The following is a 68,042-nucleotide window of genomic DNA, read 5'->3' as shown; positions in this document are numbered from 1 at the left end:
ACTAAAAGGACAAAACTTGGGTAAATCGACTGACTAACCCATCTAGCCGTTCGACTAGTCCCAGTCTCTTCCCAATATGAGGGTTCAGTAGGTTTATCAAGCATTGAACAGCTTTCCCAGTGTAAGGCAAAACACAGTTCTCTGCACATCGCTTTTGTCTGTTGGGAATTCCCGCTGGTTGCCATGATTGCCATCGGAAAAGACGAATTTGTAACGTCTAGTATCAGCTGTAACAATAGTCTACTACACCTTAAATGATTCAAAAGAGGACTGTCCATTTCCATAAAACTAGCCTGGCATAACAAATGTATTCCACAATTTGACGACAATCTGGGGATTTGCACTATTTTAACCACGTCCCCATTAACGCATAGGAAGTTCTTGCCATTTTTACCGTTTTTCAACTATAAGATTTGACTTGTCACAATTTCTCTGTAAAAATACTAGTACCAAATTGGATGTGTGCCTTGAAGTTCTACCTCTTCGAGGTGAATGTAATGCAGGTTTTAGTTTATCCATCGACCATTGCTTTGAACATACCATCCGCACAGTTTGGTCCTCCTACGTGAACTTGACCAAAGTTTGCATCAATAGGTATGTCTTCAAATTTGCGAAAAACTAAGGATTTTCTTATCCCAGGTATGGATTACCTTAGCCGTATTTGGCACAACGTTTCGGAATTTTGGATCATCAATGCTCTTCAACTTTGTACTTGTTTGGCTTTATAAATATTTTGATTTGATCGTCACTGGTGAGTCTTATGAAGACGAAACGCGCGTTTGGCGTACAAAATTATAATCCTGGTACCTTTGATAACTATTCAATTGATTTTAATAATAGCTTTATAAGTGACAAAATATTCTCTTGTCGAGCACCTTGTACTTCATTAAAAAGCCTTGAAAATTTTTTTTCAGTCTTTTTATAACCATTGAAGTTAGTTCTTTTTGCTGACCATCAAGTATTTTCCAATCTTTTCTTATATTTCAGAAACGTCTTAATTTTCGTCATAGAGAGGCTAAGTATAGAATGTTATGATCAATGCACTATATTTTATGAATCGAAAAAGGAAGTGATAAGAATTGGAACATTTAGATATCAAGTCAGTCCCATAAGGTTTTGATTGCATTTCATGCAATCTTGACCTAAAAACCAACAAAAAACTGCCAGTAGTCTCCGAACTTGACATAATTGGTGTATGGTGTATACATGCCATGAGCGATTTCGAAGGTGTCTAAAGTTGCTTCCTTATTGGAATTACTAGTAACTCCATACCTGGCATCGTTAACAAACCGGTATGTTTGATGATTGCTTAAATTGCCATTTCCAATATTCTTTCGATTATGAATCAAATAGTTCTATAGTCCATTATCCTCTGACTATTTACTGGACCTTGTTTGTACATGCAAAGGCAAACAGTGTATGCAGACAATGTTATTTTCTTGACAAGTGTAACATCATTTTGTGCCTTGAATATCTGTGCATATATATAGTTATCAAAGGTACCAGGATAGTAATTTAGTACGCCAGACGCGCGTTTCGTCTACATAAGACTCATTAGTGATGCTCATATATAAATATTTATAAAACCAAACAAGTACAAAGTTGAAGAGCATTGAGGATCTAAAGTTTGGTAAACAGGAAATTTATAAAAATGACCACATTAATGATATTCATTTCAACACCGAAGCGTTAACTACTGAACTGGTGATACCATCGGGTACGAAACGTCCACCAGCAGTGGTATCGACCAAGTGGTGTAAATATTATCAAAGGTACCAGGATTATAATTTAGTTCGCCAGACGCGCGTTTCGTCTACATAAGACGCATCAGTGACGCTCATATATAAATATTTATAAAGCCAAACAAGTACAAAGTTGAAGAGCATTGAGGATCTAAAATTCCCAAAAGTTGTGCCAAATACGGCTAAGGTAATCTATGCCTGGGATACAAAGATCCTTAGTAAACAGGAAATTTATAAAAATGACCACATTAATGATATTCATGTCAACACCGAAGTGTTAACTACTGGGCTGGTGATAACCTCGGGGACGAAACGTCCACCAGCAGTGGCATCAACCCAGTGGTGTAAATAGTAATATAACATTAATAAATTTCTGGAAATTTTCATGGATAGGATGTATAGAATGTTATGATAAATGCACTATATTTGGTGTATCAAAAAAGGTAGTCATAAGCCTTGAAACATTTAGATATCAAGTCGCTCCCATAAGTTTTTGATTGCATGAAACCTGAAAACTTAAAAACTAATAAACAACTGCCAGTCGTCTCCGAACTTGACATGGTTGGTGTATTTTCAAACCAACTCTAGCTTTTATGAAGAATATTGTCACGTATTTCATACCATTGTATTACGCCATAGTTTCATCTCAGCTTCGTTTTCATTTGAAATGGACGTGCACATTGATGGTCAAGTAACTCATAAGATACCAGATGTTACAGAAATGTAAACATATTCGATATTTTATCGATTTTTCGTGTGAAATATTTATTGCCAGCTCTGTGAATGATCTTATACTGTATATGTTAATACATCATTATCGATCTTTACAATCGGTCCAAGTCTCGTGGCGTTTTAAAAACTGGGGTTACAATTTTCGAAATTCAATTTCTCTTGATTTACACAGTGTTACATTAAATCTGCATACATAGTTTTGTATAGGATGAAACTAGGATGTTCAGTTTACTCATCAAGTTTTGTTTAAATAACCACTAATGAGCTTCGTCATTTTCAAACATTTTTTTTCTTAGGTGCTACTATTTCTGTTGTTACTATGCCCCTTTCTCTTTATTAATGTTAACCAAAACTGTTCTGAAAATGGCTTTATATGTTGAATGGCCAAGTATTTTTGCATATAATTATCTACGATTTGAATAATTACCGTGAATGAACAGACTTTAATTCAAAGGAAGTATATCTAATTTCAAAATCAGTCATTTGGAATGTCGGTCCATTCTATTTCAATTTGGTTTACGCTATTTGTCACCATGCACTAGCTTCTATCTGTGATTTATATGCTGCCGTATATCTGTATTGCTGACAAAACATCTTATGCCAGTTGACCTTCAACTTACTAGTATTTAACTGACATGCTGAATCTCACAAGGGCACGTATTCAGCTTATAAATCGGGAAAGTTTGCAGGCAAACGAAAGCCTGGTATATTCAATGACATATGGAGTAATATGGCATCAGCGAAGACTAACTGTATATAAACATGGATTCGAAGAGAAGCTGGGGTGTAGTCGGGTTGACTATGCTATACTCTCATCTTCTTCGATGGACATTTACTAGGCACATTGAAGCTTGAAAGGTACGCTTATGAGATAAAGAAAATGTCTAGAATTACTTTAATGATGTGAATCACGCAGAAGATATACCAAACAGCGATGAAAAGCGATAAGCAGAAAGTGACTGATGCAAAATGATACAATTTATCGATTCTACATTGAAGCATGCACCAAATCACTTATAAATGGGAACAAACTGTGCCCCTCTACTTGCTGACTTGTTTCTTTATTATTATGAGGCTGACTTCATGCAGGAACTTCTTAGGAAGAAAGATAAGAAGTTAGCAATAACCTTTAACTCTACTTTCCGCTATATAGATGACGTTCTTTCACTAAACAATTCAAAATTTGGTGACTATGTGGATCGCATCTATCCCATCGAATTGGAGATAAAGGATACTACAGATACAGTTAAGTCGGCTTCATATCTTGACTTACATCTAGAAATTGACAATGAGGGTCGGTTGAAGACAAAACTTTACGACAAAAGAGATGATTTCAGCTTTCCAATTGTGAACTTTCCATTTCTAAGTAGCAACATTCCAGCAGCACCTGCATACGGGGTATATATCTCCCAATTGATACGATATTCCCGTGCTTGCATTTCCTATCATGATTTTCTTGATAGAGGGTTACTGCTCACAAGGAAGCTATTAAACCAAGAGTTCCAAATGGTGAAGTTGAAATCATCCCTTCGTAAATTTTACGGACGCCATCACGAGTTGGTTGACCGTTATGGAATAACCGTTTCACAAATGATATCGGATATGTTCCTTACGTCGTAACTACAATCCCTTTCCCTTTCATGAATTTGACCTACCGAATTAGACTATTTACCGGATTTGTAATCACATAAGCAACACGACGGGTGCCGCATGTGGAGCAGGATCTGCTTACCCTTCCGGAGCACCTGAGATCACCCCCTAGTTTTTGGTGGGGTTCGTGTTGTTTATTCTTTAGTTTTCTATGTTGTGTCATGTGTACTATTGTTTTTCTGTTTGTCTTTTTCATTTTTAGCCATGGCGTTGTCAGTTTGTTTTAGATTTACGAGTTTGACTGTCCCTTTGGTGTCTTTCGTCCCTCTTTTATAAACATTGCCACTGGTTTCCTGCCAGAATATTCCCCGCTCTATACGGAACGAGGACAATAAATCGTTCAAATCCTTGTGAATAGTTGTTTCAAAGAGAATTTAAATCTCCACTGAAAACATTGACGATAGGGAAAAAATTTCGATCTCGTTGTATTGTAACACCCATATACATTCTGAGTTTGTCTTTCGCAGGAATTTAACCCTTGCAAATATACGAGTTGTGTAACCTTTGGGGTAGGGTTTGGCGTACCCTTTGGTCGAATAAAAAATCCATTTACCATGACGATGGGTCAACGAGGATCAGATTTAATTCAGTTATTGAACAAAAGTCGTCTATACCTCTTTCACTCTTCCTCCATATGAAAAGAATCGGGATTGATCAAAAAGCTCTCTGTATTGTATGAATCCTTCATGTAAAAAGGTACAATGGTTTTGGAGATTTGAACTAATCTATATAACCATAAATCTTGTTTTGAACATTTCTGTTGTGTCTTGGACGTGTTTCATCAATATGATATGGGACAGTCTTGTTATTAATCAACAGATAGAATTAGGGTTATTCCAATGGTTGTAAGATTTGTTTGTATGATTGAATGTGGATGATCAATTACAGATTGGGGGAAAATTTATATGTGCACCCGAAAACAAATGAGCTATGTCAGAGTTTTAGGGGACTATGCACTCACACACTTTAACGAACCTAATTTGCAAGACCATGAACAAAAATTCATAGCTTGATTTATTCAAAATCCAATTTTGTGCCGTAACTGTAAATGACTGTTATCGGATTTTCAGTACACATAAACTGTAAGTGTTCTGCAGTCCCTGATAATGAAGTGAACAGACTAAAAAAGTCATTCCAGTAGTTGTAATGTAATAAAATCATCAGACACTGCTACAAACATTGGTGAACTGTTAGTGTAGTTACAGACTGAATTGATTTTCTCAACAGACGTAAGACAGTTTAGACCTGTTCACGACACATGATGTGTTAGTGGATCCGCGGTGATGTCTGAAACACTACCAGCTGATCATACTCTTCAAGGAGTCGACACGACGTCCTCTTTCGTCGGAATTGACAAACAAAAACAGTTTATATAACGTTGAAACCAAACTCGTACCAAAATTATTCAAACCTAGCTGGTTCTGATAATGACATATCTGTGTGTTGCAGTTGGAAGACATTTCGTCGCTAATCGGTATGACACCAGAAGCAATGCTCAATCGGCACATGTTGTCCGATTTCAATAAATTCAGAGTTAAGTAAGTGATATCTATGTAGCTCAAGATACTTCCTCAGTAAGGCTACCTACCACCTTCAGAGGCATTAGACAATACATTCTTCCAGTTTTGCTGCATGTGTACGTCTGTATGATTTCTCATATATCACCAAACCACCGCCCAGATCACTTATGGAATATAGATGGAAAAAGGGGAATAACTCCATTGTTCCAGTATACTTTGAAACTCTAATGTCGTCCGACTTTTTACAAGTCCTAATTTGCACATCCAAAAGCAACTACTTTTGTAGTAAATCCTACGTATGCAACGAATCTAATATGTCATGTTTAAGCATGTAATTGTTATTTTCAGCTGGGCAGTGATGATTGTAGAAACTATGTTACTCATCGGATTGTTTTAGAACATTGTTAAGATGAGGATGATGATTGAACTAATAATCTCAATGCCCAAATTTGATATTTTTTTTCTAATACTGCATGGCCTTTGACTGGACGTAGCTATCTCTCTCTCTTTCTCTAACTCTCTCTAAATAAAAAAAACTAGAGGCTATAAAGAGCCTGTGTCGCTCGCCTTGGTCTATGTGAATATTAAACAAAGGAAGCAGATGGATTCATGACAACATTGTGTTTTGGTGATGGTGATGTGTTTGTACATCTTACTTTACTAAACAGTCTTGCTGCTTACAATTATCTCTATCTATAATGAACTTGGCCCAGTAGTTTCAGTGGAAAATGTTAATGAAAATTTACAAATTTTATGAAAATTGTTAAAAAATGACTATAAAGGACAATAACTCCTTAGGGGGTCAATTGACCATTTCGGACATGTTAATTAATTATTAAATCTTACTTTGCTGAACATTATTGCTGTTTACAGTTTATCTTTATCTATAATAATATTCAAGATAATAACCAAAAACAGCAAAATTTCCTTAGATTACTGATTCAGGGGCAGCAACCCAACAACGGGTTGTCAGATTCATCGAAAAATTGTACAGCAGAAAGTTATTGATCAGATAAACAATATAACCCCATGTCAGATTTGCTCTAAATGAATTGGTTTTTGAGTTATAAGCCAAAAACTGCATTTTACCTCTATATGTTCTATTTTTTGCTGTGGCGGCCATTTTGATTTGATGGCCGGGTCACCTGACACATTTTAAACTAAATACCCCAAAGATGATTGTTGCCAAGTTTGGATTAATTTGGCCCAGTAGTTTAAGAGGAGAAGATTTTTGTAAAAGATAACTAAGATTTACGAAAAATGGTTAAAAATTTACTTTAAAGGGCAATTACTCCTAAAGGGGTCAAATGACCATTTCGGTCATGTTGACTTATTTGTAAAGCCTACTTACTGAACATTATTGCTGTTTACAGTTTATCTCTATCTATAATAATATTCAAGATAATAACCAAAAACAGCAAAATTTCCTTAAAATTACAAATTCAGGGGCAGCAACCCAACAAAGGGTTGTTCGATTCGTCTGAAAATTTCAGGGCAGATAGATCTTGACCTAATAAACAATTAAACCCCAAGTCAGATTAGCTCTAAATGTTTTGGTTTTTGAGTTATAAGCCAAAAACTGCATTTTACCCCCATGTTCTATTTTAAGCCACGGCGGCCATCTTGGTTGGTTGACCGGGTCACGCCACACATTTTTTAAACAAGATACCCTAAAGATCATTGATGCCAAGTTTGGATTAATTTGGCCCAGTAGTTGCAGAGGAGAAGATTTTTGTAAAAGATAACTAAGATTTACAAAAAATGGTGAAAAATTGACTATAAAAGGCAATAACTCCTAAAGGGGTCAAATTACCATTTCGGTCATGCTGACTTATTTGTAAATCTTACTTTGATGAACATTATTGCTGTTTACAGTTTATCTCAATCTATAATAATATTCAAGATAATAACCAAAAACAGCAAAATTTCCTTAAAATTACAAATTCAGGGGCAGCAACCCAACAACGGGTTGTCCGATTCGTCTGAAAATTTCAGAGCAGATAGATCTTGACCTGTTAAACATTTATACCACCATGTCAGATTTCCTCGAAATGCTTTGGTTTTTGAGTTATAAGCCAAAAACTGCATTTTACCCCTATGTTCTATTTTTAGCCGTGGCGGCCATCTTGGTTGGTTGACGGGGTCACGCCACACATCATTTTAAAACTAGATACCCCAAGTTTGGTTTAATTGGACCCAGTAGTTTCAGTGGAGAAGATTTTTGTAAAAGCTAACGATGACGGACGCCGGACGCCGGACGCCAGGTGATGGGAAAAGCTCACTTGGCCCTTTGGGCCAGGTGAGCTAAAAACCACATAAAATCTGCTAGTGGTCTCAAACCTTGACGTGGTAGGTTTAATTTCAAACAAATGGAGACATTTTGTATCGAATATTTTGGAAGAATTACATACCATGACAATGACAACGATACCATTTTTTTCTTCTTTTTCAGTTTTCTTTTCAATTAAACGTCCTGATTGTTTCATTGCATCATAGACTGGGTGTTAAGCGGTTCACAGCACTCATTTCTCTGATTTTCTTTATGGAATATTCTCTGAGGGAATGTTAACAAATCTTGTCTAAAAATGACTTTGTATTTTGCCATAATTGTAGTATTGCATAACAAGGAAGAAGATCCTTGTTTCTAAAATTTCAATAGGGAACATATATTACATTATTGTAATAATAACCCATTAATTAAGACGTTTCGGTCATTGCCTTTCTTCTTAACTACATGGTAGACAATTATATCTTTAATATCTTAATGATTGTGGTAGGGAAAATATCTATAGCATGTAGCTAAGAAAGAAAATAAAGAAACTGAAGAAGGCCAATGGCCGAAACCTAACTGTTTTTTTTTTTATATATTTTTAATTCCCGTTTATATAGATAATTTGTATATTTTTCAAATGTTCGAAGCGGGGTGAAAAGGATGAAATTTGAAAAAAATAGGCAGGACAGGAGTTTTGAGTAAAAAAAAAAGGCAGGATGAGACACTAGCAAAAAAAAAAGTCAGGATGACAATTTTTAAAAAAAAAAGTCAGGATAAACTAAAAACAAAAAAGAAGCAGGACGGGATAGAGTGAAATATAAAAAGGCAGGACAGAGATTACAATTAAAAAAAAAATGCAGGACAACATTTTTCAACTAACTCTTTGTTAGATTGGTTATTTTAAAATAGTCAAGCAAACGTACAGCAACCCTTTAGAAAATTCATCACTTTGCTATAAACACAATCGGAGTTTGGTTATAGAGTGGGGTTTTTTTTTCTGCTAGCGGGGGTAAATCTGTGATTTCTAGATCAGGTTAATATAAATTAATTGAATGGTTATGTTTTATGTCATTTCCAATCTAATACAGCTTCGCATGAATCCTGGTTCGCTGGGGCAGATCCTCGAGGGCAGATCCGCACAACTGACTGTGAAAGCTTAATTAAATGTACTGAGTCGGTACTTTCATTGATATATATACACAAGTATAAAGTGGAGAAGATGTATACAGAAAGTGTTAATTTACTTCTTCATTTGAAGTGAAAACAACAGACGTTTTTATCGTATGATGACACACTATTGATTGATAACGAGGTCTATGTATAAAGTTCATCAATTGAGCCTTATTTACGTTTTATCATATTATGGATTATAGCGAACATTATGTCTTTATATCTGTATACTTAAACTTTGATCTTCAGAACAGAATCGTTTGAATATGTAATGAAAACAAAGCAACCACGTGTTCAGGTCTGTAGATTTATGAATTATTTTAGTCTTTGGAATATTTTGCTTTATAGTTAAGTATTTAAAAATTTTCCTGAAAACTAACCTCATAACATTTCATATATAACGTACTATTGTACTATTGTAGCTATTTATATACTCGCTTGGTATACTATCAATTTGAAGTCACAAGTAGAAACGGAAATTTTATATTAATTAGTTTCGCTTTGTCTTTGTCACATTTAAGTGGTGTTCGCTCTGAGGGTGTTAGGAACGTTTTAGCATTTATTTAGATCGTAATTTGGTTTGAAAATAAGTTCATAACACTATATTTAGCGAAATTGTCTCATGCATATTGATTGCTCTGTTTTAATGCTCTTTTGAATTTGATAAAATTTTGTTTATAGTTTCAAAAGCGATTGCCCTCGACCTTTGACGCCTCGACCATATGATTTTTTTTAATAAAAGATAGGCCTACAGAAGATTGACGTTTATTTGACGCTCCTGGTGATCATTTTATTTTACCAGTGTTTGGTTCGAGACGCCGCCGCTAAAATGTACTATTAAGGTTTGATAGCTGAAAAACTGACTATAGTCCGTCCATCTTACGATACTATGTGTAGTTTGTAACATACTATACATAGATAATGTGTATAAGTATTTACCTTGAAGCTGTTATCGGGTGAATTATCATGTACACAGAGTGTATAAGATCAAATACATGTAAATGAATATTCTCATTACTTCAAAGTGTCAAATTTATAAGTCAGAATTCTATTGGTAACATTTTTTCTAAGGTTTCAATTTGATTTTTTTTATATTTGGTATTTATGATAAACTATTAGTGCTCATATAATACATCCCAAGAGAAATTATATGATGCTTGACTAGAATTTCGTTTTCAAATTTTCAATTGTATGCCTGAATGCTTCTAAAAATTGTAGTTTTATATTTGAAATTTGTTTTTTAAAGCAGTTTTTGATATGAGTGGCACTGATGAGTGACATACAAAATTTTAAGCGTTGTATCTTTGATAAGGTTACTTTACATATCTATCACACAATATATATTTCCCCAACATATCGTTTCAATTGTCTTATGTCGTTTAATTGGCAAGTGACTAAATACGTGCTTTTGTAAGCATAATTATGTCTTTTCATAATTTTTTTTTATTTGAGGATGTAATGATGAATGCCAAGGGACAGTTTGACAGTCTTTTTAAAAAAAAATATACTTCATGCCAGGATTTAATTAGCTAATACAGGGAGATAATTCACTCTATCCCATGAATCAGTGGGAGACAATTTTTGAATGTCACCCTTGCTCTCGTTCTGACCAAAACAAATCGATAATTTAATTCAATAGCCATTACCGTTTTAAAGGCAATGCTACAGTTTTGACCTAAACACTTTTTCATAGACTGTCAATATAAAAATACATCTTGCTTCACTTTTGCTGTTTTTTTTCTAATAACTGTAACAGTATGACAACATAGTTAAGTACTTCCAGTTTAAAATTTGAAAGACAATAATAATTGAACCTCAGAATTGAACATTCAGTAAAATAATTAAATAGAACATAGGTGAGAGGTCAATAGAGCAAATTGGTACCATCGAAAAGCATTTTTCAACCTTGGCTCAAGCTCGCCTCAGTTGACATTGTTATCTCTGGGTAACAATCTGCTATATCACCCTCTTAGCTATGTGTTATTTATATAGTGTGAATGTATTTTACATGCGCTTGATTGTAGCAAAGAGATATATTATCAATAGATGTATAACTCGTATGTCTCATCACCGGGATCAAATCTTGATAATCTTGATGATCAAATAAATACATGTAACTTTTCATGTTAAAACACACACAAGACTGACTTTTAAGTATAAAATCGGAAATAACTATACATTCACATCAGTTCAGTAACAAGTAGTAGAATTATACTAATTAATATCATTGATCAGATAGCTAACAATTCATACTTTATACAACTGTGTGAGGCAGGACTTAACGCAATTGTTCTGCTCCTGTTTTTGTATTGTCCTAAACTTCATTTTACAGCTCCCTAGCTGCACTGATAGTGTACACCAAGCAATCAATACGTACACATTATCACTCTTGTTTATTTCACATGCTACACCACACACACAAGGTTTCTTTCTATGTCACACATTCCCAGGTATCCACAAATATCGCTGTCCATCTCTTTAGGGATCACATGATTTTATACGAAGTGTAACTTTAGTACAAAAATAATTGCTGTTGGACCGTAAACTGTGATGGATGTATACATCATTACTTCTTGTAAGTGAATATTTTGCTTTATCTGTTTATATGTAGCCATTGATTTTCAAGCATTTTTACAGGATTTTTACATAATATAAATAAGTAACATGTGTCATACGTTAAGTGTTGTATAAAATAGTTATTTATATATAGATGACAAATATAGGCGTGTTGTGCAGATACTATACCGTAAAAAGTAAATGTTTTGTTCATTTTGTGAATATTTTGGCTACATTAAGCTTAGGTTTTATTATTTGTGGTGATAACTTTGTACACTAAAAAATAATGGGGGTTCAAACACGTGAGTACTGCATATAACGAACACAACATGTGGACAGTTATACTATAATGTATTGACTTGTGGGGATGAGGCGCTAGAGCACCTTTCAAGCTTCATGTTAAATGACCCTTAAATGATACTGGTGATGTGCTAAGATATAGGAAAGTTAAGATATTTTTTGATTTATGACACGGTTGGTGATATAATCATAAATATGTGAAATATACATGATATATATGGTCAACTGTTGATTTTTTTCATAGAACATGTAGAGAAGTTTAAAATCAAAACAATAGGATTGAAGATGAAGAAAACCCGGCATTCAAATTACAAAACGAAAGACAGAAAACAATACAAATATGTTGCGTTTAAAAAAAGTATTACTATTCATTACAGTGCGTTTTTCTGACAACATGTCTCCGGCACTATAAAGTTATCGTTTAAAAATCTTAATGATATTTTTTTTTATTATAAAGTCATGAATCATACATAGCTCATATATTGTTTCTCTCATTATAAAAAGGTGCATCCGTTTGAACTTTATGCATCAGATGCTAGTCAAATATACTGAATTTGATTAAATAGCGTGAGTTTGAAAGCTTTCAGTTGATTTTTTGACACAAAATATAGAGTTTGTAATTTGTGTTCTCCAGATAGGGTACTCACTCTCTCAGCTACTTACGCCGACTTCAAAAAGGTCGAAGAGTCCTTGGGGTGGCGATTTCAAAAGGTCGAAGTGTCCTTGGGGGTCGAAAATGATTGAGGTGCCCCTTTCCCATTACGTAGTCGAATACTGAGACCGAATACTGAACAGTGTTACAATATAAAAGTACGTTATTTTATTTATTCAAGAAACCCTAAAATAGAATTCATTTGAGGAAATCAATATATATCTGCATTCAATACCCAAGATGTTTTTTAATCGATCTCTAACGCATGCAATAGTTATTATTCCCAGTAGGACCAGTAGTTCTGATAGTTTCAGCATTATGAAATTGATGATACCAATATTATAAGATTTTATAATTCTTGCTTTAAAAGAATAAAGCTGTTCAAATCAATTCAGATATAAATATTATAAACGTTCCACCTCATTGTAAACACTATTGTTTGGATCTTGGGGTCTACATTTTTTCAAGAAGTTCATAAAAAGAATCGCAACAGCCAATACCCTTCTTGTATTCCACACATCATCGTATTAAAATTTCAAGAAGTGGTGATCCGGTTTCACAAGTCTGAAATTTGTTTTCCTATAAGTGTTTACAGACGCAACCTTAAAAACCAGACTTCAATATTTTTGGTCGTAATATATAGGACTATTCATATCATGATTTCTTTTGAATCAATGGCAACATAATATAATTGAATTACAAATGTATAATGTGTTGTTATTTTGTTATGTGTGTTCCTTTTTGTTTAATATTTCAATACATATTTTACCTACCTATTGTTTAGATTGCAATGCATATATGCATGATATTGTTTATAATGATATTGTTTATATGCTATATGCCCTCCTGTGACACTAATTTGGTGAATATAATATTCTATTCTACTCTATTCATACACACGTCGAAGGAAGCTGACAGTCATGACACTATTAAAGCTGACCATCTGACACGAAATCGTGTTTAATCTCTATATTTGAGATACAATTTAGTTGATGTTAATATCCTTATAAAGTGATTTAATTCGATTTCCCGGACACCATTCGTTTGATCTATCAATCACATCCCAAAAATCATCAGTATCAAATCCGGGTGTCACCTTTCAAAGAATTTTGACATGTAGGTTCGTTCATTAAATGTTATATTTAATGTTTCCATGCAAAATTTATCGATTATAAAATGTACATGTTTAAACATTACTAATATGATATTTTATTATGTTTTTTCCCTTCTTCTTCTGAATAAATAAAATCTATTCAACTTACTAGTAGGCCATTTGATCTTCTTCTTGCTACCGCGAAGAACGTAGTCACAAAAGTGGTATTTTATTATTTGTTCTCTCAAGAAAGAATCATTTCAACTTGTGATCTTCTTCTGACTACTCAATGGGTGACTTGAGTATAGAAAAATGGTCACGATGGTTATCTACCGACAACCATTGTAGAGAGTGGGTGTGTCTTTAAAAAAAAGAATCGCAGACACTACAGACCAGAATTGGGACCTTTAATAACATGCCTACTATTAAGGTATTTATAGCAGGCTCTTTGCACATAAAAAATCCTAACAATAACAACTCTATATGAGGCGGCTAGAAGGGGCCTGTTGCAAAGCAAATGATATCCGTCCCAATTCAACATGCCCTCATTTCGAAAAGGCAATCCAGGTTTCCCGCCTTTCGTTTTGTCGACCCTACCATGCATAATCGACTCATTGTATTTTGTTCTAGCCTCGAACAAGCATGTAATATTTGCCACAGTGACTAGAGTAAAGCAACCAACAACCAACAACTCAATCAATTTCTTCTGGAACTTTTAGCGTAAGACAAACTACGTCTAGCTTCTTACCAAAAAAACTACCTGGGTTAATTGTGGTTCTCATTAGGGTCTAAGCGTGACGCGGGATTGTCGATTTTTCGTAAGTATGACACAGGAAATTCAAAGTATTGTGCCGTGAAAACAGGAATTAAGGTCAAGCGGGACACGGGAAATTACAAAAAAATGAGAATTGCTTATGTACATAGTATAAGCGGGATACGGGAATCTGACAAATCAGTAAGCGGGATCCGGGATCAGAACCCCCAATGAGACCCCCTTAATTGGCAGTCTCTTCAATGAGGGTGCTGCATTTCCTGAAATTAATAAACTTGTGTAGTTATTATTTAAACTAGAGTGCATGATATGTGCACTTTACGACAAGATAATATATGGATGGTGTGATAGTACTAGTATATGTAAAATATTTATGACACAATCTAACTGATGATAGTATTTAGAATTAGTTTATAGTCTAATCGTGTACTAAAGTATATCTTGTATCGGGTATTTTTTAAATCTTCTAAGTGTTTCCTGTTTTGTCAGAAAGACCCTGTAGAAGTTATTATTTCCTGTGTGGTTTTGAATAGTAATTTATACATGTTAGTGTGGTTGATGAATTAGTCGTGACTAATAGGTTCAAGGCTGACCATTACATGTTACAATAGTAAACGCGGAAATCGCACATAAATGAGGTAGGTTTATGCAGACATCGCTTTGTTAAATTTTATTCGTAAAACGCTTTATCTCACAGGACACTGCATGCATTTATATTATGCATTTCACAGGACATTGCATTCATACAATGCATGTCAATTATATGTTTGCTTGGACATCGGTGATCTCTGGCTGTGTTGTTCTTTACATGATAAACTTTTCTTTGCCGAGAAACATTATAAATTGACAAAAAAATGGCGTTGAGGACCCCGCTGTGTTGGCCTGAACAACAATCTTATGCGGCGTAAATTCAATACGCCTGGTGGTTTTTTTTTATTAACGTTTGAATGTTTTGAATGTTTGTTGGCATTAGTAAGTGAAATGTTTAATAAAGCTTTTAACGTTCGCATTTTGAAAAAAAATAAAATATCTGTTCAGTTAAGCAGAAAAATGCCTGTATAGGAAATCGAAAATGAAAAAAAATGCAAATTCAGACGATAAGTTTGAAGATTGAGTCAAAAAGCACATATACTTAAGAGTTATGATTCTTGGTCCAATACCCGGTGACTTGTAAATAAACATATGCAAAAAGAAGATGTGGTATGATGGCCAATGAGACAACTCTCCACAAGAGACTAAAATAACACAGAAATTAACAACTATATGTCACCGTACGGCCTTCAACAATGAAAGTCTGATATTAACGATACTAAGGAGGAGTGGGGTGGGGGTATAACAATTATCTGTGTACGTTGACTGATGCTGATATTTTTTTTTTACAAAAGTGTGACAAGATAACGTTCCTTATATCGAAATGTTATTCTAATTTTGGCCACCAGTTTAAATAAAGACAATGCAGGTTGTTACCCAGAAATTGAATATAAAAAGAGAGAGACGAATATGTTCTATAAATTTACTATTTTCTTGTAAGTCCTTATAAAACTGATTATAGGAGACGTATTATAATTGACAATGAGTTCAGGCACAACTATCTTATTCGCATGACGTGGATGTACTCTATTACAGGTCACCGTACGGCCTTCAACAATGAGAAAACCCATACCGTATTGTAGGCTATAAAAGTCCCCGACATGAAAAATGTGAAACAAATCAAACGAGAATTCTGACGTTCTAATATAAATAAATACGAAAAAACAAATGTGAGAGTCGTGCATATGATCCATGAAAACCACTGCATTAAGGCTCCTGGTTAAGGTCAGGCGCATAAAGAATGTCGAGATGTTAGGCGCTCAACCCTATCCTTTACTTGGGACACGTGACAGTGGTGTAACTGCTCAGCATAAACAAAATGTAACAATCTGTTGCAAACGTCTTAACTAAATTGATTGATACGAAGCACAACACCAATTTTTTGTTCAGGTATTTAGGTTCCCGTGTGAAACTAAAATATTAAAATCTAGACAAGAACAATTATGGCTGACTGAATTAGATTTATTTAAAGTTAAGTTGTCTCTCTAATTTTTCGCAGTCAAATTGTAAAATTCTTAATAATTTATTCAGCTCAAACTTATACGACAAAGACACTTTTTTATACCAAAATATATATAGTTCACATAGTTTTTTTTTTTAATGAAAACACTATTGTACGATTTCTGTTTCAAAATAGTCATGATGCATATTCAAAAGCCAAGGGACGTCGTTGGCCGCGGGTGTTCTAAGTAGTTCATCAACTGTATCACTTGTCTGTCAACACTGAGGTTATGAGTTCGAACCCTGCATGCGTTCGACTCGAATATTGATTGACTAATATTGCCAGTTTTCTTGTCGAAAGTCGGCAGTTCTTTCCGCACTTTCCGGCTTTCTCAACTAATCAAAACTTGCATAAAAGTGCTCAAAATGGCGTTAACATTCGCGCGAACGTCCGGTCAGAATGCGGACGTTAAATCTGATGCCTCGTGTAAACAGAGTGCCATGCTCTTTGTATGTTAAGAAGCCTTGCAACAACTCCTCGATGGGTCCGTAGGAGGCCTTTTGCCTGGCAAAATTTCTGTCCCTATCCAATATACCCACATTTTCCAGTGGCAGTCCAAATTTCCCCGACCATCACCCCGGATGGCCTCTATTATTAGAAGACCAACCTATTGTATTAATTGTTATCTGGTTCTCGTAGTGGACATGCATGAAATATTTGCCACTGGATGTTAAGCAACCAACAATCAATCAATCAATCATGTATTCGTAAATAATGTTTACCTTGAAATGTAATTGTCTATCGATTGTCTGAAGGAAGAATGCATTTTTTTTATTACAGATAAGTGAAAACAAGAAAAAAAAATGTTTGAAACTATCAACAAACAGATAAACCGGTTGCAGCCCAAAATACTGCGACCAGAGGATGAAGCAGAGCTGGCCCCTGGTAGCTATGTTCCAATTCTCTCTGATATAATACTTCCGTCCTTTGCAATGGCGATTTCTATGTTTGTACTACGAAAATTGTTTGATAGGTAACGATATAATCATATTAATAAATACATATAATTGATTTTTATATAAGAATAAAAGGTTGCAATATCAAAATGTTCGATAAATTTATAGAGTATAACACAGATTTTTTTTTATAAAATTTGATGTTATAAATGGGGCTGATATGAGGTGTGATGGTGAGGGAGGGGCTCTACATAAAGAGAAGAAAAAGGACAAAATTTTTATTTAAAAAAATGACTGATTTTCACTAAAGATTATTTTTTTAATGGGTGGCGCCGGGTGCAACCCGACTGAATAAGCGTCTGACATCTATGATATACTAATCTTTCGTCAAACGAAAATGATATATGTAAGCCTTCTAATTTTTATTGTAAGTAGTTTGTACATGTTGTATATTGTAAAGATTCGAAATTTTTACAGTCGATGTCCTTTAAAAAGAAATAGTCAAATGAAAAACAAAATTGGCAATGCTCCATAAATGATTATGAGACAGATTTCTTCTTTTTATATATTTTTTTGTAAATGTTTCATATTTGTATTAATATAGCAATAGTACTAATAATGACTTAAATGGTGATATTGATAGGTTAATGATGGCTAAATAATAATAATCACCGACAGGTTTATAGTGGTACCGTTTGGAGCTTATTTTGATATTAAAGAAACAGTCGTAAAGCAGAATTATACTCGTCAACCAGTGTTAGAATCAGAATATATTAAAAACAAGTCTCCTAAAGATGAAGTTATTTTGGTAAGTTAATTTGTCAGAGAGAATTTGTTAAGATTTTAAAGAAATTGGTTTTTAATTTTACTAAATAGATGTTGAAGAAGATGTGGTATGATTGCCAACGAGACATCTCTCCATCCAAGTCACAATTTGTTAAAGTAAACAATTATAGACACTGCTTTCATTTTCTGAACGGAATATCAACATATTTCTGAGACCAATGAAAATTTACATTAAATTATTTACCTCTGGTCGACTTTTAGGACTATAAAGGGGTAGTGGGGAAACCGTTTATGAGACAATAGACCAACGAAATGCGAACGAACGAACATGCATATATATTCACACATAAATGTAGATAACAACTTATTGTCTTACACATTTAAATGTATATACGATATTTTTATAATGCCAAAAAAAACCCGAATCTTTCTATAAAGTACTGACAAACATAACTTATATTTAACAGTAAGTATGATAAGCCACTTCAAATTCAACAAATGAAGGAAAAAAAATGCAAAAATACTGAACTCCGAGGATCAAAACGGAAAGTCCTTAATAAGATAGCAAAATCAAAAGCTCAAAAACACCAAACGAATCGATAACAAATGTCATATTCCTGACTTGGTACAGACATTTTCTTATGTCGAAATGGTGGATTAAACCTGGTTTTAAAGCTAGCTTAACCTCTCACTTGTATGACAGTCGCATTAAATTTCATTATATTGACAACGTTCTGTGAACAAAACAAACAGGTTAAACTGTGAAATAGGGGTAACACAGCAACACGAATCCCATTAAAAACTAGGGATTGATTAATTTTAAACATTCTTTTTCAAAGTGACACTGTGTATGCTAATTAAATAATCTGAAATAGTCATGGATTAAAGTTTTGTTTTTGTTGCGTCAACAGATTTTGTGTAAGAAAACTGGTATGACGGAGAGACAAGTCCAGCTTTGGTTTAGAAAAAGACGTAAAGATAGCCAGGCCTCAGATTTAAAAAGACTAAGTGATGCTGGGTATATTAAGGTTTATTACTTAAAGTTAAAAATATATATGTTAAATTATGCTTTGTTTTTGCGTTAAAAATGCGAAAAAGATACAGTGAAAGACACAGTAAAAAATGAAAATAAAACTTGCCAAGTCACACCTTCAGCTGACCCCTTGAAATTTGATTTAATTCGATATCCTGCTAATCTTTCCCTTTCAATAGAAAATAAGGAGATATAATTGTAAATAAAACAGGCAACCAATAGAAAACAAATGGCGTGGGTTTTATCAAACTGTAGGTTAATATACAGCCTTCAACAATGACAAACACCCTGAATTACTGAACCGTGTCTTTTTCGGTTTTCTCATTTATCAAATTTGGCTTAGTAGGTGTATACTAATACAGTCATATGGCTGATGTAAAGAGAACCCGTTACCAGTGAATACTACAAATACGTGTGAAATAAGGCCAATAATTCTACAAAGACGACTATCTATCCATCTAAACACTCAATGAAAATAACACTGAAAACCGGTGTATTCGTTGCCACAAATTAAGATTATCAACTTAGTATGATATTTCTATTTTTAGGTGGTCATTTATTTTTTACTCTTTATTATCATGGTATGGACTTTATGTCTTATGGGACGTAAGTATTTTTTTACGATTATATTAACATTATATTTTATTCATTCATTTGATTTCAAGTCTAAGTAAAGAGAAAAAAGACAAGCTGATACATGAATATTTGTAGATCGTATTTTTTTAATTATCATAAACGATCATAAACGATCTAGTACCAGCTGATAAACCAGCTGATACAAGTATATGTGTAGATAATGGTTTTTTTTTATTATTTTTTTTCATAAACGATCTAGTACCAGAAGCTGATCATGTACTAGATATTTTAAAGATGATAATGTTTTTATTTTTATTTTCATAAATGATCTAGTACCAGCTTGTCTTTATGATGTAATGAAATAACAAGATAAAATAAGACAATATCTTATTTAAAATTGGCTTTCAACTATTCTGCTTTGACCATTCTCAATGAAGATAAATTTGGAACCATTAATGTACATTAAGCATTGGGTCGACACCACTGCTGGTGGACTACAAAAAGGATCGGTCCCCAGGCCCGTAGCCAGAAATTTTCAAGGGGGGAGGTATTTGGACTCACGAACTCGACTTTAACAGTCACAATTAACAGAACGTTGACTTTAACAGTGCTTATTTATTTTCAAGGGGGAGGGTGTTCGTCCTGGCTTCGGGTATGGTCCCCGAGGGTATCGTCAGCTCAGTAGTCAGAACTGTGGTTTTCACATGATTTATAACAAACCTTTCTTAAATTTTTCGTTTATTAACACTTTCTTTTCTTAAAAATGTCATTTCAAAATCATATACATCATCACTAAAATGGAAATTAGCAATATAAATGCATCTTCTTTTCGTTGAAAATGTCATACCATGCGTATTTGAGCAGTATAAAATTACTTTTCTGCTTTAGTGAATGATATAATATCTACTTTACAATATCACGTGATATTTTGTCTCATTTTTTAATTTTTTTATAAAACGTTCAGCTATTATTACAGATTCTTTCATAATATTTTAAAGGAGGCAAATATTTGATAAATTTTGCTCAGTCAACCACGAAGTAGTATGTTTACAACTTGATTGCCCATGCTACAACGGATTTGACTTTTAATCTATCTACGGCTACTCGCTTAATAATCATCGAAGCATACATATGTAGTCATTGCGAAATCACTGATCTGATTTAGATTGATTCTGTGACTCTTTTTTTTATGGTTAAAAGTTTTATAACAACATCTAGCAGACACAAAACCAATATTGCTTTAATAACCCTATATTTGTTGTATTTTTTCTTGCTTAATGTCATAATTATTATTTTTCATAACAGAAACCATGGTTGACGAATTCAATGGATTGCTGGTTAGGTTGGCCTGCACAGGTATATACTTTCATATATTATTTGAGATAAATGTCTCTGATGTCTCAGGCTTTAAGAGGGTCTGGATGCGGTTCGTAGAATAGAGAGAAATTTCAAATACAAAATAAAGGATAGAGAACTTAAAAAAAGAAAGATTTGAGAAAATAGAAAATAATAACAATTAGGCAAAATAAGAAAATGGCTACAAAATGAAGATTTCAGAATTGAAAAACCCTTACGTGACTCTCCTTCAAGTGTATCACGGTTATTTTTTCCCATTTTCATAACTATAATAATTAATATTAGTTTAAAATAATCTCTTTGCATAATTTACGATTATTCAGTGCACTTTAAAAGTTTAAAAAATGTGGCGACTGTGTGGCCTTCAACAATGAGAAAACCTCTGACCGTATAGTTGGATATTAAAAGCCCCAACTTGAAAAATAGGAAACAATAACAGCCGTTGTGAACCAAAAAGCTTTAATCTTAATATCACACACAAAATATAACGCTTAATCCTTAATAAACTTTTTTTTTCAATAATAAAAATTTTACGAATTTATCATCTTATTTTCAGGCAGTAACTAACGATGTATATTGGTATTACTTGGTAGAGCTTGGATTTTATATGTCGTACCTTTACATGATATTTACTGACCACAAAAGAAAGGTATTATTTGATTGAGCTTGACCTTTATATGTAGAAACTAGACAGGATATTTATTGACTGACCACAAAAGATGATGTATTTTCTATGCTTTTATAGAAATTATCTTTGTTTTTTTAAAAGAGAGGATTTTTTTTAAATTATCTACATCACTGACATCAAACACCAAAAAACAAGATTTTTTGATTTTGATCGGACTAAGTTATAAGGAACGCTTAACAATGGATTTCACTTCACAGAAAAGTTTTAAAAAAAAAGATTTGCCGCTAAACCACTTTACTTGCAGATAAACTAAGTTACAACATGAATGCTCACACTGTTCACTTTATCAGTTATGGCCTTTTATTGCACATGGTTATCACCGTTCTTCCAAAAATAAAATCTATGAACATTACCTAAGGCATCCATTTTATTTTGAATGTTAACTTATAATGTGTCAAATGTCGAAGGTCTGGAATGTTCCGTCATTGTCTGAACGTCGTACCTTACTTTCGCAGTAGAGTTCTCCGGATCTGGAATGAGCCGGAAAGCCAGAGGTCGACAAAGTACTCCCTACAGTTAGGTGCGACCCGTAACTTTCAGGAAACTCGGCCGATTTTGTAGAGTCCGACTATGTTTTGACATATTTTGTTATATCGATCAAAATTGTAAAAATGTCATAGCCTTGGATCCCGGTCCAATCTCAAGAGTTGAGACAGGCTAAGCAATGTCATGTGTTGTCTGAACGGTTTCCTGTAGAACGGACATGATCCGGAGAAGATTTTCTTTGTTCTATTTTGTCGATTGAGTCAAGATTGCATACGGATCTTGCTGGTACTTGTTGGATCCAGTTGCTAGGATGGGATGTTGTCGATGCAGATTATGTCGTTTGTTTCGCAGCGTTTGTTTCCACTCGAAAGATAAAAATCAGATCAGAATCGAATTGAGAACGGAATAAACAAAAACAAAAATACGGCTGAAACGGGCCGCTTTACTGATTAAATAAATGATTCTACAATCGAATTTGACTATCCAGCCACGAATCACAGGATCTTGGTCACGTGATCTTGGTCAGATTCTTTTTTACTAATTTAAACCAGGAATATTCATATCAAGGACGACAGAACAAATTCTGAATGTGTTATTGAGGGATAATTTAATTAATTTAGTTTAGTTATTAATACATGTATCTGTGTTCTTAATTTATCATTATTCAACATTTTTTCTTTTATAGGATTTTATGGAATTTTTAGTTCATCACAGCGTAACAGTAGCATTAATGATATTATCATGGTCTATAAATTGTGTACGCCTCGGATCATTAGTATTAGTAATTCACGACCAAGTGGATTATTTTTTAGCTGTAAGTAGTGTATTTTGAGGATTGCGTCCGCTCAAAATTAACCCAATAAAAATAATTAAAAAAATGTTTGTACATGATACGTCCGATAAACATGAACTGCTTAGAAATGCACAGAAGGTTGTTTTCTACAACATTATGTTTTACTAGTTTGGTTAAATGCGATTGTTCTATAATTTAAAAGGAAAAAATGACAAAAAGAGCTATTTATTTAAATCATCCTCTGCATGATTCTTACAAAGACAGGTACTTAACACTAAAGGTCAAATAATTTTAGATTTATTCTATTTTGGTATTGCACAAGGTCATGCTTTTCTTAGACTTCCAAAAACGTCTTTATACAAAATCAGTTGGAAGTGTACTTGAATACATAACTAACTATACGGATTAATATAATGTGCCTGGGAAATATGTCGAAATTGGGCTTTGAATCGCTTTCAGTGTTTTTAAACTATTAGTTAAAAAGACCAAAACCCAAAAACTTAACGTTAACCACTGAACCATGAAAATTTGGTCAAGGTCAGATGACCATATCTCACACAAAGTCAATGCATAGAAAAAAATACAAATGATCAATGGCCAAAGTTTTTTTCCTATTCTTCATCTTGATAGTTGATGGAGGGCCTTAAACAATAAAAGAATCATTAATACCGTAAAACAAGGTCAAGATGGTCCTCAGTGTCGACTTAAGCAGACTGAGTACTATTACTTAAAATATAACACTGCACTGTCCCTTTATTTAAATCTAGTCATAAAAAAATCACAAAAGTCTGAATTAAGCACAATACAAGACAAGAACAGTCAGACATAATGATTATGAGAATTTCGGTTTTTGCCTTATCCTACATATCGGACTACTTTTAATGTTGTCCCCGTAAAACCTAAAAGTCTTAAATTACTAGTACCACAAATCTATGTTTTTGTTTTGGGACAAGAATATTGTCGAAAGAAATAGCTAAAAATTAATTGCGTTTCAATTTAAGAAAGAGTCCGTGAAACGCTCAGAATGCACGATTTTGCAATATTTTTCTCAGAGCTTCTGGGGACCTTGAGTTAGCTGTCCCCAGACCCCTCGCCAAAATTTTGCCTCGTTATTAAAAGAGACTAGTTACGGCCCCGGAACTCACAACTTCACTGTTGGCTGGCTAGACACATTCCCCATTTCCATTCTCAATTTTAGTGATATATAAGTACGACTCCTTGGACCACTCGGCCTTCGAGGCGCCTTGGTTCTTTTTGAATCTTGAACTGGGGGTTATACAATTTTTTCAATAAAAGGGACATCATTTGTTCCCATTAGAACCACTCGCTTGTCGATATAATCTCATTATCGAAAATCAACAAATTATATAGTAAACAATTAATGACGTGGAATATGTTTTTGAATGTATTATAAAATTTGAATATTTTTCAGTTGGCAAAAATAGCTGTTTATATTAAAATGCAAAAAATGGCAGACATCGTTTTTGCATTATTTCTTCCTATGTGGATAATAACAAGACTTATCGTTTATCCATATGTGTAAGTAGTTTACTTTGTATTATTTATGTATTAATGTTCTATGACGAATAGTGCACCAAACTTATAAACTTATGTATTAATACTTTAGCTATTTTTTAAAAAGGTGTTTACCTACAAAAACCACTTTCACGGTCACTTCGGGGAATTCACTCTTATTGAAGAGTGACATACTAAATAGATTTTCCTCAAATTTCATAGACGAAGAAAATCATATTTTTTTTGTAATTGTCCCAAAAAACAATATATTGTTATACAGTTTGTAGCATTCTGATGTTTTTTCCCCTTCTCATTTGTTTTTAATACTGTCAATTACTAAATTTGTCGTTAAAGTTATCGTTCTTTCCTGTTACATTCATTTTCTATTAATGATCATTAATGTGATTGGCTTTCACGTGTGAAAATTTGACTTAATTTCATTTTTTAAGTTTTTGGGAAGTTTGCTATAGCTTGTTAGAGCAACTTCCGGTTACAGACTTTCGCAAATCACATTTGCTCCGAGATAATGTAGTACTAGTGTTTGAATACCAATTCTAGTAAGATGCTTTTGAAATTTTGAGTTTCTACACTTTTGAAAAGATTTCAGCTTGAATAAAAATCCCGACAATTCAGATGAATTTAACTTCATTTAGAAAATGAAAGAGGGACGAAAGATTCCAAAGGGACAGTCAAACTCATAAATCTAAAACAAACTGACAACGCCATGGTTAAAAATCAAAAAGACAAACAGAAAAACAATAGTACACATGACACAACATAGAAAACTAAAGAATAAACAACACGAACCCCACCAAAAACTAGGGGTGATCTCAGGTGCTCCGGAAGGGTAAACAGATCCTGCTCCACATGCGGCACCCGTCGTGTTGCTTATGTGATTACAAATCCAAGTATCACAATATCTACTTCTCGGATCTGTCATGCGCTGAAGAGAAAATCAAAAGAAATCTACCCGAGACAGCAGTTCATTCATAAATATTTTATGAATGAACATTTTCCCGCGCTTTTATTTACTACTTACGATATTTACAAATGTTTATTATAAAACAAGTAAAAGCCCGAGAATATCGAAAGAATCCGGTATGCAACATGTTTATGTTTCACCAAGTCTTTAGCAGTCAGATATTTGACAAGTGATAATGGTTTGATTGATTAATACACAGGTGACAGAGAATATTTAATACCAGCTTAAATTACGTCTTTCGCCATTGTCCAATGACATGTGAAGGTAAATACCGGCTTTGATATAAAAGTGCATTGTTTTTGTCAAAACAAAAGATCCCCTTTCCATTCTCAATTTTATTTGATGCAAAAAAACAACAACATCGGAAAACTTATAATTCTGTTATTTTGATACTAGCTGTTTCACATTCCAATGTGGATATCAGGACCTTCACTGGTTCAGCATGCTCAATTGGATCAAGCAGAAAAACATTGACTCAACGACAATTCATATCCATATGTCAGCCTCCTCAGTACAGACAAAAAACCAGACTCCAAATGTTCCACCAAATCATCAACAATGAAACTACAATAACATCGCAAGATATACTTATAACTAGAATGTTTCCAAAGTACGCGGATGCCCCACTCGTACTATCATTTTCTATGTTCAGTGGACCGTGAAAAAACTCTAAATTAATTTGGCATTAAAATTAATGAAATCATATCATATGGAACTTGTGTACTAAGTTTCAAGTTGATTGGACTTTAACTTCATCAAAAACTATCTTGACCAAAAACTTTAACCTGAAGCGGGACGAACGAACGGACGGACGAACGAACAGACAAACGAACAGACGGACGAACGGACCCACAGACCAGAAAACATATTGCCCCTCTACTATCGTAGGTGGGGCATACAAAGCCAGTCTAAAACAAGATTTTCCAATCAACAAACAAACAGACAACTTCAATGTCACAAAGACAGCTTTAAAATGTTTTTCTTCAGCCAAACAATCAAAGATTAGAACAAATTGCTACCTGATATCTCAAACCAAACCTCTAACAGGGGCATTATTTGTGTCCTTTGAAGACATTCCCTATTTATTGATCAAAGCCTTTAATATAAATTATCTTGCATAACAGTTGCACTAATTTAAGTAAACTGTCTTATTTAAAAGAAAAGATGTGGTATTTTTTTGCAAATGAACCAATGCTATCAAAAATAGTTCAAAGGAGTAATATATATTAACAACTATAGGCCGCCATGCATACGGTCGTCAACAATGGGAAAACTCGTACCATAAAGTAAGCTATAATTTTATATGGTCTTATATGACAAAAAAAAATGAAAAAAGACAATATTTTAGTTAAAGACATCAAAGCTGTGATATTTGAAGTAATACACGTCCTAAACCTATTTGAAATAATACACATCTTCAGTTGCAAACTTCCTTGAGGTGTTATCCAGAACTTTTATTTTTAAAGGTTCTTATTGGGTGAACCTAAAATTTTGGCTAATAAGAACACTTTTATAACTTACCTTTGTCCATTTTCGAAGACCCTATGTTGACCTGTTGTAAGATATATACTGCCAAGGATCAATGACAGCAAGCGAAGATAACAAACAAAGTACATGACTCTTTTTATTATTATCTGTCCATTGTGGTCTGTTTAGTTGTTGAATGAAATTGAACTAACAATGTGTTGTACTTCTTTTTTGCAGAGTATTATATTCTGTATATATAGACCTTCCGGCTTATGCTAATGAAAGTCGGCCATATATACAAATGTATGACAGAAGTACCATTAGCCAAGTTTTAAAATCTTTATTGGTAGTTTTACAAATACTCCATGTCATGTGGACGATAATTATTTTGAAGTCTGCAGCAACAAAATTCACAAAAGGAAAGGTAAGAAAACTAACAGTACATATTTTACTGCACCAGTTGGTAATTTTTAAAAAGTCTCTTTAGTGATGCTCGAAGCTAAACTGCTTGAAATTTCAAACTATTACAAACGGAGAAGTGCTGATAAAAACAAATAAAAACAAAAATAGAGCCAAATACGGACATGGAGCAGAGCTTTGCATGACAGGGAAACATAACTTATTTGAAAAAGCATCAAGATCAGCAGGACAGTTGGAATCTCGTGTAATGATATCTATTCATACATGTTTTTCTCTTTTTATTTTGAATCTTTAAAATTGAAGTGTGATTTTATAGTAATTAAAAAGTTTATATAAGTTGCAATCAAATAGATTATTCTAAGACATGCAGCTGGTTTTTGTTTGTTTTAACGTACATGTATTATGCAATAACATCTAAAAAGCACGTGATTAACACAATTGAATTGAATTGGTTAATCTCATGATAACAAACCCTCAGTACTTCCTTTTTTCGTCTAGCTTCAGGACACGCGTAGTGATACGGAAGAGGAGGGTGGAATCGATGCTAACACAGAAACAATAGACAATAAAAGTAATTATAAAATATCAAACGGCAATTCTGTTATTGGTAAAGATGGCAACGTCATGGAACCAAATGGAAATAGCTATAGCAATGGGAGGACTTAAAATTAACTATAATTCTTCAATGCAGAATAATCTGACATTGCAGTTCATTATTTATACAATTAACTGTAATATTGTGCCATGCAATTTTAATATGATGCCAATGTGATATATAAACTACACAAAATACTTGAACTGTCTTTATCATGTTTATTATAGAAATATTATTTTTTAGACTAAATGTAAATTTTTACTATTATTTTTTTTATTATTATTTTATGGTTAAATCACACACATGCTTTTATTATTCCCATCAATAGCTAATTGTTTAGTATTCTAATATCTTTGCAATGGGCATTAAATATGATCTACAGAGAGCATTTCGGTATCTAGTCTAATTTGAATATGCATGAGATACTAAAATTCAAAACGAGTCTATGCATTGGTTTTTTAAACTTCTTTTTTTAACTTGTATATACGTTTAAGTATATTAACTTATAAATATAATATTTTAAACTTCTTTTCTTAACTTGTATATACGTTTAAGTATGTTAACTTACAAATATAATATTAGATTTTTGAGTCATATCGGGGAACACGCATTTCATATAAAAATCGTTTGAAACACATTCGTTTTGGATTTTTAATAATGATCTACATTGGTTTACTTATTCTTTCAAAATTAGTATTATCAGAGACATATAATACAAATAATGTATTATATGTCTCTGGTATTATCGACTGAAATACAACTCCGATTTAGGAGGAGCTTTAGCACATGTTATTATGAGAATATGCGTGTCTGGGGGGCTAATATTAGATTCCAGTGTGAATGCAATTTGTATATAAGAAATGTTTTATGATTTATAATTTTATTAATGGGTATCTGTTATTTGTTACTTTCTATGATGCATTACTTCCAATTGGCAGTTGGTTGGAGAAAAGTATAAAATACTGAAGAAATATTCTGTGTTGGGTTATCATTTAAAAAATAAAATCACAAAAAAAAAAATGAACTACGAGAAACATTCGAAAAGGAAAATCCCTAATCAAATGGCAAAATCAAAAGCTCAAACACATCAAACGAATGGATAACTACTGTCATATTCCTGACTTGGTATAGGCATTTTTGGGTAGAAAATGGTGGATGGAACCATCTGGTTTAATAGCTAGCTAAACCTTTCACTTGTATGACAGTGTCATCAAATTCCATTATATTGACAACATTCAGCATAGAGAAAATATAATGTAAGCAAAGACCAACACCAAGATTTCAATGTGTCTTCGTTACAATGGTTTGACCGTATGTTATATTTTTGATAGCAGTAGAAACTTATTTCCAATGATTTAAAAAATATCTTTTGAAGTCTAGGATAACCTGTATATAGTCAGGTTTTCTCTTTTGTTAGTTACGACTTTTTTTCTGTTTTCTACAAGACTCTATTGCATATAGGCGAGTGACTTATTTAAAAAAGACGCTTAGTTAACGACTTTAATGTACAGTTAAAAAAATATAAATATATCTATTGTCAATCAGTATTTAAAGTACAGATCTAAGAATACTCACTTGCTAAGAGCTAGATTACAGCCAATAACAATAAGTACAAAAATATATATGAAAGACTAAAATATCAGTCAGTACACTTACTGTACACATCCAACATCCAATGAATCTAGTGTACAGACGACATAAACAGTCAGAGAAAACACAAGCTTGTGCAATGCTAAAATATTGGTACCGACATTGTTTTGAAGTTGAAGATATAACAATAAGTAATGGTTTTTTTTAGCTTTCTGTGTTAAATATTTAGCTACATTGTAATCTGATCCAAACAGCATGAATAAACTTCTGTCTAAACATCACAATTCACTTCATGTTTTGTGCATTTTTCACAAATCATACCCTTGGCAAGGTGCTCTAAACATTGTCCATACGTTGGTAAATCCGTCTTCTGTTAGTCTTCCTTATGACCATGATTACTCTAATAATAATTTCGTCGCTACTTAACAGAATTGTCTATTTGGTCAGCATCTTAAGTGTTATGAGTTGAAATATATATTATTAAAAAAAAGAAGATGTCATTGTGGTATGAGACACCTCACCTCTAGAGACCAAAGGTATTAGAAGGTGTATAATTTTGAGATTTGTTGGGTACTTACTTACCTCCATCTCCGGCTAAGAGACAGAATATTTGAAAATTTTAGGGTATAATCAAATATTAGTACTAAATAATGTTTGCTAGGAGTCAGAAAAATACTTTGGTCTAGGTACTTTTCTTCTTGTGGAGTCTTTCAACTTATCAGCTTGCACATATTGCAGTTTAAAAAAAAACAAAGTGTCGTTCTTTTATCATTAATATTTCATTAAAATTAATTGTCAGAAACACGCATGAAATATTTGCCACTGGATGTTCTTAAAAGTAACAATCAGAAACAGATAATCGTTCTATGTTTGGTAGATGGCGTATACCATGGAAAATAAATATGTGTATTTTGAACGTTGGGGGGGGGGGGCATATTGTTATACCATACCCATGTTCGTCCCTTTATGGGTACATAGTTATTTAGCTTAACTCCTCCTAAAGTTTGAAATCTAGGAAGTTTTCACTTTGTTATCTGTTTGTACAAATATTGAAGATGTGCATGTGGTCAGGGTTTGATATTTATTCTTTTGGGAAATACCAGCGGGAGTTTTACTTTTGTCATTTTCTAGGGTATAAGGGGTTAAATGTTATTTTTAGAATAACACTTTTGCATCTGTGGGGGCATCAATTACGTCTCCCAGACACAATAATATCTCAAAGAAAGCCATAAATTGACTTTACTATAATATAGTTACTTCAGAGTGCAGTTCTGGGGCGTCACTTTGTATAGTTCTTCATTAAATCTTTTTAAAAAATGTGTATTTTTGCTCCGCTTACCGGTATACACCATATATTCCGCTTTCTGAATTATACCCCCCTTTTTTTGGGGGGGGAGGGGGGCGGGGGATTTAGGATCTGCCCCTTATTTGTGACATGGTACAGATATCATTCAAAGAGAATGTTGGGTCAAACCTAGCTATAAAGGAAGCATAAGTTAACCTGCCACTTGTATGACAATTGGCTATCTTTCCATTTTATATTAAAAACAATGATAGTTCTGACACGTCCAAGTACTGATGAATTTAAATTATTTCAGGGAAGTCCCCCCCCCCCCCCCCCCCCAGGCAATTGATTCTTAAGATGTAAAGACATGCTCTTTTTTCAATTTATCTATTAAGAAAGGTTGTTATGAATAAGTGTAGCCACATAATTTGTACCATTCTACTTAGTTAAGTGTCTTCATGAACCTGAAAATCAACTTCTCAAAAAACCGGATCGTATTTACCTTAAAAAGTCCAAATTCACAAAAATTATATATGCTTTTGCTTCAGAATTCAACAGACTATCTTTTAGAATGGTTTAAAAACATTATTCACATTAAACTAGCAATAAAAAGTAAATAAGGTTATCTACAGAAAGCTTATTTATATAATTTTTGAGAAAAAAATGCACAAATATTGTAAAAAACGTGACGACATGATCATCATTTTTACGAAAATTCTGTACTAGGCTACATATTTTTATTTTTGATATGTTTTAGACAAGAGTCAACTGAATTAGAATGATCAAACAAATCAATTATATCATCAGGGTCTAGGGAGATACTAGAGTTTGAAAATTTCAAATTTTTGACAATTATCCAACTTGAAAATATTTGTTAATTTGGTTGCCATGGTAACCAAGTTTCCCTTCTTGCATCCATCTTTTCAAATGTTTTCTATTTAAGTTGAACATTATAGATTGAAGGATTTGGTATATACTTTTTATACAGTTCATCAGTATTGCACTTTTTCCAATTAGAAAAAATATACAAATTTGGGGTATTTAAGGCCATTAATCACCTTGTTGCTAGGAACAGCCGTTTCCATAGCAACAGCTTGATTTTTTGTGTGCAAATTGCCATTTATATTATTTTTGCCTCAAGTTGAATCAATTAAACTATGGCAGGTGGATATCCTTCACTATGGATGTATCACCCTTTGCACGATTCTTAGCTGGACTGCTACTTTTAAATAAAACACTATTTTCTTATTCTTGCACCTTAAAATTTTTCAAAAGATCATATGAACTTTATGGAACATGGTACATAATTTGCAAATCAAACAAAAATTAAGAAATTCGATGCGCAAAATTTCCCGAAAATTGAAATTAATCACAAATCCTAAAAAAAAAGATTTTTTTTTCAAAAAGTAAAATATGGCTTGGGGAATCGATATTTGTATGCTAAAAAAATAGATAAATGTATATATTTTAGGTCAAGGAATATTTGTTTGTAAATTTTAGATGTTATTATTTATTTTTGTTCATGGAACAGCCTTCTATTGAAGTGTTTGCAGTTGCCCAAAAATCTACCATCTTCGAATAGCGATCATTTTGTTAATTTATGTTAAAATAGCACATCGCTTATTGTGAATATCAGGGAGGAGAATGAGATTTCATAATAAAAGAAGGGATATTTAAAGTTAGAACAAATATCCGCGAAAACACTAAGTAACTCACGGGGATATATATATAGAACCAAATCGTTATCATGATACATTTAGCTACACTGAACTATCATTTTAAAACCTTTTACTACTTGAATAAGGACGAACTATACTATAGGGACATCAAACTCATAATTATAAACGAACTGACAAAGTCGGGGAACAAACGAACAAGACAAGCAACAGTATACAAAACACAAAATATAAAGCTACAGATTGAGTAACACAATCTCCCCAAAAAATTTTGAGTGAACTCATGGCTCTCAAAGGGTAGGCAGATTATGTTCCACATGTGACAACCGTCTTAGTTTAAACATATTTATTTATAGTGGATTGGGAAACAAGTTTTGCAACTTAAATTAATCTCTTTCCACTTTGCGTGAGCAAGTGCTACCTTGAAGCGGCATTAGTCTGCTTTTTTCGAAATCTACAAACGTGTGTTTAACGTGCAAGAGATATGGCTCTCTCTTTACACGGGTCAGCCATTTATCGCCCCCTTCCGATGGACTTTCATAGTTTCCTTAAGACCATACTCACAAATGGTGTCTAGTAGAGCCGAAAATTCAGTCCCTGAAATTTTCATCACGGAACAGGAATCGAACCAGGAAACTTTGTGTTAGTAGTTCGATGCACTAACCACTACACCACTGCTCCCTTTTACCTGTCTTGTGGCTTATGTATTTCCCAACTCGGTGTCAAGCCTTATTCGGTTGGTGTCATTCACAGCAGAGATGACGGCAATTTGGTTACGTCGATGGAACTTATCAGTCGTCATCTGGCGAAACAGATATCTCATAATTGTCAACCAACTCGTAGTGGCGTCCATGAAATTTTCAAAGGGCTGATTTCAACTTTGCATTTGAACTCTGGTTTAGAACCATGTTTAAACCACCATTTTTCTTCAAATTTCCTGTACCAAGTCAGGCATATGACAGTTGGTATCGAATACCCTGTTTCTTTGTATGATGGCGTGTGTTTTGTTTTTGTAGCAGTTCAGTGTTTCTGTTTTATCGTTGTGTTCCTCTTATAGTTGATGCGTTTCCCTAATTCTGTGACCCGGATTTATTTCAGTTACTAGTAAATCGATTGATCACTATTGAATAGCGGTATACTATAGTTGCCTTTATTTCAGAGGAGATGCGGCTCAATAAAATCGGTCTCCTCCTTTAGTAGTATAGATATGCAGGCGTCGCTATAATGTTGTTAGATGGAAATGAGAAGTTTATAATTTTGTAGTAAGGGGTGGTTTTATGGGTTGTTTTATGTACATTTCTCTTGTCGTAAAACGTTTTCTCAACCAACCCTCATCATCGATTTCAAGATACGTGATGGAGTAAACTATATCTGTTGAGTCTTTTATTTTCAATTTCAATGGAAAATGTGGAGTCCAACATTGTCACAAATTTTGCGCTCTTTAGTGAGATGACATCATCTATATAGTGGAAAGTGAAGTTTCAAGATAATGAAAGCTTCTTTTCAGTCGTCATCAGAGACTCTTGCATGAAGTCATCCTCGTATGAAAAATGAACTAGTCATTCAAGCTATTCAGGAAGTCTAGTTGTAACTAGAATCTTTGCGTATAAATGGATATTTTTTCTTCAAAATTATTCTTATTTTATGAATTAATACATGTAAACAATGAACAACGCAATTCAAGCAATCAAGAAATCAAGTTTATTATGTGTTTACTAGTTTTTTGAAATTCTTTGAAATTTCAATTTTCATCAATTTATTTTTATTTATTTTGGTTGAAATTTTCAATTCACATCAAATAAATAAAATGATCTTTTCACTACATCAATATTTATAATGAAGCTACAAATCAAACAATTAGAAAAGTCAAAATATGTTTATTTCAGACTGGTAGTTACAATGCAGATTGCAATTCTCTTAGTTTCACCCCCTTTATTTCAAGCAATAAGATGATTCGCGCACATATTTTTTTACTCTAAATTTTTCAGATTCTTAAGAATTTGTTTATTAAATCTTATATTGACCACATACAATGTTTAAATAGGAAGAAATTCTTAAAAGCAGTGTTTTCGCAGATGGCGGTGTTTTGGGCAACTGTATGAGTTGTTATGATTTGCTGTTTGATTAGAAGTAAGCATACTTTTAGGAAATTTTATGATGTCAAAAACTTCTTTGATAGTCATTACAGGGTATTACTTAGTTTAAAGTGATTAGCAGTTGCCACAGAAAGAAAAATTTGGGTTTTCACACATTTTGTTAACTTTTACTCGAATTTCAGGAAACATGCACGCTCTGTCAAAAACACGCTTTAAATATTAAAAAATGCATTCGAATAATGACTGTTAATCGCTCTGGTAAAAGTTTAAATTGTTTGCATATGTGAATTAAGTATATAAAAGTCATATAATGCAATCAGGCTGAAATCTTCAAAAATATGCACTTATTCGTCCTTGGCCTTTGATCTCGATTTGACGGAAATTGCACCGTACGATTTTTTTACGACCGGGCAAAACACTTTAAATGATATATAATTTAGCCGTGTGTTAGGTAGGTGCAATAAAAATTTAATTTTATGGTTAAAGTCACTCGCCTAATATATCTACACCCATGAAATAATCCATTTTTCTCCTCTGCAAAACCATTTAAATTTTGACGCTACTCGAACTAATATTAAGAATGCATGGACTTTGTCCTTTCCTGGAACTAAAAAAGTGAAATAAACTGAACATTCTATCCTTTCCTATTGACAATGGTACTGTCCTATTGATATCTTCGTATCTTTATAAGGAACACCTTACTTGTTGAACAATTTTGAATATAACCGATCAGAGTGCCATTCTACCACAACAGTTCAATAAGATCATGAACAAGGTTCACTATCTCAGATTTCATTGAAGTCACAAGCTTTCTTAATTTTAGGATTCACAAATTTGCTTAAAACATGGACCCTAAAGTCAGAATTTACTGTTTATATCCTACATTTTCATAAAGATAATCATGCATTTTAAGCAAACAATTAAGGGAAAATACAGTCTTCATTACAATATCTCATTACGGGTTTGATATGAGCGTCACTGATGAGTCTATTGTAGACAAAACGCGCGTCTGGCGTAATTAATTATAATCCTGGAACCTTTGATAACTAGTGATAGTGTATAAATTTGTAAGAAATGATACTCCCCCAAGTTCTGGTGTTCAATAGGTCTGTAGTTCGCCCTGTGTTCTATTTAATTCCCCATATCTGATGTTTATCTTTTAGGTATCAGTTTGTTGTTGTGGTTGTATTGGCTATCGAACTATTGTGATCTGAGCGTCACTAATACGTCTACTGAAAACGAAACGTCTGACGTATCAAATTATAAGCCTGGTTCCTTTGATAACTATTTGAACGCTTTCGCGACTCATCTTATTTGATTGGTGACTTCCCGTTTCGGCCTCTGTTTACATAAAGCAGCCGAGTATACCTTGGTATTATCGTATAACCCTATCACCAAAAGAAGTTCAATCCTGTGTCCTATCGGACATTGACAAAGACAACAAACGTTACAGTAGGTGTTTGCTAGTAAGGTCATGTCAGTGATAAAATTCTAGGAGATATGATAATGGGAAATTTAAATAACTATAACATATAAAGATATTTTTAACCGAATTTTCGAAGGAAAATCGGTTATGGCTTCTGGGACGTACGGCGAGAGAGATGGCGGGCTGGTGCACGTGTCTGCCAAACAATGTCCGTTCATTTACATATCAATTGTGTCACAAACCTTTGCTATGTAAATATAAGAAATATAAAAAATAAATCACAATCCAAATACAGAGCTGTTTTAATCTTAATTGCTCTACAGCATGTTCAGATTTCAATCTCTGCAGCAAATCCAATCCGGTTTGCTGTCACTCTGAAAGCCTCTTATTTCCAGTGATTTAACATTTTCTTAAGACTAGGATAACCTGCATATAGTCAGGTTTCTCTGTTGCCAGTTACGATATTTTTCTGCTTACTACAAGACATTATTGCATATATACATATTTGATATGTCTACTGATTTACCAATTCCTGAAGATATTTAAACAACATATATTTTTCGTAATCCATATTTGTCCTCTGCAAAACATTTAAGTTTTGAAGTTACTCGAACTAACTTTAAGAAGTAAAATCACAAAAATACTGAACTGAAGGAAAATTCAAGAAGGAAAGTCCCTATAAGAGTGCATGGTATTTGTCCTTTCCTGGAACTAAAAAAGCGGAACTCTTAACAGACCTTAACATCTACATTGATGCTATAATCATACCTATCAACTTTGCAAAATCTCCTGGAGTGATTTTAAGTACAAGAGGACTAAATGCTTCTATTTAATCTTCATAAATATTTTTAAAGTTTCAATTCACTATTTTCTACACAAGAACTGAATGCCTGTAAAAAAACAGGAATATGACAGTTGTCATCTATTCGTTTAAAGTGTTTGGATTTTTGATTTTGCCATTTGATGTGATGGACAATTACCCTCTTCAATACTACACATTATACAACATGTCTTTGGTTTGGTTTTGTGAATGCATTAATTTTAAGAGACTTTTCGTATCATGTCAGAAGTTTATTTTCCTCTTGTTCAACACTGTTGAATGCATCAGACGCCGAATATGACGCAAATTTTTCAAACCGGACTAAACACAAATTATAACCAATACTTCACGTTAATTTTAAATTTGATTTAAGAAGCCGAGCTCTCCTGGCGTTCTATTTGTATATAGTTCTTCTTTTGTTCTATATAATTCAAATACCAAAAGTTTATCATGGATTTGAACGCGATGCATCCCATATTGACCTGCAGTGTCGGATCGTCCTTCAATAAAACAGCCGCGTATACCTGTAAATTCATTATAACCCTATCACCAGAACATGTTCCAAAAGAGGGGCGAAAGATACCAGAGGGACACTCAAACTCGTAGATCGGAAATAAACTGACAAAACCATGGCTAAAAAAACAAAGACAAACAAATAATAGTACACAAGTATACATGTATCCTATCGGACATTGACAAAGACAACAAACGTTATAGTAGGTGATTGGTAGTAAGGTCAGGTCAGTGATAACATTTTAGTAAATATGATAATGGGAAGTTTAAAAAGTAATAACCATAGTAAATTGGTTTATAATGTATTGATATAAAAAAGGATAGATTAATTTCCTACCGCCTTCTTCTAAAACATGCCAACTGAAAAAACAAGTAGGGTGAAAGTGTGCAAATTGATACCAAGAAAACAGATTTGCTGTAATTATCATAACAATTGAAAGCAGGTGACTCTTGACAAAAGTGAGAAGAAAAAATATCTCTTGTGTAAGATTTGAAAAATCATTAAAAAAAAAATGACCGAGAAAATAAAGAAGAAATACATTTTAAATGTTTTGGACTCTACCAGTTTTCGCTTCACACCACACAGTTCTGTATTTCAATATTGAAGGCTCGAAAAAGAGTCCGAATAAGATGAGAAGAAATTGAAAACATTCAAATATTTAAGAAATATACTTTATCTTAAATGCGACACGTCTAATACCGAATACGTTAAATCATCAATGTATCGTGCTTATGTGCCTATTCCTAGTCAGAAGTCTCGCCAGTAGTTGAAGTTGTCTCCGCGTAATGTTTTATCCATTAAGAAGTTGGATGTTAAGTGCTTGAAGTTATCTCCTCGTACTGTTTTATCCATTAAGAAGTTGGATTTTAAGTGCTTGAAGTTGTCTCCTCGTACTGTTTTATCCATTAAGAAGTTGGATTTTAAGTGCTTGAAGTTATCTCCTCGTAATGTTTTATCCATTAAGAAGTTGGATTTTAAGTGCTTGAAGTTGTCTCCTCGTAATGTTTTATCCATTAAGAAGTTGGATTTTAAGTGCTTGAAGTTGTCTCCTCGTAATGTTTTATCCATTAAGAAGTTGGATTTTAAGTGCTTGAAGTTGTCTCCTCGTACTGTTTTATCCATTAAGAAGTTGGATTTTAAGTGCTTGAAGTTATCTCCTCGTAATGTTTTATCCATTAAGAAGTTGGATGTTAAGTGCTTGAAGTTATCTCCTCGTAATGTTTTATCCATTAAGAAGTTGGATGTTAAGTGCTTGAAGTTATCTCCTCGTACTGTTTTATCCATTAAGAAGTTGGATTTTAAGTGCTTGAAGTTATCTCCTCGTAATGTTTTATCCATTAAGAAGTTGGATGTTAAATGCTTGAAGTTATCTCCTCGTAATGTTTTATCCATTAAGAAGTTGGATGTTAAGTGCTTGAAGTTATCTCCTCGTACTGTTTTATCCATTAAGAAGTTGGATGTTAAGTGCTTGAAGTTGTCTCCTCGTACTGTTTTATCCATTAAGAAGTTGGATGTTAAGTGCTTGAAGTTGTCTCCTCGTACTGTTTTATCCATTAAGAAGTTGGATGTTAAGTGCTTGAAGTTGTCTCCTCGTAATGTTTTATCCATTAAGAAGTTGGATTTTAAGTGCTTGAAGTTGTCTCCTCGTAATGTTTTATCCATTAAGAAGTTGGATGTTAAGTGCTTGAAGTTGTCTCCTCGTAATGTTTTATCCATTAAGAAGTTGGATTTTAAGTGCTTGAAGTTGTCTCCTCGTAATGTTTTATCCATTAAGAAGTTGGATTTTAAGTGCTTGAAGTTGTCTCCTCGTACTGTTTTATCCATTAAGAAGTTGGATGTTAAGTGCTTGAAGTTGTCTCCTCGTACTGTTTTATCCATTAAGAAGTTGGATTTTAAGTGCTTGAAGTTGTCTCCTCGTACTGTTTTATCCATTAAGAAGTTGGATTTTAAGTGCTTGAAGTTGTCTCCTCGTACTGTTTTATCCATTAAGAAGTTGGATTTTAAGTGCTTGAAGTTGTCTCCTCGTACTGTTTTATCCATTAAGAAGTTGGATGTTAAGTGCTTGAAGTTGTCTCCTCGTACTGTTTTATCCATTAAGAAGTTGGATGTTAAGTGCTTGAAGTTGTCTCCTCGTACTGTTTTATCCATTAAGAAGTTGGATGTTAAGTGCTTGAAGTTGTCTCCTCGTACTGTTTTATCCATTAAGAAGTTGGATGTTAAGTGCTTGAAGTTGTCTCCTCGTAATGTTTTATCCATTAAGAAGTTGGATGTTAAGTGCTTGAAGTTGTCTCCTCGTAATGTTTTATCCATTAAGAAGTTGGATGTTAAGTGCTTGAAGTTGTCTCCTCGTATTGTTTTATCCATTAAGAAGTTGGATGTTAAGTGCTTGAAGTTGTCTCCTCGTACTGTTTTATCCATTAAGAAGTTGGATTTTAAGTGCTTGAAGTTGTCTCCTCGTACTGTTTTATCCATTAAGAAGTTGGATTTTAAGTGCTTGAAGTTGTCTCCTCGTAATGTTGTATCCATTAAGAAGTTGGATGTTAAGTGCTTGAAGTTGTCTCCTCGTAATGTTTTATCCATTAAGAAGTTGGATGTTAAGTGCTTGAAGTTGTCTCCTCGTACTGTTTTATCCATTAAGAAGTTGGATGTTAAGTGCTTGAAGTTGTCTCCTCGTACTGTTTTATCCATTAAGAAGTTGGATTTTAAGTGCTTGAAGTTGTCTCCTCGTAATGTTTTATCCATTAAGAAGTTGGATTTTAAGTGCTTGAAGTTGTCTCCTCGTAATGTTTTATCCATTAAGAAGTTGGATGTTAAGTGCTTGAAGTTGTCTCCTCGTAATGTTTTATCCATTAAGAAGTTGGATGTTAAGTGCTTGAAGTTGTCTCCTCGTAATGTTTTATCCATTAAGAAGTTGGATGTTAAGTGCTTGAAGTTGTCTCCTCGTAATGTTTTATCCATTAAGAAGTTGGATGTTAAGTGCTTGAAGTTGTCTCCTCGTACTGTTTTATCCATTAAGAAGTTGGATGTTAAGTGCTTGAAGTTGTCTCCTCGTACTGTTTTATCCATTAAGAAGTTGGATGTTAAGTGCTTGAAGTTGTCTCCTCGTAATGTTTTATCCATTAAGAAGTTGGATGTTAAGTGCTTGAAGTTGTCTCCTCGTAATGTTTTATCCATTAAGAAGTTGGATGTTAAGTGCTTGAAGTTGTCTCCTCGTAATGTTTTATCCATTAAGAAGTTGGATTTTAAGTGCTTGAAGTTGTCTCCTCGTAATGTTTTATCCATTAAGAAGTTGGATGTTAAGTGCTTGAAGTTATCTCCTCGTAATGTTTTATCCATTAAGAGGTTGGATTTTAAGTGCTTGAAGATGTCTCCTCGTTTTGTTATGTCTATTGAAAAGTTGGTTGAGCAGTGCTTGAAGTTGTCGCTTCTTATTTATTTGTCCATTGACAAGTGTGTTTTAAAGTGGCGAAAGCTGTCTTTTCGTACTGTTTGGCTATTGAGAAGTTTATTTTGTCTATTTAAAAGTTTGTTTTGCAGTGATTTAAGGTTTCAAAGATCTAAGAATTATAATTTATATAAAAGGCGGAGTGTTGAATACTGAGTACATTAATTTAGCAATGTTTCGTGTTGATGTGCCTTTTCCAATTCAGAAAACTCGTCAGTATTCATATAGTTGATTTTTCGTATTGTTATGTCTATTTAGAAGTTTGGTTTTAAGTGGTTGAAGTTTTCTCCTTGGCCTGTGTTGTTTATTTAAAAGTTAGGCTTTTAAGTTGTAGTAGTTGTCTCCGGCCTTCTAAATAGACAAAACAATTAATAAAAGGAGACATAGACAATAACTGTTTAGTGTCTTGAAATACCAGCTGTATTTGTACGAGGCTAGAAAACAAGGTGTATGCGAGCTTTTAGCGAGCTACTACACCTGTTTCGAGCCGAGTACAAATACAACTGATATTTAAAGACACTAAACAGTTAATGTCTTTATCCTGCAAGTAATTCTGTATATTGTTTGTGTTTTTAAAGACACAAAAACTAACATATTTAGCATTTATTTTTCGATTTGTAACCCCTTGGGACCCGCGTAGTTATATCAAAATCACACATAACGCTAAAGACAGGTTCGCAAAAGAAGAATCTCGATTGGTCAACATCGCCCAAGGTGAATAATTATCACCCTTTTGGTAGATAGAAGGATACAAGAGGGGTTTATCAGTTGTCAGTAGAACCTGTGTTACAATAGAATTGAACTTTTCATTGCATGAAAGCAAACTGAATATGGAAACAAAGGACATATAGTCTTTAAAATTGTGAACATTTATACTTTTGAATGAAAATAATATGAATTTGCAGTGGACAGAAGTACATGTACAATGCTTGTTTTATTGTACCTGCTTTAAGATACAGTGGTGGATCCCAGGGGTTCTGGTGACCTCCTCTTTTTATTGAAGATTAATGCATTTGAATTCAGGGATCATATAATTAACTCTCCTTTTTATCCTTGGTTGAGAATACCACCACTTATGTTTAAAATTGTCTGGATTCACCCTGAGATAAGAACCTTTATAAGATGTACAAGTTATGTTGCCTGCCTTAATCAAGAGAAAATATCTGAACCCAAAGAACCAGAAAGGGATTTAGAACATAATAATCAACACTAAGATAACTAAGCAAAAGCTGTATTGCAACCTGATATCATGCAGTTCTCACCATAATTCCTATTATATGTATTATTTCAAATTTTGCTTTATTTTTCTTCTTTTTATATTTGAATTCAAAAGTCCTGCAACCGACTGTTGAGTGCATTCAATTAAATTATTGATTGAATAATAAGCTATAAAGCTGACCAGTAAATAAAGTTTGAAAATGCTTTGTAGAAATACAATAGTGGTATTATATCATAAAATATACAGAATCAACTTCAAATTTAATCCAAATTCATACCTACCTGCTCTAAAATGCATAATCAATTGAAAAACAAAAACCTGAGAATACTACAATGTATAAAATAGAGATTGCATGGACACTTCCCATGTTATAGTAGTCATAGACAAAAATAAAACTGACTTAAATAAAGTATGTTCATGTTTTTTTGTAAAAAGGACAACAATAAGATATTTATTATTCTGATATCAGAAATAATCTCATAGTATCAAATAAGAATGTCAGTTCTTTTAATTGAGATAATCAATTTAATCACATTATTTACTTTTATAAAAAAAACCTCATGATATTATCTGTATTTACAATCATGGACTATATAAAAGCTTGTCAACATCTCACTTACTTCAAATGCTTTTAAAATTAACCTGTTAGTACTGAAATAAAGAGATGTGGTATAAGACATGTAAGATAAGATAAGATATTTTATTCTAATTAAAAAAGGCCATGAAGAGCAAAGTAATGTGTTACAATGATTTATATAATTGACACAATAATGTTGATATAAATCAGATAAACATGAATATAACCAACTCCATTCTTAGATTTTAAACCACAGCCAGACCAGGGCCACACATATATTAGAAAAAAAGGGTATAACAATTATATCTTCTATTATCATGATTATTTTAAACAGGCAAATATTCTCAAAGTCTTAATTAAATCAATATCTGTACTGTATTTATAGTTTTCTGAGTGCAAAACATTTATTTTAAATTGCAACATTTTTCAAAACCTCTAGATTTTCTTGAATAAAATGCCAATTAAATTTCGCACTTGTGCTAAACATTTCAATTTTTTTACAACTTATTATTCTATCATTAAATTCTTTTCTTTAAATGTTATAAAGGTGAAACTGACATTTAAATATGGTATAATTGCCAATAAGATAACAGTTAAGAAACTTATCACCAGAGTCCAATTAAGTGCCTGTTAGCAGTGACAGTTAAATTACAAGTCACTTTACATACATCAACAATGAATAAATTCCATTGTTTTCAGGCAAATGAGGAAAATAAGAGTACCAATAGCTTTTGTCTTACTACATGTACAAGAGAATATAATAGAAATGATGATATAAATAAGGAAATATCAGAGACAAAAAAGACAGGACTTAGCCATTGGACTATATGTAAAGTATTCCCTTACTAATTCTCGGAGGAGCTCCTGTATACTTTATAGAAAAAAATATGTTGAGGATTTGGCCCCATCAATCAGGATTTTAGACATTTAATACATAATAATGTCAATTGCAATCTGTTCTATTTGTTCCAATGTATAATGAGTATAAAATTTTATACCTAGGGTGGGAATTAAATGTCTTAAATCCATGCATGTTTATTTACTCTATTGTTCTTTGTGCACATAAAATGTACATGTATATGAAATATATGACATATATCAAATGCACAAAAAAATGCTGTAATAATGGTAATTTGTAAACATCATATTACACCCTCACTATTTAAAGACCTAGTAAAGGAAGTCCCTGCACCTCGCTAGACCTGTTTCTTAGACAAGATGTATTATATAACTCTTGAAAGTATAACACGATAAAGGTTATTGCTAAGTATATAGTAACATCGACGTGCAATTCAGGTAAAGCAAACTGTCAAACATAAACAATCTACCACGTGTTTGTCGACTGTACTTGAATTCAAAACGACCCATCAGGCCTTATTTACACGAATTTTTGCTAAAGCAGACAGTTAAATATGTCTGTTTACCTTATGAGGTCTGTAAAGAATGAATTTGGTGGTATGACTTGTGTATGCATGGAAATATAATGAAGAAAACATTGATTTTTAACGTAACTTTTGAATAAACAACATTCCCAAGGTATCCCCACAAAACACATGGCTACTTTGTAACGATGGCTGGTAACGTATAGCCACTTTCTAACGGCAAATCTAATTGGATGATCTCCAAAGATCAATAATAAAATTGCTAATAAATGATTGGATATGAAATTGTGTCAGATTATAAATAGAGGAAAAAATGTAAACATTGAAATCCGCCATTTTGACGTAGGAAACAAACTAAGTTTCAATCTTCGATTAAAGGACATTGCGCACATTGCCAGCGTATCATGCATAACCAGTCATCTGCAAATATATCTTTCAATATGTTTTTTACACTTACTTTTCTATGTTTTAGTTAATTTAATGTTTTAATTTACTACAGAACGGGACATCGTTCTCAAAGATGCCGTAGAAAAAATTATAGGTGGCGCTGTTTGTGGGCGTAAACCTTTTACATACGGGTCCTTTTTGTGTCGACAAATTGACCTTTAACTAACCCGAATAATCCAGTCGTTATATTACGATCACTTCGATCACTCCATTAACTCTCGAGAAAAGAAGTGGATAGAGGGCGCTGAATTATTCGAGTTAACCTTTAACTGTCAGATTCAGGCGTTTGCCTTCCAACTGAGATACAGCATAAACGTCACGCACGCTGTTGTAGGAACATCGTGCGCAATGTTATAGCGATATCTGTAGGGCTGTATCTGTATATAATAGTAGGACACCCAATTGCAGGATAAAACTTGACTACTGCATGGTGTGATTTCTGACTTGGAACAAGATTTAACAATATGGGAACAACAATTATACGCATCTAACGCTTTGTGTGTCGTCATCTTATTCAAGATGAACCCTCTACCATCATTATCTTGGACTAAATGATTATTGTCCGAGGTACCGTATAATCTACCATAATTAAAAGCTCATATCGCAATTTCATATAAAAAAATATGAATACAGATATAAAAATTCATGACCTGTATTTTGACTCTATTCTCTGAACTGCAAAACCTTATCGTCAAATGAGGTACCATTGGTGGATTAAAATTCAGGGGCATGTTCCAGGGTTGGAACTCTCCCTAGCCTTCCATTATTTTTTACTATGTGAACCTTATATGGTGTTCCAGGTGTTGGAATCCTCTTTCAAAATGGCTGGATCCGCGCCTGCGTATCAATGATAAAAACAAATAATTGAACCGAGTAAATCAATTAGTTTTATTCTTTTGAAATGGTCCCTAATATAAATGTCTCAATTAAATAATTAATAAAAGTGGATCGTCCATATGATTTCAATTACTTAGAAAACAAAGAGGATCCTTTTGGTCTCTATTGAAACCGTTCTACTCCTTCAGGGCTGTGGATGTGACAGTCCGCCAGGGAGGATTCCAATATCCACCATTTTTGGGGAAATATTGTTTCAGTTACCTTCTTCAGTTTCCTTCAACATATAGCTAAACAAAGTTTGACCATAAAGCACAAATAGACGTTTTATTACAATATAAAGTATATTTTTGTGGTATTTTAACCATTTATATTTGGCAAATTCATTTGTATCAAAGAATCCATTTTTAGTCTGATTCCGTTGTCAGTTTGCTTGTTGAATATCATACTTTTTTTTCTAGTGCAGGAAGCTATTTATCAATTCTAATGTTGTCTCCTTAAAAAATATTTATTGGGATGAAAAAAAGGGTGCTAACTGTCAGTCCTCTGCATTTCACTTTAATTCAACAACATAACAATATCTGGCTTCTAGAAATGAAAACAGTTCACTTGTAATCAGTGAAGCGTTATAATATTTATAAACATAACCATTGAAACACTATCAAACGGAAAAGACTTCTTTTTGGACCTCCCTCAAAACGGGGTAAGTTTTTTTGTCTGATATATATATATAAAAGTAATCAGTGCAAGTAATAAACATCATCGCAATCTGCATAAGAGATCAAAAGCAAGCAACAACCAATGGAACAAAAAACAAAAAAAATTTGAAAAAATGCATGTCAGACACAGAAAACCGTATACTAGAAATAATTTTCAACATTTAAATTACACTGTGGTCAGATAGTTAAGGGATTATATACTGCATTGTGTGGAAAAACAGATGGACATACATAAAGATGATAAACTACGAACTTAAGTAACACTCAAGTGCAACTTTGGTCTCGAAAATTATTTGTCAATAATGCGACTTTTTGAGCAAAAGAAATGTATCATTAGATTAAGAATATCTGCTCACAAATTGCAAATTGAATCTTACAGACATCAGGGTTCTCTTCGACAAAACAGAATTTGTCTCAGGTCCACCTCAGGTGAGGTTGAGAACAAATATAAAAAAGAAGATGTGGTATGATTGCCAATGAGACAACTATCCACACAAGACCAAAATGACACAAACATTAACAATTATAGGTCACTGTGCGGCCTTCAACAATGAGCAAAGCCCATACCGCATATAGTCAGCTATATAAGGCCCCGATAAGACAATGTAAAACAATTCAAGCGAGAAAACTAACGGCCTTATTTATGTAAAAAAATGAACGAAAAAGATATATGTAACACATAAACAAACGACAACCACTGAATTACAGGCTCCTGACTTGGGACAGGCACATACATAAATAATGTGGCGGGGTTAAACATGTTAGCGGGATCCCAACCCTCCCCCTAACCTGGGACAGTGGTATAACAGTACAACATATATAAGAACGATCTATAAAAATCAGTTGAAAAAGGCTTAAGTCCATTTTTTTGTCGAGCCTGCGACTTTTGTCGCAGAAAGCTCGACATAGGGATAATTATCCGGAAGCGGCGGCGCCGTTAGCTAACTGCGTAAAAGCTTTATATTTTAGAGGGTAGAAAACCTGGATGCTTCATACTATGAATATGGATGCCTCATGTCAGTCAAATGTCAAATGTCGACCCTTGACCTCATTTTCATGATTCAGTGACTACTTGAAAAAAAAAGTTAAGATTTTTTGTAATGTTTAATTTTCTAGATCTCCTATTATAAGTAATAGTATTATAGAATAACTTCATTTAGTATACATGTATGAACCTTGCAATGTCCTCATGCCCATCAGACAGTTTTCACTCGACCTCGACCTCATTTCATGTGTCAGTGAACAAGGTTAAGTTTTGGTGGTCGAGTCCATATTTCAGATATTATAAGCAATAGGTCTAGTATATTCGGTGTATGGAAGAACTATAAGGTGTACCTGTCCAACTGTAGGGTGCCATCTTACCTTGACCTCATCTTCATGATTCAATGGTTATAAAGTTAAGTTTTTGTGTTTCAGTCTGTTTATCTTATACTGAATGCAATGGGTCTACTATATTTGGTGTATGGAGTGATTGAAAGTTGTACATGTCTATTAAACTGGCAGGTGTCATCTGACCTTGACCTCATTTTCATGGTTCAGTGGTTATATAGTTAAGTTTTTGTGTTTCGGTCTGTTTTTCTTATACTGGGTGCAATAGGTCCACTATATTTGGTGTATGGAATGATTGAATGGTTTACACTACTAGCTGGCAGGTGTCATCTGACCTTGACCTCATTTTCATGGTTCAGTGGTCAAAGTTAAGTTTTAGAATTTTGGTCTTTTTTTCTAATACTATGCAATAGGTCAACTTTATTTGTGTATGATAATATTTTATGATTCATATGTAAGTCACGCAGGTTTTTTTTTACCTTGACCTCATTTTCACGGTTTATTGCTCAGTGTTAAGTTTTTGTGTTTTGGTCTTTTTTTTTGTAATACTATAAACAATAGGTCAACTATATTTGTTGTAGGGAAGAATTGTTAGCTGTAAATGCCTGCATGGCATAGTTGATATGACTTTGACCTCATTTTCATGGTTCATTGGTCAATAATGTAATAAAGCTTTATAATTAGGACGATCAACATGATATCAATGATAAGAAAGAAAGCGAGACATTTCAGCGTGTGCACTCTTGTTTATTTAAATGTGATATGTCGTTAAAAAGACAGGATTTTTTAAAAAATATAAAAGATACTAATAAATAAAGGAAAACTTAATATGCAATAACTAATATCAATTTAATTCTTTGATATGAAGCGGATACAGTCTATATGCATCTTAAAAGATGTACGTTGTCTATAAAGATCTACAGTTTATGCTCATCTATAACTATATATGTACATCAAGATTGATTCTAAAAAAGTAACTGTATAAAAGGTTTCAAAATGACAGAATGTGAAACAACTCAAAAGAGAAAACTAGCAGCCTGTTTTGCTTTTTGTTGACTGGTGGTTGTCTCTTCGTCTTTTTGTCTGGTCGTCTTTCTTCGACCAATGGATTTTGATTCACCCTCCTCACTGTATAGCATCCCAACCGGTTAAAGATATCCCGAACCGGAGGAAACCACATATGTGAAGTCAGCAACCATTTAACTTAAAAAAGGAGGGGGTTATAGTTTCTCAAGGCGCAAGCAATCTATTTTTTTATTTAGTTTTTCAAGGCTATCAAATAGATTATTTTTTCAAATTAAACAATATAAGGTATGTGGGAAATCTAGAGTAAGAATAGTTTGTTTGTTATCTGCTTGACCAAAATATCTATTTTTTTATCAAACTGGGGAGTTAGAATATTTCTTAACCATACCCCCCCCCCCTTTTTTTCCCTTTCCCCCCTTTTTAAAAAAGTTAAATGGTTGTTTCCTAAGATAAAATATCTTTACTGTAGAGCATCACCACCGGATAAAGATACGCCTGATGCGATGAAAAACACAAATTTGGAGTCAATGCTGATAAGTATCCCTAATGGGCTTTCTTTCCATCAAAATCGTCCGAATATGATAGGGCGCACCTGTTGAACGAGTTAAATCTGGTTAAAAGACATCCTTCAACTATTCATTTGACGTTTTCGTAGAACAAAGATACGTGTATGTGTCATATCTAAGCTTGTAAAACACAGTATTTCGAAATAAACTATTGTTTACACAGATAAATTCATGTCAATAAAGCGGATAAAGTGTTCTGCTAATAGTGTCGAATAGTTGTTTACTGTGCGGGGATTTTAATAGGTACTTTTTGTTTTTATCGCTAACCTATCAATCAAATTATTTTTTGATGAAGTTAACATTATAAGGTATAGGGGAAAATCTTGATTCTGAATATTGTTTTGTCATCTACTTGACCAGATTTTTTTTCTCATCAAATTTTGGATCAGATTATTATTCAGCTGCATGTATTTAGGAAAAAACATACCCTCCCTCTTTTTTAAGTTAAATGGTCGTTTCCTAAGTGCAACTTGATAACTTGTGACATTTATTCTTATAAATAGCATAATTACATTGAGGTATGAAAATAGGCTATAGATAACCAACATTACATCTAATTTTGATAAATTTGTCCGAAGGAGTAAAATCAATAGACGTGGATGTTTACATTACAATACACTAACTCGCACAATTTTCACCTGGACGGATACACCTACACCCGTAGACATCTAAACTACAAAGGTATGTCTCTTTTGCATCAAACTTATTTGTATTTGTGTGTGTATGATTGTGTGTGTGTGTGTCTACGGCAAGAAAATCTAGCTCTATACATTTCAAAATGTATACCAGCGACATTATAGCATTGTCTGTCCTTTAAATCGCGTAACTATCAGGAAATACATTTCAAGATAACAGCATCGATCTTTTCTTAATCAAAAGTGCGGCTGCCTTCTTTGGATAAACGGTTAACGAGGAATCGTTATGGCAACTTAATAATAATAAACAAAATAGTGAGAAATTCTAAATTGTACTGGAAATTATATTTTTTATACATGGCAATAAACATAATAAAAATATGATAATGTGTGGTTTTATAAATATACGTGTTTAAGTAAGACAATGTATTATGATAATGAAGATAGAATTTTTATCAGTTGTAAATTTGGAAAATCCAATATCTAAATTGCATTGGAGAGATAACTTGACATTTATATGACCTAAGATATTATATTTCTCATTTTCATTTCCATTATTTCTATATCGATGCCTAACTATCCTCTAACGAAATCGAACGTTTACATCATGCATATTCATGATGAAATGCAGCAATCAATAAACACACTTCAGTGAATAAAGTAGTTAGTGTTATCTTGCGATTTTACTTTCTTCAGTCACGTACGAGGAAATTTGTATATATTTTTTAGTGTTAATTTGTTGTTCTTCAAGGTAAGTGACGTACGTATATTTATAAAAAAATAAGAAGGTGTGGTATGATTACCAGTTAGACAACTCTCTACAAGAGACCACCTTGATAATGACACAGAAATTAACAACTATATATATATATAGGTCACCGTATACCTATGTCAGACTCACATATGGGCAGCATGAATGGGTACCCAGGAATTAAGGTAAAGAGAGACGCTAAAACTAAAAGGCGTTCAAGGTAGACAACAGGAATAAAGAGTGAATTAAACATCTGAATGAAATAAAAATAGAGCAAATTGTATATATGTGTTACTATGGGAGGGGAGAGGGAGGGGTGAACAGATGGGACCTTAGGCTCCCCACCCTTTTCCTATATTTTGAATTTCATATATACAAACCCAATGATATATTTTTTTTACAAAATATATACCTATTGCTATCATGCTTTTTCAAGGAGCAATAAATAGATTTGGCATTTATGACTGCGGTTTTAATCGCATCTGTTTGATAACCGACATATAACTTACGATTCAATATTGAATTATACCATTAGCCCTAGACAAAATAAATAATATACATGTATGAAGCTTTTTTTGTTTGTTGAGTCTCATTTATATTCTGTCATGGAGGTATTATATTTTACTTTATTTCCATGATTCTATCTATCAATCAAGTATAATTCAGTGGCGGATTCAAAGTTGAAACCCGCATATTTTAGATGATTAATGCATTTGGAAAATTTAGTTTGAAGCCCGCCTTTATCCTGGGTCAGAACCCCCTTTTTAAGAATGACTGGATCCGCCGCTGTTATTCGTTCCCTCGGTATTGTTCTAATAAGGTTATTGGTAAAAATCTTCTATTTCCCCATTGCAATTTTGGAAAAAAAGTATATTCTCTTATTTTCTGTTTCATTTTATTCCCTCGACCTTATAACTTATCATGAAGGTGGAGAAAAGTTATCTTACCCAGCGCCTCATTACACATTACATGTAAGTGAAATCGAGATGTGATAACAGAAAAATATCTGAATGGGTTACGATGTTGCCATGGAACATAAAACTAATATCGAATTGCCGTGAAGCGGTATACTTGAAAATCCCAAGGGTTGACTCATGCAAAGAAATATGATCATCCTTTACTCTTCTCCAAGCCGACAGTTAAGTTCTTGTCAAAAAAAGGGGGGGTCGTCCGTTTGGTTGTGAGGCAGTCAAGGTTTAATTTCTGTCCTAATCCAATTTAACATCATTTTTGTAGCAGTATTCAAAATTTTTGCCCATCATCTATCTCGGGAATCATATTGCAGGAACTACCAATTATATGTATTGATTTTTTCGTCCTGGACATGCATTTGACATTTCTCGCTGTAAAGGGAAAAAAGCTACAATGATCAATCAACCACATGATTTACGTAGTTCAGTTGGCATTTAGTGCGACTGTGAACAGGTTTCAAAAGATTTGTTCATAAAGTCATTTTGATAAAATTATTGTTCATATTTCGTCAACTGTTTTCATGTCTTCTTATCTATTGTTTTCATTACTCAGGAATTCGTTTCTAGTGCCTTTTTCTTTTTCTTTGTCTGTCCTCAGTATTGATTTTAAAACTTCTGATTTTCTTTGTATGTTATTCGGTTTTGAACTACCGTCTAGTCTTCCTTGCATTCTATCTTTTTAAAAGCTACCTCTGACATTATTTACCATTAATCTATATCAAATATAAATATACAACTATCATTACAGTAAAACATATTGAAAAGTCTTAATTTTCTATAGATAGAAACTTTCAACTATAAATCAACTGTATTGATTGTGTAATCCCTAGAATGTCAACACTTTGAGAAAGTCAGAATACATGGAACCTGATTTTATTTTTATTTTATTTTTGCAAAAAAATGCGTTGAGTGTGTAGGTAAAAGTTGTATGTTAGGTTATCTTGCTTGCTAGCTGAACTGTGAAGTCATTATTCAGTTTGGGTCACTACTCTTCTTTAATCTATTGGTATGTCGGACTTAACTACTCCGAAAGGAGGGTAGTATATCTACCCCGATAATTACTTCACGGATCAGCCAACAAAAAAGTTAATCAAACATATTACCTTTAACTTCACACTCAAGGCATTCTGCTGTAAACAGAAGATTTTTTTTCACTTCTTTAACAGTAAGTAAGATTGGGAGTCTCTTGGCTTTTTAACACTTGGATAGAAAATGATGCACAGTAAACTATATGTATATGTAACTTTTATTAATAGATTAGTATATGAAAATGGTTTCATGGCTGAATAAAAAGATCGATCAGCTTCTACAACCAGAACTTCTCAGGCCAGAAAACCTAGGACAATTACTGCCTGGTGAATATGTGCCAATTCCATCTGATATTGTTCTTCCGTCAATAATAACAGCATTTGCGTTTGTTTTAATACGTCATATATTTGATAGGTAATTTATAATACAGTAATACAAAATTCAGATATAATATTTTTTAAGTATTTATAATCTGATGATTTCAATGAAAGATATTTTGGGTTTCCATTATTATACTGAGCGACCAATGAAAACCTACCATGCACATACATATGTTTCTGTCAATATATGTTCATAACTAACTAGCAATGAAAACGTAAAAATGTTCAAGAAACTTCGTGTTTGTTGTCTTTCTTCTAAAATATATACCAGTTTATAATTCCTCAGTGAAATCAAACAACCACACGTTTAAAAATGTATCGATGCATATACTTATGGCTTTAAAACTAACTTGTTCTGTTTTCATATATAGACTTGTGGTATATCCAATTGGAACATACTTTGGACTTAAGGACAGCATTCCTAGGAAGACAACTTTTGACCATCCAGTTTTGGAACAAGAATACAAGAATAGTAAAAGTCCAACTTCTGATGTTATACTGGTAAGAGTCGTACACCGTAAGATAATTTGGCTTTTTATGTCAATAGATAAAACACAATGGACATATATTATACATTTTATTTTCTGTATAGAGTAAATTATTTTTCTGTCCTTATCCTTCAATTTTGTACATATTTAAACCCGACTTAGCTTGATTGAGAATTCGGTTTTCAGCTTCAAGATCGTAAAATTTATCTTCGAAGAGGTTTCTTAATTACGTAAATCTGGTATATATGCGTCTGCTACTCTCAATACTAGTACATGTATACTACTATTGCTTCGTTGATAAAATCGATCAGGGATAAGTAGACTCAAATTAGATTCAATCCTTTTCCATAAATTTAATGATGATTATAAAAAAAACACTCTTTTTCAGGTTTTATCCAAGAAAACAGGTATATCTGAAAGAACCATACAGTTTTGGTTCAAAAAAAGGAAAAAGCAGGACAAGGTTTCTGGAATCAAAAGATTAAGTGACAGCAGGTCTGTTGTAGACACATTGTATTTCATTTGATTATTTTGTGACAGCATATTGCAATATATTTAATCAGAAACAATGCATGTTCACGAAAAAAGCCGGAAAAGAAAACAAGAAAAGATAAATAAATCAGACGTTTAACTTTCCATCTAAACATTGCAGCCGTTTGCATACATCGCCTTTGAATTATCGGTGTTCATATTCAGCATTTGTTTGCAGATTAGATAACACACTGCACATCCATATCGTTGGTCACAAGTCTCGTGCGTTTGGAGTCGTTCGTTCCTAGTGGGTTCAAATCAAGGACTTCGATTTTTTTGCCTCTCAGTCAAGCATGCCGAATTCCTTGAAATAAAAGCAACGAATGATCGGCTAGAAGTATGTTTAAAAGTGTCTTCTTATAAAAAACAACTCTGCTTGTTACAAGTGAGCAAGTACGTAGATAAATAACGCTGTGTGTCGATTTAGTTCAAAACTGGATCGTTCTGAATATTGAAAAGTGATGAATAATACAGCAACTTTCTAATGACCAAACAAAAGAGTTTATTCACTGAAATTTCCACAAGTATGGGATCATTTTTGTGAATTAAAAGTTACATATCTTTCGATCAACTTGTTCATACACGTGCAGTAATTTATTAATCGGGCATGTGTTAAAACTGTTTATGATTCTTACTTTTTCAGTTGGTCATTTGCTTTTTACTTTGTGTTATCTTGGTATGGAATATATGTTTTATCCAATGTAAGTATACAGCATTAAAGTTAAATAATGATGATCAATTATAATTTTTATATTAGCGTTATTGATATCGGTTAATTAATTTATACTAAAAAACTTCTAATGCAAAAATCCAACAAATAAACAGTTATAATAAAAGAAACTCTGAAAGATGCCGTATCTTTAGTATGTTTAATTAATATACCATGTCTTTAACCATGCCATCTTTATAGAGAATGCGGAGAATTTTTATTTTTAAATAAGTTTTCAATACGGACATTAACAACAAAATGAATAACAACCATATTAACAAAACAAGTAAATAAAAAGGAGGTTAAAGCAAAAATGATAAATATTCAGCCCCCCCCCCCCCTGAAAGTGTAAAAGTGCGACAATAGATATCGAGTCAAAAGAAACAAACAGCTAGATTTCAAACAGCAGTATACAAATCGTAACATAGAACAACAAAGACTGATCAACACGAACCTCACCAAAAAACAGGGGTGGTTCAAACATTTTCAGTCAATTCATCATATCACACGAAGAGAAATTTCTATAAGTGTAATATATTTACCATTATCAAGCAAGACGTATTGCCATTCGCTTATTTGAGATTGCTTTCATGGGGTGTCCAAAGCCATTAGAAAAAATAATAAGAAGGATATTATCAAATACCATTCAGAAGTAATAACAGTTGTTTTATCATATTGTAGAAACAATGGAGTACAAAAACAGAAGACTGCTGGAAAGGTTGGCCATTATTGGTATGGGTAACTTATAAAAATAAAATATAATATAATACTAACTATTATACGAAGAAAGATCAAATGGACCTTTTATGAAATACTTGTACATAGTGTGTTTGTATCTTATGTTTTGTTTTGTATTTTTGGTACTTTTGTATTTGTGAATGTGTTATTTTTTTGGTAAAGGTAGGTAGGTATATTGTATAAAGTAAATGATCATGACACAACAACATGAAAGAAAAAAAATACATTACATTTCTTTTAAGGTGGATGGTTTACTATTCTTTATACTGGCTTATCATTGACATCAAGAAAGCAATTATTTATGAAAAGGATAGGTATCTTTCAAACGAACAAAGGTCAGTGACAACGATCAAAAGTCACTGACACAAACTTCTGAAGAAATCTGAACGCATTTTGTTTATTTATGTAAATGTATTACATGCTGAGGGCACATTACACAAATGTTGACCTCAATTGAACAGCAACCTTCCAGCAACAGCCACGGAATTGGAGGCCGCGTCTTCACTTGGAAAATTCATACATAGAATATAGAGAAGTTCAAGATGACATTGGTGTAACCAAGTTGGCAACTTTAAACAAAAAGTAAAGGGCTTGTTTTATCAGATCAGCTCATAAAAAAAACTAATTTAAAGACAAATTCACAGAATTCGCAGTTATTGAAAATTAGTTCAAAGCCAGTTTCAACTAATGCATAAATCGTCTTCTTCCAGACTTTGTTTTGAAGTTACTGAACACTAGTTCAAAGCAAATTATAACTAATACATAAATCATATTCTCTAGAATTGTCAGTTTTATTGCAACTTTGAATATATATATTTTTTTGTTTCAGACAGTGTCTAACGATATGTATTACTACTACCTCTTAGAATTAGGCTATTATATTTCATATATTTATATGCTGTTCACAGACCATAAAAGAAAGGTAAGTGGCTTCAATTAATAGTGTGTCTTTTTAATTCAAGGTTGAATAAATTAGTCATTTTTCTGTAACAAAAATTATGTGATTATGTCAAATAGATGTATCATACATTACTGTTTGGATTTTAGAATAAGCTTCAAAACTAGATATATATTTTAAAGGACTTTTGTGGCCTAGTGGTCGAAGTAGTCGAACTGTTATATAGCTAACCCATCCACACGGTTGTACCAGGCTTTAAAGTTTTCCTACAGAAGGTTTTGGTTTTCTCCTTGAACTCCGAATGGGGGTTCTCCATGCCAATGTGGTTTGATTTTTTCAAAAGAAGTTAAAAAAACCATTTCTGATGAATTATACACTTAAAAGTGAATAACTCGACCTCGTTGAAGCCGTATATAATACGACCTTCAATTTAAACCCTAACCTAGAAATGGGTTATGCATGATTTTGCGAGTTCAGTTCTTGAAAGGATAAGAATGTCAACATTGAAAGTGGAACAACTTGAAGGGTAAATTATTTGATTGACAGATTGGATCCTCCAAAATTCATTCTTATACAAATTAAAACGATGATGAACATAATTATATTTTAAAACGGACCTATATTTATGTTTATTATCGGGTTATAGTCCTGTCTGCAGTCTTCAGAGGTCGACCCAATGATTAATTAGATGGTGTCTAGCACAGAATAGAAATGATTCTACATATTGTTGGAAAACGGAATACCCTCAGATTGAATGTTTAGTGCTTTTCCTGTAGGACATGTTCTGTTTGCTTAACTGTTTATTTTTTCTATTGCAGGATTTCTTAGAATTTTTCATCCATCATAATGTGACAGTAATTCTTTTGATTTTATCATGGTCTGTCAATGTTGTACGTATTGGTGCATTGGTTCTTTGTATACACGATCCGGTGGATTATCTTCTTACGGTAAGTCATATCCGAACCAATCTGATTAAAACCAGTCCCCACTATCCACTTGCGTTTGTCTCTCTTTTTCAAATCCGCAAATGGATAGTGGTTTTAATCAGACTGTAATACAAGTTTCTGGAGTGATAACATTTATAAATTTTCAGGTTATATCAAGAAGATATTCACGGTCATTAGATGACAACAAACTGAAAACCCCATGGCAAAAACAAAACCTAAAAGACAATATACATGTACAAATAACAATCTACACTACAAAGACTGGCCTACACGAACCCTACCAAAAGTAGGGGTTGATCTGAGGTGCACGGGAGGGTTAGCAAATCAGGCCCCACATGTGACACCTTAAATATAATTTTGGCAAATGGCCCAGATCTGCTGAGAATTATCGATGTATTCATAATCAGTTATTATGTATTATAATTTTAAACATTTTTCTTTTCAGTTTGCTAAATCAGCTGTTTACTGTAAAAAGCACCGAGTAGCAGACATTTGCTTTGTTGTATTTTTGTTTTTGTGGATTTTAACAAGACTTATCGTTTACCCATATGTGTAAGATTATAATAAGCATCATAGTGGAAAAGCAAATACAAATAACTAAATTTTAGTGATTTTCATAGAAATATTGGTAAAAAAAAGCAATAAAGTACAACTCCTTTGCTAAAGGCTGAATACTTTTGTTTTTGTTGATTGATTACTTGATTGTGGTTTAACGCCACTTCCAGTACTATTGTGCCTTTTCATGGTGGTCATATTTATGGAGGAAGAAGCCGGAATACCTATGTTGGCCTATTCAAACTCACAACCTTAGTGTTGACTGACTTAAGTTTGTTATAATTCACAAATGCTCAAATTTCTCAACACTGGCTAAATTTCAAAATTGAAGCTTGTTTTTCATGTTAAAGGGGCACTACCTGTCAAATTCATGTTCAATCAAATTCCCATATTTATTTATATCTGTAAAACATTTATCCAACTTATTAATTGTCTTAAATTAACAGTTTACAGGTCTTGAGCTCGATAATATGTATCTTGGTTTCGTGTGTATTTTAGTCTAGACGCCATCTAAACCCCAATCACCTTACGATTACCATATAAACGATATAAACATAGAGATAGATGTAAATAGATTCAGCAACTCGTGCAATTAGATTTTTTCTAGATCTGTTTAATTGCATATTGTTGTTTAAAGATATATATTTATCATCGTTTTCACCTGTAATAAGAATGCTTTTTTTGCGGATCGATTTGGTCAATCAAATTATTTACTTTTGTTTCACTTTCAATGTTGACAGTATTTTCCTTAATATAACTTTACACGGACAATTCGTGCATTATCAATCAGTAGCTGAGGGGTTAAATTGAAGCACACATGAATACGGTTTTAATGAGGTCGAATTTTTCACTTATGAGTGAATAATTTATCATCAATGTTTCTTAGCTTATTACAAAATTGAACCACACTGGCTACTAAAAGCGAAACATAATTATATTATTTCACTTTCATTAGTGATTGAACAAAAACAAATCATATTTTAGATTAGTTAGGAATCTCATAGCTAGTGCCCCTTTTAAAAATAAAACATTCTTGCCATAATAAAATAAAACACCTCTATCTCTAATAATAGAATGTTTGTTATGTGTATGGCAAATTAAGAGGGAAGATTTACAGTATTAAAACTGAGTTCTGGCTAGAAGGTACTAGTAGTTCATAAAAGTATAAAACACACAATATAAAGAACAATGTTTAAACTGCAAGTAGATACACAGTATTTTGGAATAAAATCTTAGGCTTTTCAGAAATGTATCAAAATCTCCCCTGTTCTGTTTTAAAACTGTAAAATTTGAATGTTTTACCATGAGACGTTTATGAATTGCGGCATTTGTTTTCTTCAGAGTCTTGTATTCGGTGTATATAGAACTCCCAACGCTAGCAGAGAATGACATTTATATAAAAACATTGGACAGCAGCCTTGTTATACAGTTTCTGAAGGCATTACTAGTTGTTTTACAAGTGCTTCATGTTCTGTGGACGATTTTAATTTTTAAGTCTGCAGCAACAAAATTTACACGTGGAGAGGTAAGCTTACTGCAAAATAAGTAAAATAAAAAAAATACTGAACTCCGAGGAAAATTCAAAACGGAAAGTTCCTAATCAAATGGCAAAAACAAAGCTCAAACACATCAAACATTGGATAACAACTTTCATATTCCTGACTTTGTACAGGCATTTACTTACGTAGAAAATGGTAGATCAAACCTGTTTTTTTTACCCTAAACCTATTACTTGTATGACAGTCGCATCAAATTCCATTATACCGACAACAATGCGTGAACAAAACAAACAGACACAATAGGTAATAATGTCAAAAATAGGGGTAAAGCAGTCAACATTGTGTTATTATTGTTTCATTCACATGATTTTTCATACCATTTTATTATCTCTTTGCACTTTGTAAATCATTATTAGAGTAAATGCATACATTTTGAGGTGAGACTCTAATAAAGTATTTGTCTTGTCTTGCCTGCATAAGACTAGCATGTACTCATATCGAATGTGCCATTCCATTTTACCATTTCTTGTACAGTATTTGAAATATGATGTCTATTATAGTAGGACAATTTATTTCAAACAACTTAGTCTTTCCGTTTTGGTATCTTCAAAAGTATTGTCTATATTTCATGAAAAATGACACAGAATAGGTAGAAGATTTCAAACAATAATAATGAAAATACATATATGTTTCAAAATCCGTACTTTTGACTGACTGAAATCAATTATGGGGCATTCAAATTGTATTTTTTTTAACCTAGATTTTTTTTAGATTGTAAACTGAACTCAAATTTCAGAGATCAATTATTCTAAAAATCGATAATATAAAACCTAAAACAACTTTTAAATTCTGAGTCTAAAATGTTGACAGTAGTTGGTCTTTTTATATAGCAATCTTTAGATTTGCATAAATGAGGTCCATGGTCTTACATTATCATAACTATGTTTTTGTTTTGTGTTTGAACTTGTAATACTTGACAGTCATGTTAATGCTGTAACTGTTGTGTTATTTTTTTTATAATTTGCTTGACCCATGTTGGTGTGATATGCAAATAAAAAAAATATATGATGACATCACTTATTTTTCATGACAAGTCAGTATACATCAATGCATATGAAAACAAACAAAAAAAGTGCTACAAATCGTAATTTCAAAGTTGTAGTAAAGATAATAATAATTTATAATCATGTACAGGGTTGTAACAGCGTTGATTGCAAACACAGTTTCAGTATGAAGCGCTCACATGCTTCATACAAAATTTGCTTTGGTCAACGCTTTTATACAAAATAGGGAGAAAAACAGTATATTTATATATAGTTTATAATATTCCTAATTTTTCTGTTTGGTACATGTTTACATTACAAATTTTCACTGCAGCTTCAAGATGCTAGAAGTGACTCAGAAGATGATGAAAAGGATGATGATGATGATCTTAATGATGAAAACTTCAAAGAAATGTTCAACAATAATGCAGGAAACAATGGCATTGGTCAATAAATGTGCAATTTTACCTCAAAAGGCAGCCTTTACAAACATGATTTTGTTCTACTAAATATATATATATTTTGTGTTGTGAAAGTAAACTGTATACAATCGTCAAATTTATGATATATGTTTTATATGTTTTATATGCTTTATATGCTTAAATTATCCTTCCTATTAAAATGTATGTAAAACAAATGTGTTCTAAATGGTTTTGATGTTATATTTGTTATTCTCGTGGGATTTCGTCTGATGTTTGGTCCGTTTCTGTGTGTGTTACATTTTAGTGTTATGTCGTTGTTCTCTTATATATAATGTGTTTCCCTCGGTTTTAGTTTGTTACCCCGATTTAGTTTTTTGTCCATGGATTTACGAGCTTTGAACAGCGGTATACTGCTGTTGCCTTTATTTCTTCCTCCTTTTTATTGCTACATTTACCTGCAAAACAATGAACGGACACGTTAATCTACGACTCCTCCTTCCATCTGTATATAAAAATAATATTTATTTTCATCACATATATAACGCTCTCTCAAACACATCTTGTAAACATATTGTTTGCAATTGACACCAACGTCTTTTTTGGGAAAGATAATATATAAAATTTGGCTGTCGGATTTTTCTAAGACTTTTAAACCAGGTTAATCAACTATTTTCTGCATTTATAGAAAATTAATATGCCACGTCAGTAATATGACAGATGTTACCATCCGTTTGGAGTGTTTGAGCTTTTAACTTTGCCATTTTGTAAGGGACTTATTTTGGAGTTCGGTATTTTTGTAATTCTAATCTTTTTACATTGGATGTTTTGTACCGAAATTGGTACCTATTATGAAAACGCATTTTTTCGTAGACAGATTTCACATAAAATCAGTAAAAGCCTATTTGTATACAGGCACAATTTGCCAGAACCTCATATGTATAAAAGACCACAAAATAGCAATAAAATTACACGCAAAATACAAACAGCCTTAACTACTAACAGTCTACCATTAGGTGGTGTTGACTATTGGAGTATTTCATATTGTTTATTTTCGCTAGTTCATGTATAATACCAACAGCCTTTACATATAACAGTCAATTTTACTACAATTAGGTGGTGTTGACTATCAAAGTAATTCACGTTGCTTATTTTCGCTAGTTACATGTAATATATTTTAGTCTTATACAGCAATTTGGTCTTAACAACCTATAAAAAGTCTAAACATCAAAGTGTTGAGTATTTTTGAGAGGAAAGGATAACTTTCATACATTTTTCTTGATACGAAATTGAGAATGGAAATATGCAATGTGTCAAAGAAATAACCAAACCGAAGAGCAGAAAACAATTATAGGCAACCAATGGGTCTTCAATACAACTAGAAAATCCCGCTCCCGCAAGCGTGATACAGCTGGCCCCTTAACAAAAATATGTACTAGTTCGGTGATAATGGACGTCATACTTCGAAATATATATATAAAAAACTAAAATTAAAAAAATACAAGCCTTACAAGCTTTGATTTATTATTTCTTCATGAGTTTACAGACCAGTAATTACACTGTAAAAACAGCGTTTAGATTTGAAACGGATTTCAAACATGTTTAGATCTAAACGTGTTTAGGAAAGCGTTTAGGATCTAAACGGATATTTATCTAAACACATAAAAATCTAAACGTGTTTAGAATTTAAACGTGTTGCAGGGTTATTATCAGTGAATGTTATCATTAAGCTAAACACTAAATGGCATCTAAACACTTCTGAAACACTTTCCTAAACACCTAAACACTTTATAATATTTCAGTACTGGTTTCACCTTTTTTAACCGATCATGGTTCCTACGTATTCAAATATATTCTGTGAAACTATTATAAGTTATATGGTTCGCTACTGACCCCCTACGGATCCATAGAGGGTTAGTAAAATCCATAGGGGGTGAGGCCGGAGGCCGAGTCCCCTATGAATTTTATTCACCCTCTATGGATCCGTAGGGGGTCAGTAGTTAACCGTATAACGAATTTATCGGACGCTGGACTTTTTCTGCGTTGTTTTGTTGTAAAATAAACAATGAAACGCAACAACATTAATAGATGACGTCGCCATTAACGCGTCATGAACCCCCTATAAAACCTACTAACCCCCTACGGTCTCATAGGGGGTCACCACGTGACGGCGTTTAACCAATCACAACGTGATAATTCATCTATTGTCCGATAAGATATCTTAGCTGTCTTGAAATTAACACCATTTTCAAACTTCAGTCCCGGAGTAAGCGGAGCTTCTTTATTAGTGAGAACTAATCATATCATCTTCCCCAACCGAGTTTCCCTATTTTGTGTTGTAAGATTATAAAATTACTTTCAATTATTTGTTTTATAAGTTAAGCATTTAATTTTTTATACCAGAGACATGCATATTATATAAAATAATCTTTTATAGTATAAAACCCTAACAAAGATGTGAGTGAATTTTTCTAATTTCCGGAGTCGTTGTCCGAATATGATCTTATATTAATTAACAAACAGAGTTATCTATCGTGGTAATTTGATACGGACGCGGACCCGCCAAAGACAAACAACATTTAAAACAATGGATCCCATCTATCAAGCATATATATCTATTGACGATGCAACAGATACAGAACTTCATATTAGAATATTGACGGAATCTAAAGCCATCTTAACAGTTATTACAGCAGCGGAAGGTAAGCAGATCCATATTTCGTAAAAAGGGGGAGGGTCACATACCATAATTTAACAGTCTAATAAAAGGAATATGTGCGTTACACTGTCCTATGCTATTTCAAGTTCACTATTGTGGTGTGAATCATATAATATAAACACATAATCAGTGGCAGGGACCAAGCATAAAATAAGAATGAGCTAGTTCGGAAATTTAAAAATAAGATTGAATAGTCTAAACTGTCACTGTACACAGGACAGGAACAAATATGTTAGATATACTGTTCCCTGTTGTACATAATGTAATAAAAGCATAGTTTCAAGTATTTTTTATCTATGCAAGGAATGAGATCCCGATGGCCCATACTGCAAACCCGACTGCAACATCCTTTACACAAACACTGAAATTATAGTTTCACTTCTTAATCTTTTGTCAAAGAAAAACAAAGAATACCAAAAGGACATCCAAACTCATTACTTAAAAATAGACTGTCCACGTCATGGCTAAAAATTTGAAAATAAACTGGCCATGCCATGGCCAAAAAGTTGAAAATAAACTGAAATTCAAACTCCAATGTCAAAAATAAACTGTCAAGTTGTTCTTTTTTATCTAAACCTATTATAATTATTTGTATGTATGCATTTATAGGACTGTGACACTAAAGTGGGAATGAAATTTAAAGAGCTAGAATAAATCCATATCATAGATCAAATTGAAGAACAGACGAGGAAGAGAGAAAAGGATGACTTAATTTCAAGACCAGATGTAAGTAAAAATATATAAGTATACTGTTAAGTTACCAATAGAACTACATGTATAAAACGATTGAAAAATGGAGGTTAAATCATTCTCTAATTCACCTGCTGAATAGGTTAAAAATGGGCAATTTAAAAAAAATATATTCATATTATTAGGATAAAATAGGACAAACAGGCTGTAATTCTCAGAAATCAAGGATTTTGTTTTATTATAAAAAAAAACTTGCATGCTTGTTTGCTCTATATATTGTTCCCTATGATTTATTTGTCTTTTGTACAAAGTGTAAAGTATTGTCTTTTTAACTACAATTTGTATTTGTCTTTTGTAAGAAACTTTTTCAAGAAGCTTGTTTAATTTATTTTAATAAACATGATCTAAGAATAAGTGACTGTTGCATACTAATGTACATGGAGGTTTCATTTTTATCATTTCAGGATACAAAAGTTCACCCGACAACCAAAAAAGGAACTGCACACCAAGAGCCTTTATCATTCAAAAGAAGATTGTTCTGCAATGAAAAATTCCTGTATGATAGGAGATGGACTAACAATTTCTGTTTTGTTGAGGATAAAAATCATCAAATTTTATAATTGTATTTTTTGTTTGCATTTAGTAAGACTTAAAAATAAATTATTGAAATAATTTGAATAGATTGTATGTTATGTTTAAGTGTTAGACTAGATCAGAAAAACAAAAGAACCAGACTCTTAGTTGTATAAAATGTGGAAGGTCCATAAAACGTAAAAAAAAAATCAAACACTTGACTACATAAACAATCAAAAGGAATGAGAAAAAAAAGTCATATTCCTGACTTGGTACAGGCTTTTTCTTTAAAAATATTGGAGGGTTAAACTTTGTCTAATTGTTTACAGACTTTTCAAAACTTTGTCTTATTGTTTACAGACTTTTCTTAACTTGGTTGTATTGTTTATAAACTTTTCTTTGGTCTCCAGGAAAAATAAAATGTGTCATAGTCCGTCGGAAGGGGAGGATAAATGGCTGACCCATGTTAAGAGAGAGCCATATCTCTTGCACGTTAAAGACAGATTTCGAAAAAGAGTAGGCTAATGCCGCTACAAGGCAGCACTCGCACCCGCAAAGTGGAAAGGGATTAATATAAGTTGCAAAACTTGTTTCCCAATCCACTCTAAATAAATATGTTTAAACTAATAAAATGTGAAAACCTATTATTGTTTATAGTATTATTATCATTACTGAAGTTTTCCAGCTTTAATATTCTATAAAGACAAGTCAAATAATTTTATTATGGTGAAAAAAATTGCAAGGACATGAAAGCAGAAATGTACACGTGTATTGTATATTCTACAATACAGTGTGGTCTATTCAACCTGTAGTGCTGTACCATACAAGAAGTTCCTGTGAAATCAAAGTACTAGTAGGCTAATCTTTGGAAGGTCTAAACACCATATATTTCTAAACATATAACATCTAAACACTTGTTGAAATCTAAACACTTGTTAAAATCTAAACATGTTTAGATGCTAAACGCGTTTCAAAACGTACACAGAAAAAGTGTTTAGATAAGTGTTTAGGATCTAAACACTGTTTTTACAGTGTACATTTATTTATCTTGTGGCATATTAATCTATTGCAATAAAAATCATAATATATAATAAAATTTGTGGATTTAGCTAACAAAGTCCTTATATTTGTATGAAGTAACATTCATTTATAGTGGAAAATTGTTTTAACGTTTAATATGCTACATTTAAAAATTGCTCGCCGGTCACTCTATGTGATTACATGTACCATTAGATAACACTGGGTCATTGTTCAATCTATCTATCACCAAGAGAAGATGTTTACTTCGAATTACGTTCATAGTCTTTTTCAAAAATGATGAACGGTTCTTTATATTGGTATGTAATCATTTTAAACGTTTCAAATCTATGAAATTATATTCGTACATCAATGTTTTTGATACACCAATAACTAAAACTGAAATATATTGAATTGATACATTTTGTAATTAATCAAAATTGTTCAGAAACGTAAACTTAATTATAAAATAATGAACCTGTTAAGGGGAGAGAATACTCGCATAACTTTTTCGAATTGGCACATAATACAACGGAATGTCACTCTTGCATACAAATGGCACATCAATATAATTAATTAACTGCACAATCGTCCTCCACCTTCAATGATGATTCTAAATTATAAATATAACCAAAAGCTGTTAATCTATAGATAGTAAAGACTAATGAAAGCTAACCCACTGTAAACATATTTCTTTGCAATTTTTTAAAACTTCCTCAGAAAAATGCTCGAGCCACTTGACTTTCATAGCTCAAAATAAACGTTTTTACACAATATTTGAATAAAGTAGTTAAAGATTAATACGCTTCTCAAAGTGTAAGACGCAATAAAAATCGTATGCTTGCACCATCCTACCGAAATACGGATTTAATTTAGTCCTGAATATTTCGGCATTTCATCGTATATTTATATCAAAACCGGTTTTAACCAAATCACATGTACGTGTTAAGATCCGACTAAATACCTATTTCCCGATATGGTCAGGTGAAGTTGCTGTGGTACAATACTCAAGCAAGTGAAATAAAGAAGCAATATATCACAGCTGTCATTCGGTTTAACGAGTGAAATGATCGTGAAAGTATATCTAACTGTGGTCAAGTATTGCGAGACGATCGGGAAAGCTCTAGTACCGGATCGTGAAAGACATTTAATGTAAATTCTAGTTCAGATCAGAGTCTGTGAAAAATTCGCTAATTTTCAAAACGCGTAACAAATCTACATTACTGTGCAATAAGATAAAGAAATATGCAGTACTTTATGAAAAAACACTAAAGGCGCATTGCATGTTTATGGAATAAATAAAAAAAAACCACGCTATTTGTACCTATAATGGTCATATTTCAATATATCGTGATATATTTGAAATTTAATCTTTGGTGTAAATAAACTCATCATAGATACCAGGACTAAATTTAGTATACGCCAGACGCGCGTTTCGTCTACAAAAGACTCACCAGTGACGCTCGAATCCAAAAAAGTTAAAAAGGCCAAATGAAGTACGAAGTTGAAGAGCATTGAGGACCAAAATTCCTAAAAGTTTTGCCAAATACAGCTAAGGTAATCTATGCCTGAGGAAGAAAAGCCTTAGTATTTCAAAAAAAAATCAAAAATTTGTAAACTGTAAATTTATAAATATAACAATATCAATGACAATTCATGTCAGCACAAAAAGTGCTGACTACTGGGCTTGTGATACCCTCGGGGAAATAAATCTCCACCAGCAGTGGCATCGACCCAGTGATTGTAAATAAACTCATCATAGATACCAGAACTAAATTTAGTATACGCCAGACGCGCGTTTCGTCTACCAAAGACTCACCATCCAAAAAAGTTAAAAAGGCCAAATGAAGTACGAAGTTGAAGAGCATTGAGGACCAAAATTCCTAAAAGTTTTGCCAAATACAGCTAAGGTAATCTATGCCTGAGGTAGAAAAGCGTGTATCTAATAGTACAGTAGAGTAAAAATGTGGTATTCCATAAAAAGCGTTAATTTGTTCATGAAAACCTTGAATTTTGTTGAATTTTCATCAAGATTGATCATGAAAGATCAGGCACCGCATTCTTTTGATCGTGAAAGATAATGCGTGACGAGAATTAGTACTAGTAATCAGAAATTAATATTTCTTTAACCATTTGATACACCTGCAACTCATTGAATCTTGTAACTGTAACTTGATAAGAATGAACATTTACTTAAGCTTTTATTTGTTTTTTTTTTCAATCCAAAATTTTTCCTTGAAAGTTTAAAAAACCCTACAACGTGTTAAATCAGTGTAAAATTCAGCTCTGAAAATCAGCATAGGTCAAGTCAGGCAGACCGCCATTATTGAGCCCAAAATATGGGTATGCAACGTT

General features: G+C 32.9%; 2 protein-coding genes across 10 annotated transcripts; both read left to right on the top strand.

Annotated features, from left to right (window-relative positions):
* Positions 1 to 9,113: 9,113 nt before the first annotated feature.
* LOC134707827 (ceramide synthase 3-like) lies at positions 9,114 to 28,495 on the top strand. 6 transcript variants are annotated; one of them, XR_010105774.1, is made up of 11 exons: positions 9,114 to 9,384; positions 17,332 to 17,524; positions 18,126 to 18,255; positions 19,145 to 19,251; positions 19,815 to 19,872; positions 21,148 to 21,198; positions 21,755 to 21,847; positions 23,058 to 23,186; positions 24,598 to 24,704; positions 25,862 to 25,926; positions 27,367 to 27,553. XR_010105774.1 is itself a non-coding variant. In XM_063567890.1 (11 exons), the coding sequence occupies exons 2-11, from the start codon at positions 17,355 to 17,357 to the stop codon at positions 28,213 to 28,215; spliced, it is 1,200 nt and encodes a 399-aa protein (XP_063423960.1). In that variant the 5' UTR covers positions 9,123 to 9,384; positions 17,332 to 17,354; the 3' UTR covers positions 28,216 to 28,495. The 6 variants fall into 6 exon arrangements, 5 of the variants coding, with proteins under 5 accessions (XP_063423960.1, XP_063423961.1, XP_063423965.1 ...); XM_063567890.1 differs by lacking the exon at positions 25,862 to 25,926 and adding an exon at positions 28,048 to 28,495 and having other exon boundaries at positions 9,123 to 9,384; XM_063567891.1 differs by lacking the exons at positions 9,114 to 9,384; positions 25,862 to 25,926 and adding exons at positions 11,481 to 11,661; positions 28,048 to 28,495.
* Positions 28,496 to 46,025: 17,530 nt separating this feature from the next.
* LOC134707825 (ceramide synthase 4-like) lies at positions 46,026 to 60,919 on the top strand. Of its 4 annotated transcripts, none has more exons than XM_063567888.1 (12): positions 46,133 to 46,158; positions 49,674 to 49,776; positions 52,709 to 52,895; positions 53,233 to 53,362; positions 53,738 to 53,844; positions 54,524 to 54,581; positions 55,271 to 55,321; positions 56,157 to 56,249; positions 57,044 to 57,172; positions 57,618 to 57,724; positions 59,069 to 59,252; positions 60,604 to 60,919. In XM_063567888.1, the coding sequence occupies exons 3-12, from the start codon at positions 52,717 to 52,719 to the stop codon at positions 60,721 to 60,723; spliced, it is 1,158 nt and encodes a 385-aa protein (XP_063423958.1). In that variant the 5' UTR covers positions 46,133 to 46,158; positions 49,674 to 49,776; positions 52,709 to 52,716; the 3' UTR covers positions 60,724 to 60,919. The 4 variants fall into 4 exon arrangements, with proteins under 4 accessions (XP_063423956.1, XP_063423958.1, XP_063423957.1 ...); XM_063567887.1 differs by lacking the exon at positions 46,133 to 46,158 and adding an exon at positions 49,271 to 49,338; XM_063567886.1 differs by lacking the exon at positions 49,674 to 49,776 and having other exon boundaries at positions 46,026 to 46,158.
* The last annotated feature ends 7,123 nt before the right edge of the window (positions 60,920 to 68,042 follow it).

Source organism: Mytilus trossulus, chromosome 2 (assembly GCF_036588685.1).
Source record: "Mytilus trossulus isolate FHL-02 chromosome 2, PNRI_Mtr1.1.1.hap1, whole genome shotgun sequence".
Taxonomy (NCBI): Eukaryota; Metazoa; Mollusca; class Bivalvia; order Mytilida; family Mytilidae; genus Mytilus; species Mytilus trossulus.
This window is presented reverse-complemented; position numbering and strand designations above follow the sequence as displayed.

What these genes read in the sequence shown, in the direction of transcription:
- LOC134707827 (XM_063567890.1), top strand. Translation starts at nt 17,355, where the DNA reads ATGTTTGAAACTATCAACAAACAGATAAACCGGTTGCAGCCCAAAATA. An exon ending in AAAAGACTAAGTGATGCTGG is followed by an intron (nt 19,252 to 19,814) that starts GTATATTAAGGT and finishes TTCTATTTTTAG; the next exon opens with GTGGTCATTTATTTTTTACT. An exon ending in CTTATCGTTTATCCATATGT is followed by an intron (nt 24,705 to 27,366) that starts GTAAGTAGTTTA and finishes TCTTTTTTGCAG; the next exon opens with AGTATTATATTCTGTATATA.
- LOC134707825 (XM_063567886.1), top strand. Translation starts at nt 52,717, where the DNA reads ATGAAAATGGTTTCATGGCTGAATAAAAAGATCGATCAGCTTCTACAA. An exon ending in CGGTGGATTATCTTCTTACG is followed by an intron (nt 57,173 to 57,617) that starts GTAAGTCATATC and finishes TTTTCTTTTCAG; the next exon opens with TTTGCTAAATCAGCTGTTTA. An exon ending in CAAAATTTACACGTGGAGAG is followed by an intron (nt 59,253 to 60,603) that starts GTAAGCTTACTG and finishes TTTTCACTGCAG; the next exon opens with CTTCAAGATGCTAGAAGTGA.